Genomic DNA, 72089 nt, shown 5'->3' on the forward strand with positions numbered 1-72089 from the left:
AAATCACTCGTCTAAAGTTTTGCTGCCTTAAATGGTACCAATTCTGCTCTGGCATATGGACCAGTGGAGCGATTAAATCGGTTCGTGCTCAGGTGATTGGTGGATTTTAACATCTTAGGATCGTGACAAATGACGATAGTGTGGAAGAGGCCTTCATCCAGCAGTGGATTGGTCATGGTTGCCGATGTTACCTTTATATGGAATTTATATCACGTTGAACCAACACAAGAAAACGAAATAAAAAATGCAACTTCTCTCTTCCATGCATTTGCATTTCCCTTTAACAGGTGCGAATCCATTGATTCTCATGATGCGTGAGCTTGGGTTAAGACTTGCAAATGCATCGTACTTATGGACACACGAAGACTTCATGCAAACAATGTGCAACTCAAAATGAAATAACAACAAACTTCTGGAGGACTGCATTGGCAGTGGTGCTACCTTCGTCATTGTCTCTCTGTAAGACACGGAGCGATGTGACATTCACAATGCGGGAATTCGATCACCCAGTTAAGAATGATTAATTATATCTCTCCGACCTCTGCCGTTGCGTTTGGTGGCATTGCCCGAGATCATGCCTGTTGTATGCTTTTTTAGTAGACATTTTATTTAGTAACACTCTCTGCTTACTGTAGGGGTTGTTGTCTGTTATTCAACGGCTACGATTCGGTAAACTATTCATATTAACCTTATGGCGGGACCCCGGGGTCCCATAAGCCCTCGGCTCTCGCATAAACTGCGTTGTGACGTCATTCTATGTGTGTTGAAGGAGAACGATACGGCGATCTATTCCTCTCGACGAGCTCTACACGATGCAAAATCTTGACTTAAAGCTTTCGTTACTGCAGGAATTCATATTCTTTGGGTCTTTCGGTAAAGTCACGTAGATAGGTTCAAATTCATAAAAATTATAAATACATATGTTTTCTTTTCTTTTTTAATTATAATTTTTTATTTGTACCTATCTATTTTATATTTATTATTTTTATTATTAAATTGTACCTATCTACGTGAGTTTACCGAAAGACCCAAATAATGCAAAGTTTTGTTTCTTCTGCGCATTCGTCCTCATTGGACACGACAACAGAACCATCCACGCCAGGCGGGTCGCGGCGTTTGTGTGCGCGGTGGGACGGAGTCGCCAAAAATTAATGAGTTAATTACGATTTTGACTTCCGTTTATTTGGGACCCCGGGGTCCCGCCATAAGGTTCATGTGCCAATGTAACGTCTGTTCAGGAAAGCACATTTTTACATTTAAATGCCCAACAGGCCCCAATGGTGTAAAGACAGTTCAGCATCCAACTCCGATGATCCACTCCAGCTCTCTACTGGCCTGTCTATTTAACTGTTACGAAGAAGGGTCATCGCCCGAAACGTCGCCTACGATACATAATTCATTCAAAGGCCCACAGCGTTATCGACGAAAGTGTTGAGTTGGTTTTTGTGGCACGAGCATGTTCATGTGTCGGTGGTACAGGCAGCGAAGACAAAACAACACAAAGATACAACCGTATCGCCTGAACAGACTGTTGGGGACAAATGACGTTCGCAAGTAACCGCCGATGATGCATGGCACACGAGGGGGTGGTGTGTGGCCAGCACCACGCCGGGCCGCCCCGGTCTCCCCAGCGCTGATGTTTCACACCGGGGACTCGTTGGAGGGGCTGAGTCGACCTCGGGGGAGGAGTTGCCAGAACCGGTTCAAGTATTATTATAATACTACACACACTGCCGCTTGCGGCCGTGAAGCGGGAATCGGTTTCGTGGCCAGCGGCAGCGCGCGCAGGAACAGCTGCGCGACCGCCTCCCCTCCCCCTCCCTCCCCTCCTCCTTCCTCCCTCCCCTCACCTCCCTCCCATCCCTCCCTCCCCTCCCTCCCCCTCCCTCCCCCTCCCATCCCTCACCTCCCTCCCCTCCCTCCCCTCCCTCCCCTCACCTCCTCTTTCCCCCTCCCCTCCCATCCCTCCCATCCCTCCCTCCCCTCCCTCCCCTCCCTCCCCTCCCTCCCCTCCCTCCCCCTCCCTGCCCTCCCTCCCCCTCCCTCCCCTCATCTCCTTCCCCCTCCCTTCCCCTTCCTCCCCCTTCCTCCCCTCCCCCTCCCCTCCCTTTCCCTCACCTCCCCCTCCCTCCCCTCACCTCCTTCCCCCTCCCTCCCATCCCACCCCCTCCCTCCCATCCCTCCATCCCCCTGCCTCCCATCCCTCCCTCCCCTCCCTCCCCCCCTCCCCATTCCTCCCCTCCCTCCCCCTCCCTCCCCCTCCCCCCCTCCCCATTCCTCCCCTCCCTCCCCTCACCTCCCCCCTCCCTCCCCCTCCCTCCCATCCCTCCCTCCCCTCCCTCCCCTCCCTCCCCCTCCCTGCCCTCCCTCCCCCTCCCTCCCCTCATCTCCTTCCCCCTCCCTTCCCCTTCCTCCCCCTTCCTCCCCTCCCCCTCCCCTCCCTTTCCCTCACCTCCCCCTCCCTCCCCTCACCTCCCTCCCCCTCCCTCCCATCCCACCCCCTCCCTCCCATCCCTCCATCCCCCTGCCTCCCATCCCTCCCCTCCCTCCCCCCCTCCCCATTCCTCCCCTCCCTCCCCCTCCCTCCCCCTCCCCCCCTCCCCATTCCTCCCCTCCCTCCCCTCACCTCCCCCCTCCCTCCCCCTCCCTCCTCTCACCTCCCTCCCCCTCTCTCCCCCTCCCTCCCCCTCCCTCCCCTCCCCTCCCTCCCCTCACCTCCTTCCCTCCCCTCACCTCCCTCCCCCTCCCTCCCTCCCCTCCCTCCCCCCCTCCCCTCCCTCCCCTCACCTTCCCCCTCCCTCCCCTCCCTCCCCTCACCCCCCTCCCCCTCCCTCCCCCTCCCTCCCCTCACCTCCTTCCCCCTCCCTCCCCTCACCTCCCTCCCCCTCCCTCACCTCCCTCCCCTCACCTCCTTCCCTCCCCTCACCTCCCTCCCCCTCCCTCCCTCCCCTCCCTCCCCTCACCTTCCCCCTCCCTCCCCTCCCTCCCCTCACCCCCCTCCCCCTCCCTCCCCCTCCCTCCCCTCACCTCCTTCCCCCTCCCTCCCCTCACCTCCCTCCCCCTCCCTCCCCCTCCCCTCACCTCCCTCCCATCTCTCCCCTCCCTCCCCCTTCCTCCCCTCCCCTCCCTCCCCTCCCTCTCCTCACCCTCCATCCCCCCACCTCCCCCTTCCTCCCCTTCCCCTCCCTCCCCTCACCTCCCTCCCCCCCTCACCTCCCCCTTCCCCCCCTTCCCCTCCCCCAACTCCACTCGCTGGCTCGCAAGCGGCATCAGCGGCAGCAGCGGCTGCTCCTCGTGCAGGCGGAGTCTGGCCGAGTCGGGCGCGCTGTGAGCGCTGTGAGGGAGCCCAGAGGACGAATCCCGCCCCCACTCAGCACCGCGCGGCTCCGCCGAGGTGAGCCTCGCAAATATTGCTCCGTCAGCCACACGCGGGCATCAGCCCTACAGGTTACGCGGCCGTGTTCATGGGGGTGAGGGTGGGTGTGGGGAAGAGTAGACCAAAGAGCTCGAGGGATGGTGGCACGAGAGTGAATGTTAAACCGACTTGGAGCACGTTCAGCGAGGAGGCGGTGTTGCCTCTTGCCTAGACGGCGTTGTTCTGCCCGGGTTCTCGCCTCTATGCGAGGAAAGGCTCGGGCGAAGATTTTTTATTTGATTATACGAAGTAATATAGAGTACAATATATATACTGTATGGTACTCTACTGCACGCCATCCAGATGCATGTGAAGGATATTGTCTGTATAGTGAGTATGCATATGTTGTCTTTACATCAATGAACTCCGCGCGCGATGACATATTATTGAAGGATGTTGAGAGAGTGTGTGTATGTGTGTGTGTACGTCAATTGGTAAGGTGATCCAGAATTAAATGATAGGGCTAGGTGCGTGCAGTGTAATTTCGAAACCGACTACAGAACGAATTGATGATATGGATGATTTAATACGGGATATTCGTAAGGAAAGTGACTGGTGAGCATTCTAGTACAATGTTCTTGAAGGGCTAAAGAGATGAACCTCGTTAAATAATCTTTAACGCTCAAATATGGGCCGTCGAGCAAGCATAAATAATGTTACTCATGGAGCAGGGTTAGTCTAACGTACTAAATGTGTAACAATAAAGTTTACCCTTTCTGGCAATACAACACGAGGTGTTAAGATGTTCAAACACCAAATAGAAACCTTTTGCAAGGCATCAAGTTTGCACTAACCACACGTACTTGTGGTGAACATGAAAACAAAACCTGCTCTGATAATAATAATAATAGCGGCATTGGCTTTGAAACGGATTGGCCTAAAGAGGGCTGTCTCTGGTGGAGGCCAATCAGTTTAAAAGCCAGTGCCTCTGTTTATATTATTACCAGAGCGTGTTTGTTTGCATGTTCAAGTCGGTGTGGTTAATGCAGACTTGATGCCTTGCAGAAGGTTTCTATTTGGTGTTTTAACATCTTAACACCTCGTGTTGTATGGCCATAAAGGGTAAAACCTATTGTTATATTTCATACTTTGATACTGGCAAAAAAGGTTCCCATGGTACTAAATGTATTTAAGTCTCACGCTAAACACTAATAAAGATCCCATCATCAGTGAACCGAATAATTCGTTTCCCGTAGAAAGTGTGACTAATGACCCATAGACAAATTTGACAAATCGGCTACCGATTACTGCGGCAGCAGTGACGCTTTAGTGTTGGCAGTGCTGCTGTTGTCACCCTGTCTAAGTTAAGTTAATCCTCATCAATCATAACAGAGTGGCACTCCGATCTGCGTTCAGCGATGTGGCTTGACGTGCTCCTTTAGCAATCGGTGGGCTGGCTTTTAGCGAAACTTTGTTTGACTGCGGTAGAGCGACTCGTTTTTAAACAAGGGGCTGCGGACAGTAGGCTACCATCTTGGCAGCAAAGCGGAGGCAGGATAATCGAGACGCAAGCCACTCCAACGGTGGTGTGCATTTAAAATGACTTGTTACTCAGAGCTCCTTTAGAAAATGCAGCCAGCGGTTAATTGGCTGGCATTGCAGGCAATTGTCCTTCAGAACAGGCCCTTGGGTCATTTGCGTTCACTTGTTGCTCCCTGAAGAACCTTGATACTCAGGGTATAGTAAGCAGCGCATGGTTCCTATGTAAACCCATGGTGGGTTTCGCATGGTGACATCAGCTCGCACAGAGGTCAGCCAGGCTGATCGGACCACATTAAATGGAAGCTATTCGGCTATGGGGCATCATCTGCTTGTACCGTCTCTCCTTAACACGTAGGCTTTCGCGACCAATATTTTCCATAATAGAGGTTATTTTGGGTTAGATCGCGTAAGTATAGATGCGTCGTTAAACCCGCCACCACCCGACACAGCCAATTAGTCAGGTCTTTCACGGAAATAAAACATGCCAATTCGTTACTAGTACAGCACACCGGTGTGTTGGAGAGTAAACCCACAACATTTACAATTCGAGTACGACGTTTCGAAAGTAATTACAACCTGCATCATCAGGCGACAGCCAGATTTGTGGAGAAATCCTCCTGTTTCGTTCTTAAATAGAGGGGGATAAATGTGATGTCTTCACTTGTGAGCCAATCAGGTCCGAATGCCGGGGGAGGGGGGGGCGGTTAATGTAGTCACATAAATTACAATTGATATAAAATACCGGTTGGGTTATTCATATTCTATTCTCCTTGTGTAGTTCATATTTAATTCCCTGCAATACAAAACACACAGAAGCTAAGTGGGTATATGCAATGGTATTAATATGTAGCAGAAACTCAAGGTGCCGTAGTGTAATTCTACTGTTGATTTATATGCATTGTTAATGTTCAGATAAAATAAAATGTACGTTTCATTTAATTCAATGTTCTGTGTTGAGTAGTCGTTTGATCAGCAGGAAGCATGTGATGGGGTAAAGTGTGGGTAACTCTGACCTCTTTAAAGACGTCTGGCAAGTGTGGAAGAGTAGGCCAAAACACCCTTTAGATGGACTTTCTAGAGGATGCCCTTCCACCAGCAGTGGTGTGAGCGAGTAATTGCAGGTCTGCACCTTCCTTTACCTCTGTCGTGTTGTGAAGACCATCACATACGAGAGTACACTGTCATGTATATGGCACAAGTCAATGGTGGATAACAATCAACTCGGTAACCAAGTAGCTGCTAGACGAATGTACAAAATCCCAAGGTCCCACCTCTTCTTTCGTATGGCTGATCTAGATACTGAGCAAAAACTGCAATTTCACATTCAGGTGGTCAAGCCAGACAACTGCGTCAGGAGCAGCGGAGTGCATCGCCGGGATGCCTCCTTCGTATTTGTTTATCGGACATTGCGTCGTTATGTGTTGTGTGTCTGTTCTGGGTGACCGCAGTCGCCCACTTGAATGTTTTCCAATTTTGAAGGTCCCACTCACGATGGCCAACATGAAGATCAGGAAGTACCTTACGCGATCCCTGCACCGGCTGCAGAAGGGCCCCGTAGCGTCGGTGTCGGAGCTGCTCTATTGGTACTGCATGAACACCAACACGCACGGGTGCAAGCGCGTCGTCGTGTACGGCAAGAAGAAGCGGGTCTTGTGGTTCCTCATCACCATCATCATGTTGGGCGTCGTCCTCTGGCAGTGGGTGCTTCTCTTCCAGGCGTACCTGTCCTACGGGGTTTCCGTCTCGGTCAACATGGGATTCCAGAGGATGAACTTCCCTGCTGTCACTGTGTGCAACCTGAACGCTTACAGGTAGATTACTGGTGGAGACTGCTTGTGCATTTAGGTGTTAAGTTAAGAGTGCTTCTACTCAAATCATGTATACGCACGAGTGCTTATTTAATTAATCTCAGAAAATTATTATTTCGAATTATTATAGCTACACTTGTTTACCCACAGAGGCTCCACTCTAGTCTCATAATCAGTAGGGGTGATGACTGCTGTGTGTAACCTAAGTTGAGTAGTTTTCAGGTAATATTTCAGCATTGGGATGAAAACTATCCCATGCATTTCAACATCATAATGAGTAACATTCATTTATCGTTAATTGCCGAATTTAAATTGTGAGGAGGTTTCCCATATTGCAATAGTTCATATTTGCTCAAAAACCTGCATTCCAGTGTGTTAGGTGGCGGTGGTGCGATCTGGGGTTTCAACTGCGTGCGTGCCGCTGTACGTTCTGCAGGTACAGCTCCATCAAGGACAAAATCAAGGACCTGGAGGCCTACACACGCGTAGCACTCCAAACCCTGTACAACTACAACGACTCGAGCACTCCGTCACCTTACAACACCTCGTACGCCAAGGCGCCATGGCAGGACATTCCTCTGGTGCTGATCGACAGACGTGACCCCAACCGCACGGTGGTGACGGAGGTGGTGAGCAAGCAGAGCTACCTGATCAACGGCTCCATAGACACCGTGTCCGTGCCACCCGAGAGAGCTGCGACGGAAGCGACCTCGTCGCTCATTCCTCACCTGGGGAAGGACGTGCGGATCGGTTTCCGACTGGTGAGATCATTGAAAAGAAACTCTGCTGTGTCTGCACATGTGCTGTGTGAGTAATTGACATTTATGTCTGGCAGATGTGCAGTAAAGCTGCAGATGACATTGAGACCCACACCGTAGACAACAGATAGTTTCTCATATAGGTACTCTACAAAGTTTCTGAATATACCAAGGGAGTCCAAAAATGTCTGATCCTATGAACCTCATACTGAAATCTTCATGTGGCTGAGAACTGCAAATCACGTGAGTTGGTCACTTGGAGCACCATGGTGGCGAGATGTATACAGGAGGTCGTGGGTTCGATCCCGACCCTGACTAATGTATATTTGGAGTTTGCATGTCTCTCTCCCTGTGTTCGTGTGGATTTTTCTCTGGGTCCTCTGGGTTTTCCCTTCACATTTGGAATCACCAGGCGCCTAGAGTATTTGGCTGCTATAAATTATCACTTGATAAGCCACTTCGTTGAGCTATCATTTGTGGCCAGGTCACTTCTGTAAAAAGAGCTCTTATAGCTCAATGGGCCTGGTAAAAAAAAATGTTTTAGTTTAGTTTCCACTGGTATACGTGGATTTTTTTCACTTGGGCTTCTGCAAGAGCACCTTGGGAGTGTGTCTGGTTCTGCTGCTTAAGGCGATGGCCCTGGGCCAGGTCCCACTTTGGCAGAGTTTTCCTGTTTCATTCAACATTTCAAATGAGCCGCATCTACACCAAGCCACTTTTCAATCGCCCAGAAAACGCATGCTGCAGTTTAACCATCCCTGGAATATATACCGCTCACGCCACTGGCACCTTCGATTAGCACCGGTGGCTACGTACAATGCGAAAGAAGATCAACATACACACGTACATACATATGTAGTGACATAGAATCGGTCAAGTAGCAGCATAGCGCTGGCTGCTGGCAGGCAAGGAAATCTGCAGCTTACAGCAGCCCTGACTGTCAGCAGGCCACGTGATAGACCAGAGAGGGATTTAGGGGAAAGCTTACGGAAGGGGCACATCGAGAACCCATTAGTAGGTTCCAGAAGGGGGTGTGGCCAGGGGCGGAGCCAGGCAACGCCGACAGTAAAAGAGGGGCCCCGGGAGGGGACCTCGTGGCCGTCGTGTGGAGTGGGGTCCCCGTCGCGCTGCTGGAGTCTTCACCATCGTCGCCGTCTTCACCGTCTCGGCGTTGCCAGTCATGCAGTCTACCAGCTGTCCTGACTGGGAGCCGTAGTTACGAAGTGTTAACTATTAGGCCGTGTTAATAAACAGAGCGCCTCCTACTCTTCGTGTCTCTGGGTCAAGCACTACACGTACATACGGCAGAGGGACCTCCACTAGAGGCAACTGTTAGGGAGCCCCCTCTGAGAGAGTATTTAGTTTATTCCTAGAGCGCCCCCCCAAGAGAGTATTTAGTATTTTCGTCCACGCTGACTAGACATCTTTGAAGAGATGGGAGTACCAACACTTTACCACACCACACCACACGTGATGTGGCACATTTTGCCAAGGTGACAACTTCATTTGTTTGCCTGTGTTGGGTGGTGGAGGGTACATAGCTCTAATTGACACAATACCCGCACAATCTAACCCGCAAAACGAATCCCGAACCGTATCATGCAAGTCTATGGCACAGTTGTGCCATAGGCCTAGGCTTACTGACGATTATTGTCCGAGTTTGGTCTACAGTGGGAAATGTGGCAACCCTTTTGGAGCTACAGCGTGCTGTCCTGTTTCTTTAGTGCGACACTGCAGGTGATAAGTGCTTTTACAGCGAGTACCTTTCGGGGATGACTGCTGTGAAGCAGTGGTTCCACTTCAACCTGCTGAGCCTGCTGGGAGAGCTCTCCAACGAGGAGAAATCGAACCTGAGCTCCAGTGGCGATGAACTTATCCGATCGTGTCTCTTCAGCAACGACGCGTGCAATGCCACGTGAGACATCTTCTTCCCATTGCACATCGTCCCCAAAGCAGTCTGAATGCAATTAATCGAATTGGCTTTCTTTAAACAATATATTGAAATGTCGGCTTGTCACAATACACAATTGTGCATTGGCTTGCGCAAAGCTAACAATGTTTTACGACTGCATGAAAATAATTTTCCACGTTAATTCTTATTTTCTTGGCAATGTTTTTTTCACGTTCAATGAGCAGAAACTTCACAACCTTATACCACCCAATGTACGGCAACTGCTTCATCTTCAACTGGGGTGAAAACGAAACGGTGATGCAGGTGTCCAACCCTGGGGTTGAGTACGGTGAGTTTTTTTTTTACAAGCGTCTGGCCTGTGCAACAATATATTTATTGAATTGCATTGTAACGGAACTACGGGGTTGAGAAGCGGAAGAGTGGTGAGTGAGATGCACGATTAACCCAGCGACCTTAGTTCAATTCCCGGCTGGGGCTAACATGCGTGACACGAGCAGGGCTTAATTTCTCACTCAGTCTTTTCTAGAACGCTGCTAGGCTGCCTTGGATTCAGGATTATTGGCATAAGGCACTACCACGAGAAAGTATGTCTCTCCATATAATAATCCTATATTGCTGTACCCTATATTCCTACACACCACCAACACATTATCACGAGGACTAAATAAGGTGAGATGGGAATTGTTATCCAGACCCAGTCCTGCCCCCCCCTCTATCCTGTCCTTTTCACAAACCTGCACTGACCAGTGTGGTGGAATATGGGTCGGCCTTCTCCCTTTGGTGGATTAAGAACAGCTGGGATTGTAAAGCATTTGCCCTCTGGTGTGGACTCAAAATGTTGTCTTTCAGGTTTGAAACTGGTGCTCAGCATTGATCAAGATGAATACATCCCATTCTTGACCACAATCGCGGGAGCTGTAATCATGCTGCATGATCAGAACACTTACCCCTTCCTCAGCAACCAGGGTTTCTTCGTCAAGACCGGTGCTGAGACCTCTGTGGGGATTGAAGTGGTAAGGAACACAAAAGTAAAAAGAAGAAACACAGATGAATGGCGCTGTACACAACGTTTTTAAATAATTGAGATATAACATTGAAAAAAAACATTGAAAAAAATATATACACATTATTTGGTGGTGATGCTGCGTTGGCAGCAGTGCATGAGCATAATTAACAACAACAGCAGCAGCAACAACAACACAAACAAAATATTCGTCAATAACCCTGCTTGGAAGAGGATAAAGATAACATAGGCAACGTTTTGGGCAATGGCCCTTCTGCATGTCAGCTGATGATCGCATCTGATTTCATAATCCTCCTCTCCAGGGTCAACTACAAAGACAAGGTGCTCCATACAGCGACTGCACCATGGACGGCACAGATCTGCCAATTACAAATCTTTACAACGGCACTGCCTACAGTGTTCAGGTACGTGCTGAGCACGTGAGACATTCTCAAGTAATTTTGGTGTTTTTGACTGCCTTTATTGCTTGTGAGCTCTGGTCATCCTCAGAGTGTTTTTTGGCTGGCCATCAAACAAAGATGGTCATCAAACAAAGATGGTCACTGCATCGCGCGCTTATAGATACGCTTCTGTGGCCATCTGGAGTGCTGTTCCGACATTAGAAAGCCACTGGAGCTTTGCACTTTTCAATCTTGATTGAAAACTCATATCTTTAGAACTGCTTTTTGTGGTTAGTTTGTTGTCTTTCCACCACACATCCGATTAGCATGGTGCTAGAGTTCAACAAACATACATTCTTCTCAGGCCACATTGCGATACATTTTACCATGTGTCAGTGGTGATTGATACTTCCAGGAAGATTACATCTATCAAGAAATTCGGCTTCACTGCGTAATTTACTACTGGGCAGAACAGCAGCAGAGGTTTACATTTAGAAGGTTATGAGTTCAAATCCCAGTTGGAGGGTCGACTCAAGTCATCATTCCTCTGAGGTCTATAAAACGTAGACTGGTTTGTGGAAAGTCAACAGTAGTTGTCCAATGAACATACTGTCCACCGATATAAGAATGTGGAATTCCCATCACTGGCTCAAGGCTATAAACGGAAGAGGAGCACCACTACATGATTAGTTGAGCAAAAAAACAACTTTTTAATTGGCATAACACCAAACGCATGAAGGTAAATGTTAATAATTTGCGCTTGTGTATGGCCAACCGTGCTAATCAGAGTTGTGAATCGGAGTTGCGGAGGAAGGACCACAAACTGATTGCATGCTTGTTTATGTTTCCCCCCCCTGTCTTGTTTCAACAGGCCTGCCTGCGCTCCTGCTTTCAGACCAAGATGATCGAGATGTGTGGCTGCGGCTATTACCTGTACCCTCTGCCCCCAGGGGAGAAGTACTGCCAGAACCAGAACTTCACTGGCTGGCGTAAGCTGCGAGAGTTGCTCGCCCCCCACATTGTGCTACTCGATACATGCATAGCCAACGTGCAAAGGAAAGTCTTACGACGTATGTTTTTTTGTGTGTGTGTACCCTGTAGGATACTGCTATTACAAGCTGTACGACCAGTTTGTTGAAGAAGATATGGACTGTTACACCATCTGCAAGCAACCGTGCATGTAAGAAGAGTAACCGAGTACACCACAATGTCGTGTAGCCGACTTGCTGGGGACTGAGGTATAGGCGGATATGTGATCAGGTCGGATCTGTGAACATCTGTAGAAAATGACGGTTATACCGTAATCCACAAATTCCGCACTGGGTGTGCTTGGTTAATTGATCAGGACGGACGTACGTACGTATTTATATTGAACTTATTTCATACCGTAAGTAGCCAGCCATGTTAATCAGAGGTGCAGATGAGTTTGAACAGCATTTAACTTAAAACACATCACACGTCTACCAATAGCTGTGCCATCGATGACTTAGCCGACTGAACAATACATGTGCAAATGGGAATGTTATCGGACTGTGCTGTGATGTGACCAATAGATGTCAGTACAGTAATGGAATATTGAATCCATCTGTGTTCCTGCCATATGCAAATCACTCATTGATGGCATTGAACAAACACCTGAATGCATGAGCTTCACAAACAAGATGTCTTTAGACTCAGTGAGGCCTTCCTGGTTAAATAAAGAACGTGATTATTTACAATATCCTTCACATTTAACAAACTACAATACTCAAGAAATATGGTAATTTTCTGCTGTACAGATATGCCTACGTATTGACTACTAGAAAATCCATCCAAGCTGTGCAACAATGATACATTGTTTCAAAATTATACAAAAATAATACTTAATATATTATGACAGTCTCCTTTAAACATGTTTTCTTGCTCCTTAACGCGCAGTGAAAGTGAATACAAAATGAGCATCAGCATGTCAGACTGGCCCTCGCAATCTTCGGAGGTAAATGCATATTTCCATTACGCATTATCATACTACTATTTAAAATGACATATGCGTCAAGTTTCTTGGCTGGCTGCTGGCTGGGATCCTCTCCACCCCAACAATCGTTCTATTGTTCAGGGCTGCCGAGTCATTATCACCGAAACTAGCTGGGTAACTGGATAAACCGGATTTTCCGTGTACCAAACATCGAATTTAACTGGTGGTATAATTTTGAAATACGTAGAATACATCCATAATACAGGTTTTTTTGGTTAGATCGCGTAAATATAAATGTGGTGTTAAACCGGCCACCACCCAACACAACCAATTATTAAGATTTGTCACGTAAAACAGAACATGCCGATTCGTTACTAGTACAGCACACCGATGTGTTATTCGTAACGAATTGGGATGTTCTGTTTACGTAACAAACCTTACTAAGTGGCTGTCGGGTTGTGGTGGGTTTAACGACACATATTTACATTATCTAACCCAAAAAAACCTGCATTATGGATGATATTGGTCTCAAAAGCCGACGTGTTAAACTGACACAGAATAGATATTGACACCAAAAAAGGTGGGAGGAATAAATTCAGAAGACTGACCGTGGCTCATTTGATGAAATTGTTCTAATTTTCAATTTGTGCACCTAATAATGTAATTGTTTCGCAAGGATATTCTTGAAATTCTATTAACTTTGGCATTAATGTTATAAAAAATATAGTTTTTAGTGCTCCGAGTACAGACTTGTGAGAAGAGTATTAAAATTAAAATGTGCGGATGTTTTTTTTTATTTTCAGTTGCATAGCAACGGGGTTCGCTGCTTGTTATTTGTAAAAAGAAAAAATGCCCTGATCATTCTTCTGCAGTGTCTAACTAAAGAATTGTATTTTGCAGGATTGGATTTTCCATATCTTATCAAAGGAAAGAAAGCACAATGTCAGCAGGTAATACATACAAAGAGTGTGCCAATGAAAAAGTGTGGTACTTTATAAATGCTCCAATTAGCTTGTGTTGATGAAAACCAACCACACTCGCCCAAGGAGTTAATTGTTTACTAAGCCTCTTGATGCCTGTTCTAATGATAATACTGGTAGGAACCTCCTGGTTACACCAGCCCACAGGGGATTATTGTGTCCGTCCGTCGTGCAGGGAGGGGCTGGGTGGGGAGGGGAGGGTGGGGTGGGGAGGGGCCGGTCGGGGAGGGTGGGGAGGGGTTGGGCGAGGAGGGTGGGGAGGGGCTGGGCGGGGAGGGTGGGGAGGGGCTGGGTGGGGAGGGTGGGGAGGGGCTGGGTGGGGAGGGGGAGGGTGGGGAGGGGCTGGGTGGGGAGGGTGGGGAGGGGTTGGGCGAGGAGGGTGGGGAGGGGCTGGGCGGGGAGGGTGGGGAGGGGCTGGGTGGGGAGGGTGGGGAGGGGAGGGTGGGGAGGGGCTGGGTGGGGAGGGTGGGGAGGGGCTGGGTGGGGAGGGGGAGGGTGGGGAGGGGCTGGGTGGGGAGGGGGAGGGTGGGGAGGGGCTGGGTGGGGAGGGGGAGGGTGGGGAGGGGCTGGGAGGGGAGGGTGGGGAGGGGAGGGTGGGGAGGGGCTGGGTGGGGAGGGGCTGGGTGGGGAGGGTGGGGAGGGGCTGGGCGGGGAGGGTGGGGAGGGGCTGGGGGGGAGGGTGGGAGGGGCTGGGCGGGGAGGGTGGGGAGGGGCTGGGTGGGGAGGGGCTGGGTGGGGAGGGTGGGAAGGGGCTGGGTGGGGAGGGTGGGAAGGGGCTGGGCGGGGAGGGTGGGGAGGGGCTGGGCGGGGAGGGTGGGGAGGGGCTGGGCGGGGAGGGTGGGGAGGGGCTGGGCGGGGAGGGTGGGGAGGGGCTGGGCGGGGAGGGTGGGGAGGGGCTGGGCGGGGAGGGTGGGGAGGGGCTGGGCGGGGAGGGTGGGGAGGGGCTGGGCGGGGAGGGTGGGGAGGGGCTGGGCGGGGAGGGTGGGGAGGGGCTGGGTGGGGAGCGGCTGGGTGGGGAGGATGGGGAGGGACTGGGCGGGGAGGGGCTGGGCGGGGAGGGTGGGGAGGGGCTGGTTTGGGGAGGGTGGGGAGGGGCTGGGCGGGGAGGGTGGGGAGGGGCTGGGCGGGGAGGGTGGGGAGGGGCTGGGCGGGGAGGGTGGGGAGGGGCTGGGCGGGGAGGGTGGGGAGGGGCTGGGCGGGGAGGGTGGGGAGGGGCTGGGCGGGGAGGGTGGGGAGGGGCTGGGCGGGGAGGGTGGGGAGGGGCTGGGCGGGGAGGGTGGGGAGGGGCTGGGTGGGGAGCGGCTGGGTGGGGAGGATGGGGAGGGACTGGGCGGGGAGGGGCTGGGCGGGGAGGGTGGGGAGGGGCTGGTTTGGGGAGGGTGGGGAGGGGCTGGGCGGGGAGGGTGGGGAGGGGCTGGGCGGGGAGGGTGGGGAGGGGCTGGGCGGGGAGGGTGGGGAGGGGCTGGGCGGGGAGGGTGGGGAGGGGCTGGGCGGGGAGGGTGGGGAGGGGCTGGGCGGGGAGGGTGGGGAGGGGCTGGGCGGGGAGGGGCTGGGCGGGGAGGGTGGGGAGGGGCTGGGCGGGGAGGGTGGGGAGGGGCTGGGCGGGGAGGGTGGGGAGGGGCTGGGCGGGGAGGGGCTGGGTGGGGAGGGTGGCGAGGGGCTGGGTGGGGAGGGTGGGTAGGGACTGGGTGGGGGGTGGGAGGGGTGGGGCTGGGTGGGGAAGGGCTGGTCACCCCGTGGTGCCTTTATAAAACTCAACGTTTAACCTACTCACGCCAGCTTGTGCCCGCCCTCACAGTCGGGCATATTTGCGGAATACACCACGCCGCCGTTGACCCTGGCCATTGACCGAGCAACCCAGCGTTCCTACCAGCTCCCTCCGCAGAAATGATAATAATCGCACAGCCTCCAAGAAAACAAAATTTTAGATGTGAGAGACAGTCTTGCCTTTTATTAATTAACATGGAGTTTCCCTTTATATATGGAAATAACGAAATATGCATTCGTCAAATGTTCACAGAACTGCTCTTTTCCATCATTATGTGGAGGAAATAAATTCAAATGATTGGAGAGGGAATTGTGGGTAATTGGATGCCTCTCCGCAATGTACTTGGGACAGTTTTGTGGGTGACAGTGGATAATAGGAAGAATAGGGCCACGGGTACTAGGAGTTTTATGAACCTTTCCACTACCATGGGAAACAGCAGTGGTGGGTAATAGGGTCGCGGATCACAGGAGGTCTGTAGAATATAAACTGTCAAATGATGAATGTGATAAAACTTCAATCTCGTCTACTAAGTTGGATATTTAACCGAAAACAGGAAAAGTGTTGCATCTTGTAATGTGTAATATTTAAATAGTTTATCTCACAGCATTAACACAAACACTGATTCTGCCTTACGCCTTTGCCTTTAGGCAGGACATAATAAAGGTGAACTTGTTCTTTCAAGAATTCAACTCCATGACAACATCTGAGTCGCCAGCACAAACGGTGAATTCTTGATTGTAACGTTAAGGAGCACCTTGGCATGTTTATGGATGTAAACGTCTTCCGCAGGTGTTGCTTGCATCAAACCATCCATGCGGGATTCACTTATTTGCATGAGCTGTACATGATGTGGAAATGTTAAATTTCAGTGAATGCAGTGCGAAACAACCAATGTCTGTATCCCCCACGCAAACAAAAATGTGCAAGCAAAACATGAAAAAGATTATAAACTACAAATAAGACACTCAAAATGAGAGACAGGAATGGCATTTTGAATTGCAGCCCTGAGTTGTGACAAGTCATCGAATTGGTGGGGATGTGAATCAATACGTGCATGGGCAATATCGATAATTAACTATTTCTACTGTGTATACAAATGCAAAGGCCTCTCCATTATATTGGTCATGGGGGAAGTTTGACCATAGTCACCAACTAGAGAATGTCAGAACCATTCCTGCTCCCCCCCCCCCCACACTTCACTAACTCGCACTAACCATGGTGGTGAAGTGTGGGCAAACTTACCGCATATCTGACACAACGTGGAGAGATTTTCATCCAGCAATGGATTGTACACGACAAATACTGTAACACGTGCGTACGAGACGCATCACTCTAGATTTCACACCGTCGCCCGCCGTCAACCTCCCCCCGCTTGCAGATCGTGACCCTGCTGTCCAACCTGGGCGGGCAGTTTGGTTTCTGGATGGGCGGCTCGGTGCTGTGCATCATCGAGTTCATCGAGATCATCATCGACTGCGTGTGGATCGGCATCATCAAGGCGTCGCACGACGTGCGCGAACGCCGCAAGACGAGCCGCAAGCCACGCTACTCGGACGAGCCGCCCACACTCTCTTCCATCGTTCAGGGCCAGGGGAACTCGGGCTTCGAGATGGAGGAGCGAGAGCCACCCAGGGAGGCTCCCGACGTGAACGGCAGCGCGGCACAGCCTCCGACAGCGGTAGCGGAGCAGCAGGACGTGCCGGGCACTCCGCCGCCGCACTACGACACGCTGCGCATCAGCAAGACCGAGCTGCACGACGAGATCAATTCGGACGACGATAGCGAATTCGTCGGTTAGGCCCCAAGCGCTTCACTAGTGATGACCGATCGAGCGGGGAGGGCGGGCGGGGTGTGTTATTGGTGCTTTGGAATGTAAAAAAAAGTAAAATGTTTTGGCTCGGAGGTCACGAGTGTTGAGCCAGCACCGTTGAACACCTGAGTTTTAATCCGGGTCGCCAGCCTCCCGTGACTAAGTCCGGTTCTTGAGTGTAGTGAGTTGAGGTTCTCGGCCTGGTCAACAATGACTACGCAAAATATCCATCATATTTGTATGTATGTACGTTGAACTTCTTTCACACCGTACGTAGCGAACCGTGCTCATCGGAGGTCCGGGGGAAGGACGACAAACTAAACACAAAAAGCAAATCTATGGTTCTGTTCTTTCAGCTCTGAGAATTAAAATATCGGTTGGCCTCGCATGTGACAACATTGCTCCCATATGCAGCGGGATGGGTCACTTGAAGGGCCCGCTCATCCACTGCTGGATGAACAGGCCCATCCACTACAAAAACGAATGTTTTAACCAATGGAGTAAAGTGACTGTAAGGTGCAATATTATGAAGTAATTTCAATCAGCCCTATAAAAAATGGTGATTAACCATTATATCACAAAATACATATTCACAAGCATAGCAAGTTTAATTAATATAAGCATGGTAAATTAGAAATAATATGTTATAGTAGGCTGATTTGCCTGTCATTTTCTATTTGTAGCCAATATAATAGCCTTAGTCGATGCTGCCCATGTGTTTGCAGACAAATATGCCCAGTGCAGACAGGAGTTTAAGGTTTTCGTTGCAAACCACTGCTATGTATCCTTTGTGTGTTTTTGTATGTCAGTAGGACTAATGTAAGAAATCATTAACATGTTCTGTGAATCATCTAATATTTTTTTTATTGTTGAGCATTTCGACCGTCCAGAATACAGCCAACCAGTCTCAGGTACTCGAGCCAGCCCCTGGGCCTTAGGTCGTCTGGAATGCCCCTGCTCAGATCTCTTGGCCTGGCCTCGGGGGCCTGGCCTCGATCCGAGGACTTGGCTTAGAGTGGGAAAGGGAGGTGAGGGGGTCCGAAACCAAAATAACAAGAAGAGCCAATTTTTTTTCTCTGAATTCGGTAACAAAACTCAAGATTTCAAGAGCCACCAATGCACATGAATACATACATTACGTCACGGCGCAGTCTGTAAACAGTTGCATGCGCCTCTGGAGACGAAGGTTGCCCGACCCCAGGCGTAAAGGCGCCGACCCTCATACTGCCTCAGCCCAAAGAATTTGACCTTGACTGGCCTTGATATTGACCTGTTGGCTTTCACACCTTGGCCTCGGCCTGAGCCTCGTGGGTCCTGGCCTGGATTTCAAGAATGAGACACACTGATGGCTCGATTTGCCAGACTACCACCACTGGTGAATGTTCGGGTCATTGTTATGATTTCATGGCACGATTACGTGGTGTAAAAGTGTATCCTGCCATGTAAACATACATCTTACAGCCCCTGACTGCAATGTAACGAGTGCCTTTTCTTGCGTGAATTGGGCAGTGTTGCAAAGTGTGGAAATTAAAAGTTAAACTATAAAATGTTCATTTAAAAAGGCATAGTGTTGTACGGTAACTCATCTAAGGTCAAGAAAAAATACTTTCGGGCACGTAAGGCACTGTCCCATAAATCGCTTCAAAAGTAAGATGACTTTGTATCAACATTTGTATGGAGAAATTAAACTACCTTCCATCATCGGCACTGTCAAACTACTATAGTTTCTATCACATGCTGTCCTCTATGAGAAGAAACTGCAAGTCTGCAACTAATTTCCTATAAATTTCGTATTTTAACGACTTTAATAATGGTAAATAAGATCATTATAGTATCACTGCCTAATAGGCAAGGAATGATTCGCTGTTAACACGCACAGAGTAATTTAATGAATTGTCATGATTTGGGGTCAAAGGGTCATGAGACTTCCATTATGTATAATTTCTACTGTTGATTGTTGCGGAGTTTTTTTTGTTTAATTTGTACAGTTTTGTTCACTCCCATTATAATATCTTAACATTAGCACATACAAATATGCCATATAGGTAAAGGTGCAGCCCTGCAATTGCTTGCTCATGCCACTGCTGGCAGAAGGGCCTTCACGAGAGAGAGTTCTAAAGAGCCACTCGAGATGGTATTTGGCCTTCTCTTTCATGCTCGGCAATTTAATTGGCATAACTTACAAAGATTCGAGTCTCACATGCACAACTGAATTATTGATTGTATGTATGAATGGTGGTACCTTTAAATCAATGTATCATAGCATGCCTACTTGCCTACACATTTCCTGAAGTATCATTGCATATTGACCATATAATAGTCTCGCTACCATAGTTTGGGATGATCAATATAATCGTTGAGTGGTTTTTAGACAGAACTTGTAGAGATGATGTTTGTAAAACTAGTTCATAGGGTTGCCCCATTCATTGATTTAAAAATGTGTAACGTGTACTTACATTTCAATATTTTGACTTGAAATAAATAAAGTGAATATAACAACTACATCATGGGACCTCCTTTGCCAGTACCAAAATATGAGAATAGGTTTTCCCCTTTTTTCACACCAAACTGAAATATTTTACAAGGAATCATGTCTGCATTAACCACAAAACAAAAAAACACTGATAATATATGCATTGTCCTTGAAACTGATTGATCCACACCAGAGACAGCTTTGTTTTGAGCCTAGTTCCAAACGGTGTTCGACCAGCGGACACCAAAAGGTGAACGCCTTTTGGCCTTTTGGCGTTCACCTTTTGGCGTCCTCTGGTCTAGCACCGTTCGAGACCAGGCTCAAAAGAAATCTCTCTCTTGGGTAGACCAATCCGTTTCAAAGACGATGCATATATTATCAGAGTGTTTTTGTTTGCATTTTGAGCACAAGTATTGTGGTTAATGCAGACATGATTCCTTGTAAAATATTTCAGTTTGGTGTTTTAACAACTCAACACTTGTTTTGTTGCCAGAAAAAGGGGAAAACCTATTCTTAATATAACTGTCAACGTGTGTATTGAAAGGTGTTTTTCAAATAATCTGAAGACGTTTTTTATACTTTCAGTACAAACAGCTCTGCCAATATGACATGTTTCTAATACCAAATATAAGAAAATACTCATGTTCTTATTTGTTGCACAGAAAAGTATAAATAATTAATACTTATCATCACATGCAACTGAAAAACCATGTGTATTTAGGAAAGTAACAGCAAATGTGTATTCTTTAACCCAGTGGTGCATTAACACAAATTAAAGCCCCAAAAATGTTTAGAGCAATGCACCAAATATCAGATGCACCAAAATTCTGATCCTAATCAACATAATCAAACAAAACAAGCTAATTAATGTATCACCTCTGTCTTATTTTCAGCTATAACCTCTCATCTCATTGCATCTCTCTATTTATCATCTCTTTCATTTCACGACATTTCTGTCTCATCTGTGGCTGTCTTTCTCTCACTATATCGTGTCCACATTCCTCTCATCTTGCTACATCTCTATCTCGTGCATGTATCCCTTCTGTCGTCTCACGAGGAGTTTATAAATGGAGAGGGGGTCCCAAAGAATGCGTTCTGCTCAATGAGCCATCACCACCACTGCTTGAACCAGCTTCAGAAACCATTGATCCATCAGAGATTTTAATGAAGATACAGAACATTAAGTTTATGACACGGTGAACGTGGTTTACACAAAACAGCCATTACGACAATGTAACGGTTAATAAGCTTACCGAGTTACGTCAGGAAGAGTATGTGTGGACACCATGCGCCCCTGCAGTTGATTTCTCATGCCGCTGTTGGTGGAAAGGCCACCACGAGAATGGGCCCGAGTGAAGTGCCTCTTTCTTGGGGGTATTCGGGCCTGTGGTGCCACGCTGGCCTGACATTTTGTAAGAGGTGCAATGCCCACTGTGGTCGTTGCAATGGTTGTCGCCACTGGAATTGTGGTCGATGGTTTCATAAAATCTGCTGGAGCGGCCGTTGAAGCCAAGGTCACTGTCCACGTTAAAGAAAATGGATGCACCAGAGTTGATCAGCAGGTCACGTGCTGTAGGATGACGTGTTGGTGCTCCCAACTCTTCCAAAGTCGTCTGGCCAGTGTGGTGGAGTTGGCCACAATCCCCTGTCGAGGTGCTCTACAGACCTGAGTTCCCACTTGCAGTGGTGTGAGCCATCCATTGGCAGGCCTGCATCTTGCCTTTTGTTTTTAAAAATCAACCTTAATAAAGGCATTTTTTATGTTTTATTATCACCTTGAAATATACTTTTTAAGATATCGCATTACAGCACACTACGATGTTAAACATATACCCGGGAATTATAACGCAAATAAAGAGGGGGGGGGGGAGACACGACTGATTTAGTTGGAGTTGTTACACAAGCACGAACAATCATCGTGGGCAATCACTCACCCACGTTAAACGTGTTGACGAAACAAAGTGCGCTCGGCACACAGGGTCAGGCCAGGTTTAACCCGTAGTAATAGTCGTCGTCGTGGTAGGAGGCTTTCGCGATCCAATATTATCCATAATAGAGGTTTTTGGGTTAGATCGCGTAAATATAAATGTGTCGTTAAACCCGCCACCACACGACACAGCCAATTAGTAAGGTTTGTCACGGAAACATAACATGCCAATTCGTTACTACTACAGCAACACCGGCGTGTTGGAGAGCAAAGCCACAACATTTCCAATTCGAGTACGACGTTTCGGCAGGAATTGCAACCAGCATCATCATGCGACAGCCAGAGTTGTGGAAAATTCCTCCTGTTTCGGTCTGAAATAGAGGGATAGGTGTGATGTCTTCACTTGTGAGCCAATCAGGTGCGAGGCCAGATGACGGAGGGGGGGGGTTAATGTAGTCATATACATTACAATGGATATCCAATACCGGTTGGGTTATTAATTGGGTAATCAACATACATTATGCATGTACATAATATACATCCTGCGGTTTTTGGGTGCAAGAAACCGCAATACCTGGATTTGTCTGCTCACACTTAATCACCATCGACGTATGGTGGGTGACCTGTATAGGCATCCAGTTATTGTGGAGGGCAAGCCAGCATTTAGCCGGCCACACAATGCAGCTCCATGCAATCGCCTCCTTTGAGTGCATTGGGCTCTTTTGCTTCCCATTCTGGGGCAAATTGACCGTCTCTCCAATAGGTCGGCCAGATCACGCTTCCCAGAATGTACGCTGCAAGGGCGGTGGCGGGTGGCGGGGTGAGTTTAATCGTCCGCCTATCAGATATCCAGGCAAACAGCTCATTTTGCACATGCGGTGGTGACTCAGTGGGTTTGGTTATTTTGCCACATTAACGAGGTGTACTTTAATAGCATTGTGTTTTGCCAACAGTGCACCTCTGCCATAAAAAACACCTCAATTCGGTCCGAGTAAACGCCAGTTACAGGCCAAGTGGATCGCAATCGGAAGGTTGCGAGTCCAAGTCTTATTTCAAACCCATCATCCCTCCGGGGTTGATAAAATTTAGAATTGTACCACATCCAGTGGTTATCAATGCCCCTTCATTGTGCGTTTTGCATGTGTGAGGAAACTGAAGTACTTGGAGAAAGCCACACATAATCATCGTTTGTACAGATGGATTCAGTAATCCAGTTATGCACCGTTGTCCACTGGCTACCTTGCACACTAAACTATTTTTTATTTTATTTCACCAGGTAAGGCCCATTGAGCTGCTATAGAGCTCTTTCAGAAGCGAACTGGCCACAAATGAAAGCTCATGTGGACATTTATAACAGCCAAATACTCTAAACGCACGTTTCTAAATGTGGAGGGAAAACCCGGAGGACCCGGAGAAAAATCCACGCGACCACAGGGAGAACATGCAAACTCCAAATATTCAGCTGGCGTCAGGGTCAGGATCGAACTCACTACCTCCTGCCTACCAGGCGAGGTAATTTGGTGAGATGTAAATTCTCACCACTGTGTGGTGAGATGTAATTTAAACATACACAGGTGTGTATGAAATATGCATGCCGATCACACATTTTCGTGATTGTGTTAATAGAGTGCCTATGAACAAAATCACCCAGAATGTGCATGATGAACTCATTTGCTAAGTAGCGTTCAGCCTGTAAAGTGTTTGAACGGGCGGCCACCGTGAACATAGCGAGCACAATCCATTGTTGTACTGTGCTTCTATGCTTGTACGTTTTTTTATGCTTCCCACTTTCGCAAACCCGCACTGATCGGCGCGGTGCAGTGTGGTCAATTACATCCCCACGGTACAGCGCCGCGTGGGTCGGCCCCCATCCACTAGTTGCTTGACAAATTGGCGATTTGTTAATAGAACGAATGCAATTAAAATGAGACGAGAAACACTCTCCGCTTTGAGATTCAGGGACAATGTCGAGCACTCACCGTCTCCCTGCGCCCATACAGAGAACACATTATAATTAGCAGACGGCACACATTTGCTTATGGCACAAAAAAAAAACAAATTTGCTTAGAGTGGGCTTTCGTTCCCTGTGCGTTTAAAATTGAAAGTGTGTATTTGCTGCCCGGTATGTAATGTCAGCAGTGTGGACACAGCCGTTAGATGGGATATATGTATGTTGTCCAGAAAACCACTCAACTTACCTTTTGCTCTCAGCATTCCAGCAGAAATTTAATAACTGCATAACCCTGTGCGTGGTGTACGCTTACCAACTAAGGTTGAAAGCGTTTCTGTTATTAATAACTCTGTCCGTTCGTAACGGAGGAGGCACTGACGCTCGCAATGATGATCCAATATGAACAAAACTTGATGATGGTGTTGCGTTATTCGGAACGTGTCCTATTGAAAACCATACAAATTGATGAAATGTTTCCGAAAACTTGGAGCTCCAAACTCGGCTAACAATGACCACTTGCATTTGCTAATATTTAATCAACTTGCCGATCGTTTAAACTGCCGTGCGGGGAGATCGAATTGGCGACTTCTGTAGTTCGCTCTGCGAACCATTAAACTGCGATAGCACCCAAATAGGTAGGGGATGGCGCGGTAGCGAGATGTTAACTCCCTCGCCTGGTATGCAAGTCGGTCGTGGGGTCGATCCCGATCCCGACGCCTGCGTATTTGGAGTTTGTATGTTCTCCCTGTGGTCGCGTGGATTTTTCTCCAGGTCTTCCGGTTTTTCCCTCCACATTACGAATTAACACCACGCGAGTCGAGTATTTTGGCTGCTATAAATTCCCACACGATGACAAGCCACTTCGTTGAGTTGTCATTTGTGATGGTCAGGTCGCTTCTGAAAAAGCGCTCTCCAGCTCAGTGAGCCTTACCTGGTAAAATAAAAAAAAAGTTTGAATAGTTTAGTTTTATAACACACACGTAAACATATCAAACAAGTTACAGTGGTTAGATCACTGAGAGAAGCTCACTCAAGCTGCAAATCAGATATCACAGACGTACCACGGAAAACACAACTTCTGAAAGCTGTGGTATGTACACTTTTTGCACAACATTTTTTTTCCACGGCTCTGGCATCGTTCTTTTTTTTTAAGTTGGCATGAAAAGGCAAGTTCCCCATCGGGTGAGTGAACCTGATGGCTTGGCTTTTTTTTACTTTCCCAAAGGTAACAACATACCAGAGCGCTGGATCTGCTCTGTGCTGGACCAAACCGACCCAGACCCGCGGCCCAAACTGGAACGCACTGCTTCTGACACACCCACGCCACACGCCCTCGTGAAGAAACACATTAGTCACCCTAAATGTGCTTTAAATGACAGAAAAAGGAGCGTGAACACACGTCCCTCTCGGGTGATCGTCACGATACAAAAGAAACAAAATAAACGAGTGACCTGCGAATGTAAAGAATGTTCTTCGGGAGTGGCTAAAGCAGCCCAGCCGCTTTCGGGGTGGGGGGGGAGAGTCAGAACAGGGATGAGGACTCCCCCCCCCCCCGCCTTCTGATTTCTTATAATCGGGAAAAGAAATGTTGATACAATTTTCAAATATGTATAATTCAGGGATGGGTGTCACAGCCTTTCTTCATAGACACGGGGTGGTGATGGGGTAGCTCAAGCATAAATCAAAAAGACAAAGCAGAACTCACCATTGATTGTTCATTGTGTTTACCATTTGCTTGACATTGATTGTTCGCCCCACCCCCAACCGCCACGTGCGTCGATGTGTGTCCCCCCCCCCCACCTTGAAACACTTAAGCTCAACTTTACGGTTGAATTTAAGTGTGCATCATCAGTCTTGGCAACTTTAGACATTTTTTTGATCACCTTGGAGCGACTGCAAGTATTTGATTTAAATGTGGACCTTTCTACGTGTTAGCATGCACTTCATGAAATGTTTGCAGTATTGTACTGAGTATAATACAGTGCCGGAGGCATGTGTGTAGTCCGGTGTTGGCAAGTTGGACGGTTTCACTTTGCCCTGGGGCTTAAGCCCAGATGAGTTATGCATTTGCAGAGGGCACGTCCACGCAACTGCAGTTGAAGGTGGACGATACGAATTTCACTCTCATTAGGTTGTATTTGACAACACAGCACGGAACTGTATTGTCCACACAGCTTGTGAATAATGGGTTTGGATTGCCTACAATCCCATGTTGCAGTTGTATAGACTGGCCCGCAGAGGGAAACTACACAAGTAAAATCTCCATGACGGGGGTTGAGGGGGTGGGGGGGGGGTTGCCTGAACATTTAGAATTGGAGATGGCATCCCTGTCACAACCCCTTGTCAGTGCCTACCTTATTACAGACCGATTCAGACCGTATTGATCACCCCGTGCCCTTATAAATCTCGACGTTCATTCTACAAAGTCCCAACACAAGGGAGAAACACAAATGGACATTGTTTTTGCCCGTATTGAAACGACTGTACTCCGTATGGACCTGAAAACTAAATTCTCCTATACAAGAATACGGGTAAACCGGATGGGTTGACAGGTATGAGATAGGACGAGTCGCGGATTAAGTAGATTCATTTACAAACGATTATAATCGACCACTTTTTCTGTACCCATTTGCAACCGAATATCATCGCCTTTTCTCATGATCCCGCGATTCAAATGCAGTATTGAACCATTTGTTTGCACAAATCTAGTTGTTACAGCTGATTCAGCAAGATATTTGCATTCCACTGGTTTAAACAAAAAAAATTGAATGTTTTATTACGTGGGACATCAAGAAGAACTGTGATGCAGTAATGTATAGTGGCGTCAGATTGCTTCTGCTAGGTTAGATGTTTATTTAGCCTAGGATAAAATTCTACATTTAACAACATTCGGATGACTGTATGTGATTGCATGACCAGTTGTTGCTTATGTCGTCGTCTCGCTTTGCAATCAATAGCAATCACCAACGTAGCAGCTGTGCTTACTGCCACAAAGGCAATGGGTCAAAAGGTGGCACAATTCAATGAGCTCCCCAAAGCTTGAACAGATGGTTTGACAGCATATTACTGCTTCACTTGAAATCCAATGGCATTCACAAGGGACCTAATTAAATATATTTTTAAACTTCCTAAAATCCAATTATTTAAATTACTCCATAAATAACTAAAAACGGTGCATTATTGCAACAAGACTGTCTTCTCTGGAGTGATGTTGATGTATTTGAACTTTGTACCGGTCCCATGCTGAGGTCATAATATATCATGCCGTCTGGTATCATCCTGTCGCCATCCTGGAATTTCACCCAGATCCCGAAAAACGCTGGTGAACAAAGTGGAACAACGTGGACGTCCGGAAATCAACACCTCATTTGAGACCCAAACATTGCACCCTGTGGCTTGGACATTCCTTGAAGACATTGGCGGTGTAACAATGAGCCGCATTATTTTTTATTTTATCAGGTAAGGCCAAATAAGATATATAACTTTTTTCACCTGGCCACAAGTGGCTCAACGAAGTGGCTTATCATGTGGAAATTATAGCAGCCAAATGCTCTTAACTCATGTTTCTAAATGTGGAGGGGAAACCCGGAGGACCCGGAGAAAAATCCACGTGACCATGGGGAGACACAAACTCCAAATATAGAGGCGTCAGGGTCGGGATCGAAGCCACGACCTCCTGCATATCAGGCGATGTAGTTCACATCTCGCCACCGTACATGTTTCCTCAGTACCAAATGTGTGGTCAATGAAATAACAAAGTCAAATATTAGCTACACGTCATTAATTAACAAAAAAAACATGTTTAAGAATAGTGCACAACCGTACAGCTACCGCCACTTCATTTGTATTATTATAATTTACCAAAATACAATTTTTTCAACAGCTTGTGATTTTAAAGTTGAAGCAGCTACACATGCCTTGTATAAATAATTTTCAAGACTTTATGATATACTGTATTAACCTCAGGAAGTAGACTTTTTCCCCATTGATGGGGCTTGCATACATATATTGTTTAACCATGTATTTATTTGATTTACCAAAGGATGTAGTTTTTCAAGCGTCAATAAATTAAATTTATAGATCATTTCCTCTTCCTATCGTTTTTTCATGCCCTAACCTTTACACATTTACACTTTATCAGTACTAATGCAGAAAGGGATGTTGCTAGAATCTATATGCAAGGCCAATGTCAGTACATGGCTAAATGCATTTATATTTTACAGATACGGTGCACAGTAAACATGCCCAATTCATGCGGACCCTGATTTAGGATTTACTGGGTAAAATACAACACAGTACAAGCCCTCTGGGACTGAGCTTTATATTTTAATATTAACAAATATTGAAGCCGAAAGGCAGACCAAATTGTGATGGCAAACCTTGAAGACAACACTTGTGGTGATGTACCGAGTTGTTTGATAGAGATAAATATACAAAGTTAAACCTGAACGTATGCAACAAGACACATTTTGAAAACATGTTACACAGATCAGATGTCTTCCTCCACGACCATTTAAGCAGCGCCCATCTGTTGATGGCCTCGAGTCGGTGTTTTAAACTCCACCTCTGTGGTGGGGAGGGAGGAAATATCCATAGGATGACCACTCTTGGCTGATGGTGAGTTTTGCAATAACTTAACTACTTAAGTGCTGATGTCATGAAAAAATGTTGTCCTGCCAACGGTGCATGGAATAAAAAAAACTGCCGGTTTAAAATACATTGTTGAAAATTTTAAGTTTGTTTTGGTTTGCCAGCTTTCTCACAAGACACGAAAAGCTGAGTGTTTAACAGATGCTCTGGAGTGTGTGAAGTTTTTCCAACTAATTTGGTTCATAAGTCTATAACAAAAGTCCCTCGTTTTTGACAACAAACTCAATCAACTAATATTGTTGTCCAACAGGAACATTTAATATACATGTCAATGCCCATTCAAAATAAAAACAATCCAGATTATGGTATGCATGAAACAATAACATCATGCACTCTTACTACTAAATGTTATTTTTTAAGTCTTTTTGCATAGATCTGCAAATGTGCTTTCAAAACTGGCCAAAGGTACAATCAATTTCATCAGCACTATTTTATTAAAGTTTATATACATATTATAATTATCAAATTAACTACGTATTATAAAACACACTATTACTCGTCATCCCCTTATGAAATGGTTAAGCAAAATTGCGTTACACTTTACATGAAAAATACACCACCATTGTCCACTTCACAAGCACACATGCACATTAAAATATCTTTGGTTTCAAATGAAACCTGTTAAACCACTTGAAACAATTCCACAATGAAAATGAAACAGACTATCAAGTCAAAAGTCAATAAAACACGGACCATGAACTCCTGAGTGTGTCTCGCACTGACACGTGCCCAACATGTGCAAGTCAATTGTAATGATCTAAAAATATTATATTTCTGGTGCCACGCAATACACAATTCACCAGATCACTCCAAACAGGGATGCCGTGCCAAACCAAATTGGAGTCGCCCACATTGGGGCGTAGGACAGAGTTGAACATTTGCTCCGATTGCACCGTTTTCTTGTTCATTAAGAAGCTGTATTGCTCACAGGTTGCTGTAGTAGTGTTTGGCTTGTGGTTCTAATCACATCAAGGTTATTAGCTGCTCATCACGAATGCCCAAGCCAAGCTGGTCGACCAAATGTACATTTCTTGTCCTACTTCCAGTTGCATACCGTCCGCCAAAACAGAAACCAAATCAGAAAAGCGGTAAGCTCCACAGGTTTTCCATCCAAGAAATCCACATAGCCTTCCTGAAGAACAGGTCTGGCCACAGGCCAGCACTCGCTGGGGCAACTAATCATTTCCTCTGGTTCACTATTGTTTTCGAAATTACCTGCACTAATCCGTTGTAATGACAAGAGCTTCCCTGCCCACTTGAAATGGTGCCACAGAACTCCAGGACTATACTGTACTCAGCATGATGTATGCACCATGGGATGCACCAACTCGAGGTCGGAAAGAGAGATTTGTTTAACTATTTACTTTTCCTCGATCCTTCTCCTCCATGTCAAATGCTGAAACCAGTTCCCCCAACAAGCAGGCCCGCCACATCTTACACATTTCACCCAGACATAATGCTACTTTGCAAAAAAATACATTTGTATGCGAGGCCAACAGCAAGATGCACAGACCCAACTTTTTTTACATAAATTGATTGCGTACTAAAATGTGTGTACCACTAACTTTAAGACGCCATGTCTGTGGAGGCTGCCATTTTCAGATTCCAGCGCTGTAGCTATTTATTAGTGTACAACAACCTAAACACACACTTTATACCTACATAAATTGAGTGTTTTAAACCATTGTGCATTGCTGGACAATTGCATAACGGTGGACAAATCTATGCTTCGTATAAACATGTCAAGCACATGGAACACTGCGGTTGGCACATGCCACTATTAAAATACATCATGACAGCAAGTATCACACGTACACATTTTTTGTATCAATAATTAACACACAAAACAGCCAAACAAATGAAAGCTATCAAATTGGCTAACATTTGATGCACGTGTAATGGTTCTGTTGCTTGCACAGCACTCCAAAGTTCCCCATGCTCTGCTTGCTGTAACTAATTGTGTTGCACACGATATGTTAGCTGTGTAAGCTTATGTTCTAAAATATTTTAAAAACCTGTAAACATATTCTTAGAGTGGTGCATCTTCGAGCTCAAAAATGACCGCTTCAGGACATGACTGAAGCCATAGAAGATCACTGAGAGCTAGAAATTCGTGAGAATTCGTAAAAAAACCTACTACAAATAAATACTCATAGTAGACCTTGTTTGTGAATATCACCTTGACCATGTATTAAAAAACCCAACTTGAGGAAGATCTTTATACGCCATAAAAAGGATGAAAAACATTACGAGAGATATATGTACACGAGTGTACATGTCAATATATTTACACTGTACAAGTTTGCAGTCAATTCAACACCACAATAAATCATGACTAACCCCATCCAAATCGGTTTTGCTCAGCTTCAACAAAAGCAGTGCACAAGGTTACACACTTGTACATATACACACCTGCACAAAGATGACCAAACACTGATAGCAAAAAGTGCATAGGATGACCTACAATCCTTTAAAAGTGTTACTTTTTTTGACAATCTCCCATAAACAACATTTCAAACATGACGAAGAGTCCTCTCTGAACGAAACACAATAACATTAAGACTGGGCCAACAAAATGGTTCTCAGACCAAGGACGGGGGTTTGCTTTGACGACTAAGATATTTTACAGCTGTTCCTCGTGCAGCTCTCGGGAGGGGACAGCACTGGCCGTGTGGCCTTGATGGAGGGAGACTTCTTCAGACTGCTCCTCTTCCCGGCGTTGCTCGTGTGTGGGAAGTACGAGTGGCCGTGCATGGTGAAGGCATTCATTCCGTTGGCCATCGAGAAGGACTTGAGGTGGCTCTTCACCGTCACGGGGAGAGGCAGCTTGTCAATGAGGTGGACTGGCGTACACGAGACGATGGACCGGCAGCACAGGTCCTGCAGGCTCAGCACTGAGGAATAATACACGTTAGTGTTACCAGGGACCCTGTCATTTCAAGGAAAGGTTAAGCACTACGTTTATCGTTAAATTTGTAAAAACAAAACCACCACTTTCACCGTCTTACAACAACATATTTAGTCGCCGAATGGTTTGGGCAATGGTTCTACTTCAAAGTAGGGAGAGGGTGAAAAGATTGGCTGACAGTTGGAAATTGCACTCAACGAAACGTCCCTCTTACTAAAGTTTAACATTTTCCAGCATTTGTACAGCACACGTAAAAGCACAATCTCAAAATAGAAAGTCGTTTAATGTTTCTGCTGTCTTTCCACAATTAAGACAAACACATTTTCATTAATATTAGCATGCTGCATATTCTACTGTTATGTACAAGCTTTTTGTCAATACACGACTGAACGATGGCCTCTCCACAAGATGTAGACGCAAAGTACATTGGCTTCTGCTGCAGTGCCCTCTTCAGGCCACCACGTGGCATAGCCCTGGCGCGTGTGGTGGTCGACCCGTCATTCTATTTGTGTAAATGGAATTAGGAGACGTTTCCCCGAGTGAATATTATATTGTCGAAGCACAAAACCCGGTTGTTTAATGACAGTCTGCTTCGCCTATCTCACTCAGCAATCAGCCTGGCTCATGTCTGGAGTATGTTACTTAAGTCACTTCAATTAATTAATGTCCGATTTAACTCCTTTAGTACTATTTAAATAATGTGGTATAAAAGGGTCTAAATTAAAACATTGGAAATTTAGATTGAAATAACCATTTCCCAGCAATTTTTGGGAATTTTTATATCGTTAGGAATCTGGATCAGATAAACGATATTTACATGTATTTTTAATCCAATTTCACAATGAAAAATATATTTAATGGTGTTACTATATAAAGATTTCAGTATGAATATAAATATTAAATAATTAAAGTTTAAATTATAAGACTTGCAAACTAAGTTGCACCAAAAAAGACGTAGGACTATCTGTCCACTGCTGGATGATGCCTTTGGATCTTGGGAGTTATCTGACCTTGTTTCACCAAAATGGTCAGTGAGGTTGATGAAGTGTGTTCGTCGGACCCGTTCAGACATCACTCACCACTGGTGTTAGCCATAGACTGGAATCAAGCTCAAGTTGCTGGGTTCATAAAGCACTGTGCTAACCACTGCTCCACCCGAAATTTCATGTAACATGATGAAGTCGAAACATATGATCCCATTAAACCAAAAACACATTTCACGTATAAACTATACATCATACCTGTGTACTGGTTGTATGGACACATTGAATCTCCATATAGCGGTGAGGTATTTCACACACTTTTTGAGTTATGGCCAATAAATCCCTTTAATCCACAGTGCAGCCTTGACCTGGGAAATGTAACAATATTGCCCCATAAAGGAGGCAAGCATCTGCCAACTCCAACATATTTCACAATCTCCATCGCTCCCAGCATCACATGTCAGAGGACTGTGGCACCACGACCGAGCACATTAATCACGTTCGCCACCAAGGCATTCATAGTGCTGCCGACACTCTCGCTGTCACAACGCTCTGGCGATGCTGCGCAGACGATACTTACCTCGGTTGGGCCTCCAGAGGCGCTCCATGCCGTGCCGCATGAGGGCGATGCGCGAGAGCTGCGTTAGCGACTCGGTGATGTTGAAGTTGCACAGCGGGCTGACCTCGAAGTAGGTCATGCTGTGGCGCTCCGCATAGGCCTGCGCCTGCTCCGTGCTGACCTGCCGCTTGAACGCTAGGTGCAGGCGATTGCCCACCAGGATTCGGGGCACACCTGGCGCATGCTGCAGGCGTGCGCGAGGTCACAAACGGATAGTTACGCCAATTTAACATAACATAGAAAACACCCAAACGTCATCACTAGCCAGATATATCAGACGTGAGAGAGCAACATCGCTGGATTCGATCATATTTGTATAGAGCATAATTTGACTAAGTATGTGATTGTCATTTTGGTTGGGTTGCCACTGCCCTCTTAACTGCATCTTGTATGTGTAATATATGCGTGCACTTTTAATTATTAGCTGCTTCTCACTTGTCTCGGGTCACACGTGTAGGCAAGTAAACTGGTTAAATTGAGAATAAAGGACCAACGTTCTCACCTCATCAATTTCTTTGATCCATCTCTCGATTCCATCAAAAGACCAACGACTGGTGATGTCATAGACCAACACTATGCCCTATTGGAAGCAACAGAGTCCAAAGGTAAAAAAACACAACTGTAGTTACTAATGAAAAAAAAGGCCTCTTGGGACATGTTAAGAGGCTTATATTTTGTGTCTTTCATCAGGGCGCTACAGCAGTGGTGCGTCCTGTATGATTTATATCATTGCCGTTTTTAAAGGCACATACTAATGAAAATAACCATTACTTAGACAATCATAAAGGCAGTCACAAACATTGAAGTAGTGCAATGGTGTAAAAAAAATGTATTCATGGGTCCGCTATTTGGAAACCACGGGTTGCTGCCATTTGCAAGTGATTTCACAATTGAATGCGGAGAAATTGAGGTGATGCAAAGTGCATGATATATTCTCAAATACCTGTGCGCCACGGGAGTATGAGCGAAAGATTGTACAGAACCTTCCCTGTCCTGACGTGTCCCTGCATGAACACAATACAGAACCATGTGTAAATTGTTGGTGCACCTCCCAGGAAAAAACAATGGATATTCAACGATGTCTTAAAACAAAAAAATAGGTACGTAAATAAACCCTCATTGATCAAGACATTTATGAGTTAGCAACGTATAAGCAAAAAAATACTCGTATTTACGGCTGAATGAGAAGTTAAAATTGGGATTTGTATGAGGTTAGCTTCTAAAAACTGATGTCTATTTTTTAAGTGACAATGGATCTCACTGGGGCATGAAAAGCTCAACATTCGCTACTGCACAGCAGCTATTACCGTTTCACCAGATTGTGTTACAAATGTTTACTGTTCTATACAATTACGGTACTTGTGTTCCAAGTTACCAGAGCTGGAGTTTAATACGTCGTCCATCCAGAAGGATTGTTGTTGTTTTACAGGTTACGCCTACAGATAAAAAAAAACAATTAAAAGCATTAAAATTATAACAACAGTATATCAAAACAAGTCATGATATTCACGAGAGTGAAACTGCATCAACGGTGTTAAACAGATCATCACAAACACAAATTTCGACCTCACTAAAGCAGCATAATCATAATTCATGAGTAACTTGTCAGAATCTATTAAAAGCTATGAACACCATTCAAGCACGTTTTGTATATTAAACAAAATAACATTAAAGAGACGGTATAGATTTAGAGAAGTAACGTATTGTCAATGGAAGTCATATGCTATGTTGTTAAACAAATGGAACATCTGCACATTCATTTTACTCATTTAGTACAGTATCTTAAACTATAATTTATTGCAACTGTGCAATAATTACGCCATATTATACATGTGGCGACAGTGGTAATATGTCTATGGAAAAATGTGGTAGAATTAACTTAAAGAACCAGGCAGATCAGCCACATGGTCTGCAGAACAGGAATCGTTGCCTTTGCCTTTACTACTAAACAAGACTTCAGGGCAGGACATGTGAATGAGATGACAAGTGAGGAGCAAAAATAGTTACTTTGAATGGCATCTAAGAAAGGTCGAACACATGTGGGATCAACCCAGGTGGATACAGATGGAGCATTGGGGGGTGAGGCAAAAGTATGTGGGAAGGACAGAATATGGCACTGAAGGGCCACCAATATGGTAAAGGCTTTGATCCCACAATGGACTGGGAATAGCTGATGAAAACAATACTGCCAACGTGTCTGATACCAAAGCTGATGGTGGCCATTAAGCATGTCGCATTGAAATCCCCAAGCAACTCGATGGACTGTCATGATTCTGAAATCATGATTTGAGTCCAGAATCATTTTTTTGGTCTCATTTGATTGTTTTTCATTTATTTGTCCAGTTTGTAGAAATGCTTTTGTTTTATTCACCGAAATGTAGCATGATCATAATTTTTTTTTATCATTTACATGTATATTAAATGTCTCTTAAAAATAGCATTCTATTCATGTATCTGAGCATAACAGTCTAAACCTATTAACCAATGCATTGTTAGTGGCCATCTTTGCTGTATCTGCCGGTGATATCACGGATGTTGATGGTGTAAAGTCAGTGTTACTAATTATGATGAATTATATTACCGATTATTAATTACTGTGATACTTATGCAATTGATAGAGGCTGCTGATAATGATGAGCATTATAATCAACAACCGCCCAACATCTACAATGCTAATTTAAATTTCTTCATTGTGTATGTTCAACAGTAATTTCCAGGTTTTAAAACTCAGATTTAATATTTTTTGACTTAAGCAAATTCTAACACGTTATGATAACAAGGTTTTCCTCTTTCTGGCAATAAAACAGGTATTAAGATGTTAAAACACCAAACTGAAACCTTTGCAAGGAATTATGTCTGCATTTACCACATATACTTGTGGTGAACATGCAAACAAAAAAACATGCTCTGACAGTATGTGCATTGTCTTTGAAATCGATTGGTCCACACCAGAGACAGCTTTCTTTAGAGCTTAGTCTCAAACAGTGTGAGACTAGAGGATGCCAAAAGGCGAACAGCACAAAGACAATGCACCATCAGGCCATTGAGAGCTCGGGGTGAGCAACTACATCATGAGACCTCCTTTGCCAGTATTAAATTATGATCATAGGGTTTTCCCATTTCTGGCAATAAAACAGGCGTTAAGATGTTAAAACACCAAACTGAAACCTTTGCAAGGAATCATGCCTGCATTTACCACATATACTTGTGGTGAATAAAATTCTAAAACGCTTTGCAAAACTCATCAGATATTAAAGTGTGCAGGCTGGAAAAAATTTCAGTAACACACACACAAAAGTGTGATTTCTTGACAGCAAAACGTACGATTTTGACCATAATATTGGATTGCCCAACATGATTTGCATGTCATGAAACATCACCACACATCCTTACTCTTTGGGTCTTTCGGTAAAGTCACGTAGGGAGAAAAATAATAGATCGAGACGTTTCGATCGCAACACAAAAACTGCTGAAGTAGGCTTTTTCTTGCTGTGGTTGTCCCACCTGATGACGATTGCTTGTGCTGCGATCGAAACGTCGTTATCTATTATGTTTCTACCTATGTGACTTTACCGAAAGAACCAAAGAGTATGGATTCCTGCAGTCACGAAAGCTTCAAATCAAGATTACAGACACCCTTGTATTAGACTACTAACTCAAATTAGTTTTATTGTAGATGGCAATAGGACAGTCATATAACTGTATGCTATTTTCATATTTGCTAGGAATCATCAGTACAATACAGCCATTATTAAGTACCGCAACTTCAGCTTTAGACCTGTGTACTTACACCCTGGAACAATCACCAAACAGATGAACAAAGCCATTCAAGAGTTTCCTTTGTCTCAAGGAGTTGTACTTGCATAGGGCTTAAGGGCCCTTCTGGGTTTGTCAAAACACACAACGCCAGCCATGCATTACTTGGCAAGTAAACATACTGGCTGGCTGTATCCACGGACAAAATGGTACCCGTCGTGCAACTGTGGAATTTCCACCACTAATCCAAATGGACATGAAAAAAATGTACATCTATTCTCTTTGGGTATTTCGGTAAAGTCACGTAGATATAAAAATAATAAACTAATAAAAAATCACGTTTCGATCGCAACAGGTGAAAAAATACAGCAGGCGGACTGCGTTATTATAATACAGTATGTGACTAAAGCAAGTGTAAGAACATAGGGAGCAGAGGGGGGTGGGGGGGGGGTTCAACTGCCCCCTAAACTTGAGGAAAGTGGAAGAATGCATTTACTATTCTTGCCAACAGCCTCGTGGGCAGCCCTGGCTACAGAGCATGGCCCCCCAGTGGCTACTTTCTTAACTTCAAATAGAGCTTCCAGCTGCCTCGTAAACAACCACCATTACAACGACCATAAATACCACCACAATTATTTCGAGCAAACCACCAGTAGCAAAGCATTACCAGAATGTACAGCAGCACCATTACCCTCAGAACTACCACTTTCAACACCACAAGCGGAACTATCGGCACCACCAACATCACCAACGTTTGCTAACTTCAAGACATTCCTACCACCCCCCCCTGGAAAAATAAAAATAAGACAAAGGCCGAATAAAAAAAACCCGGACAGGTGGTAACCCTACTGACGAGTAGCCACATCCATCAGGAATCTCACTCGTATCCAGAAAAAACAAACCTCTGACAAACTGACTGGAACAATGCAGACCTCCGGAATAAACACCTAAATTCGAGATCCAAACATCGCACACCTCCTGCCTTTGACCTTCTTCGAAGACACTGGTGTACCATCAACTGCATCGTACAATGAACAAGACGATGATGCGCGCATCTCATATTAAAGACAAGCCACAGGGCGTGATTGTGGTCATCCAATCCCACTCTGGACAGTTTCGTAAACCACACTGTGGTCTTCACTCCATCATTATAGGCGTTGTAAATCGTACACAAAGCCACTCTTGAAGCCCTCCCGTCGTGGCACGCAGCCCTCAACATTGCCACTTGCTCATGAACACACAAACTCCGTGTATCCTCCGTTAATTCGTGTATCCGTTAATTTGCTTAATCCGGGGGTCAGCAAAACGCGGTTCTTCAAAATATCCGGGGTGGGAGGGGGAGTAATGACATTCAAACGGACTTATTCGGCAAATACTTCAAATTATCCGTGCGTATTCGTGGTCGAGTCCTCGTATGAACGAGAGAATGCCCGGGTTGGGATCACGGATATTTGTAACCGAGGTACTCCAACAAGGGGAGTACCTCGACTGGTATTGACATTGTCAAGAACGGCCCTAGCGAGAGACACCGAGAACGCGATGCGCCAGGTGCCAGCCCCAAACCCGAACTCCGCAGACCCCTGAAAAGGAAGAAGGGACCAAGGGGAAGAGAGGGATAGGGGGGGGGGAATTGAATGCAATCGTCTCACCGACTCCGGAGCAGAAGCCCGGAGGTTCTCCCTCCCCGTCCTCGCTCAGCGTGGCCAGAATCTCCCCTTTGCCCACGTCGCTGTCACCCACCAGGAGGAACTTGAGCAGGTAGTCGTACGATTTGACGGGACTCCCACGGCTCATTGTACCCTCGCCGTCCACCTCATCTTTGTCGAAAATCGTTCACACGGTCGCGTACACACACGGCCTCGACAGCCACCACCGCCGCTGCTGCTGCTACTCAAAAATACCAAAACTGCGGATCGTTCAAATGGCCGCGACTTGTGCGAGGCCCCGCGCGAGACACCGACCCTCGCCTAGATCCACGGCCGGGGTTGGCGCTCTCGGCTCCCGCAGGGCGGGCACCTCCTCGACGCGGGGGCCGTGGCTGGTTGGATGGGCCCGTGAATGGACGGAAGAAAACTGCAGACAATAAACACGCACGGCTCTGTTTTAAAGTGCAACATCTACAGTGTACGGGGGGGGGGGGTAAAAGATAATATGGTCGCACGTTTAAGGGTTAAGTTCGTTAAAAAACACGACAGAATTGCGATGTTTGGCGAGTGTCGCATGCGATCGCTAACAAAAGGCTCTGGAATGGGCAAGCGCATCGGCTACCCCGCATGATGCTGCTGCTGCTGCTAACTGCGTATGCAGCGATAATAAAACGCCACCCGGTTGTTTAATTCAGTCAACGATATTTAATGATACATCATTTATTATCGTCGTCGTTGTGTTGTTAACGATGACGAACCTCGATGTTCAACAGCGCACGCTCATCCGCCCGTGCGTCCAAGGGGCCGTGTTGCTGGCGGCTTCATCTCCTGGGCGAACAGCGGCAGCCGGATTGGTCGTCTCTCAACACAGGCGCTGTGCGATTGGCTGCCTCGTTCTTCACGCGTGTCAACAGCCATTATCCATCACTCCCATTATCCATGACTCCCATTATCCATCACTCCCATTATCCGCCACTCCCATTACCCGCCACTCCCATTATCCACCAACCGCATTATCCGCCACTCCCATTATCCGCCACTCCCAATATTCGCCACTCCCATTATATGTGACTGCCATTATCCGTGACTCATGTTATCCTTCCACTCCCATTATCCGCTACAGGCATTAACCGCTACTCCCATTTTCCACCACTCGCATTATCCGTGACTGCCATTATTTGCAACTCCCATTATCTGCCACTCCCATTATCCACCACTCCCATTATCCGCAACTGGCATTATTCGCCACTCCTATTATCCGGACTCACACCCCCACCGCCACAACTCTGTTCATACTATTATCTTCAACTTTTATCGGCATCAGATTTAATTAATTTACGTATGATAGGATCCGTGAATCAAGTTTAAGTTTATTTATCAATGATAATGGATGATCATAGTTTTTGTCCTGTCTTATTGTTCGTAATTAACAGCTGCACTTCAATAAAATCCAACTAAAAAGTGAATATCAATTCTCTATGTCTTGATGAGGGCGGGCATTGGGGGAGATCAAATGGGAGGAGCAGACTGAAGTGTAACAAAGCCCGTTTCTCAATCCAATCCACTGCTGGATGGTCGCCTCCACGAAAAGTAAGAAGCACAGTACATTTAATTATGATGCACTGCCCTCTGCCGGCCACCACGTAGCACAGCCCTGCATCCGCATAGAGACCCAAGCGGTGGTGGTCACCCATTCAAGCAAAAAGAGATTCAAACCTGCTTAGCTTCCAGATTCTTACAAGATTGGCCACATTATGGATGACATTGTGGATGAGTTGAACGATGGCTGAATGAGATGGCGAAACCTTTTGATTAGTGCCAGATACTGCCACATTTGCAGCTGTGGTTTGAAACTATGACCCTTACCCATGGTATCGATAAATTTTGATTTAAAGCTTTCATGACTGCAGGGATTCATATTCTTGGTTCTTTCGGTAAAGTCACGTAGAAGGGAAATAATAAAATAATATCCGCCACTCCTATTATCCAATATTATATTGTTTAATATTTATATTATTTCCCTTCTACGTGACTTTACCGAAAGAACCAAGAACATGGTATCGATAGTTCAATTATAAAGGGCAGTGTATTTGAGGGACTGTCTTGTCTTGGTGGAGTCTTGGGTTATTGTTGTTTTGGATGATTGTGTTTCACGACGTTCTCAATCTATTAAACCTAGAGGTCACGTGGAGTTTTGTTGAAAAATGTGGTTTCTAACAATTGCTCAAAGAACTTGCCAGCAAATGCATTTGGATGTACAATTTTTGAACTCAAATGGCTCAATACCTCTTGGACATATACTTCTATTTAGAAAAAAACCTGTCCATACCCAATTCATTCCTTATCCGGTAAGCCAGGCTTACCTTACACAAGCAAAGAAATGGGTAAATATTGGTCTGGACAAGTTTTGTTTTCTCCCTGAGCGGACACGCCTGTGATAATATTGATCCACGGAGGCCCGCATGTAAACCAAACCATATGACCTGTTGTAATGGCATGAGCCTGTGCAGCAAATGTTTTAATTTCCCAATGGATATACTTATGAGCAACCGAATGTATTATTGATGTACCTGTGTACCCATGTCATGTGTGAATGGTTGCCTGCTGCTGCTAACACAATATTCTGGTTTACTCCGGTGTGCACAATCACGTTCGTGACCCAGTATTTAAATGTATGGATTAAAGGTGACTATAATATTAAGTGTTTGAGTCATCACAGTACTCATTAACTTAAATTGTTTGAATGGCAGTAAACCTAGTTTTGGAGTGGAAAACAACCCGATACAGGGTATAGCTCAATCTCACAGCCAATCCCTTGCTGGATAAGAGACTCCATACGCAGTGCAGGTTGAACCAAGGGAGACTTGAAAGTAAACTGAAATGCAATGCCGTGTATTGCTAATTATATACATTTGTATACTGCGGTATTTAAAATTGGCAATAGCCTTTCATGGGCAGGTAAAAGACAATAAACAGAGGGAAACATTTAAAAATATGAATCGCTATGAATGTGCCACTGAACTTTTTTTTATAATTGAGCCAAGGGAGACGTGAAAGGATATTTAAATATATGCATCTTATGTACGTAATGACACAAATGCATCATGCCGAGTTATTTCCTGATGCATGCGCTCTCGTTAACTGCCCTCTGAAAACATGGGCTGGGACTTGTTTGGTGATGGGCCGTGGGCCTCAATTGGGGTTCGTTGGTTGTCGTTGTTGCTGGCGATCGTCCCCGATTGCTTCTTGCGGGGCTGTGGCTCCGTGTTGCTCTCTCAACCTCTCTCCTGTGTGGGTTTGTCTTGTACGTATGCATGTTGAACTTATTCCGCACCGTATGTAGCCAACTGTGTTAATTGTAGATGTGGAGGAAGGACAACAAACTAAACACGAAAAGCAGTTCTAAAGAAATTCGTTTTCAATCTATATGTTTTAAAAGTGCATAGCTCCAGTGGATACCTAATATCGGAAGGAAGAGCGTTCCAGACGGCCGCAGAAGCGCACCTTAAAGTGCATGATGCGGTGACCGCTGCGAGGATGACTGGAGTTTGCGTGATGGTTGATGCTCCCTGACGAGATCAGCAAGGTATTGTGGTGGGATTGTGGCAAGCACTCTCTGTGTGTAATACGCCCCATTCCCCTGTACCCTAAGTAGTTATTTTCTATTTCATAACGCATCTTGAGATGTGATTGCATTTAGAGGCAACATAAATGTCAATCGTTGTTTTTCTGTGCAAAACAATTTCTACATATTCCCAACAGTTAAAGTAAGAGACAAATGTCCTGAAAGGGCTCTTAAAACAGGCGCTGCTCTTCCTGTGATGGAATCTGAAAATTTTCGAAAAGCGAATGTGACCCTGGCAGTGATAAAGCATTTTGTTGTGGCTTTCAATGAATAATGGTTGGAATAATCAAAATCAATACAGTACATACACTTTAATATATTGAGTCAAAGTAAGACAACTGTAATGCAGACTGCTTCACACACATACTGTAAACATGCCAATACCATACACGTTGCTGACTTATGTTGGTATAAAATAATGCAATTAAATGCATGTGTAGTGTGATAATATTCAAGGATACGAAACCATTTTGCCTCACATCACATGCAGTTTCATACATCCATAATACAGGCTTTTTTGGATTAGATTGCATAAATATAAATGTGTCGTTAAACACGCCACCGCCCGACACAGCCATTTATTAAGGTTTATCACGTAAACTGAACATGCCAATTCGTTACTATTACAGCACACCGGTGTGTTGGAGAGTAAATCCACAACATTTACAATCTGAGTACGACGTTTCCCCAGTAATTACAACTAGCTTCATCAGGCGACAGCCACACCAATGTGCTGTACTAGTAACAAATTGGCATGTTCTATTAACATGACAAACCTTCCTAATTGGCTGTGTCGGGTGGTGACGGGTTTAACGACACATATTTACGCGATCTAACCCCAAAAAACCTGTATTATGGATAATATTGGTCGCGAAAGCCTACGTGTTAAACAGTCTCATCTATTTCAATTGTTTTCACGTACATATTTTGCCATACCGACAACAACCACCATTCGCCGCTGAAGTAATTGGTAACATCACCAAAGTGCTTGTGTGTACACACAAATGTCACAAGGGTCATGCATAGGTTTAGTAGAGTATTTATAGGTATCGTGTTATAAGACCATTACTTATCCAAAGTTATTTTGACAAATAAAGGTAAACCATAAAAGCAAGTATTAGTATCACTCTCAAAAGTAAATGTGTTTAGTGTCACGTGTTTCCAGTACACAGTTGATATTAAAGCTTATCACATTATCTGTGGCACATACAATTTTTTTCATAAGAAAACAATCCTGCACGTCTGACTTGTGAAATGGTTTAGTTTAATCTAACACAGCTATATTAAACCATAGAATGCCCATATGCATTTCACATTTTCAGATTTGTTTTTTATCTATAACCATTCATACATTGTCAAAACTATATCTACCTTTGCCAGTGTACTGCTGGATGAAGGCCTCCCCACACCGTGATGGTAATTGGGTCTATTTGAACCGACTTCACCATGCTGGTCAGTGAAAGTTGGTGGCGCTAAAAGCGTAGGACCCGCAACCAGTTCAAATTTAATTTACCACCAATGCTAGCCACGACTGGGAATCAAACTCAGGTTGCCAGGTTCTGAGCGAAGGGAACTAATGACTGCGCCACCGCTCTACCTCTTGTTGTTCAATACAGTACATTGTTTTTATTCTAAAGAACCTACTTTTATTACGCAGGATTGTTATTTGAAAGGTCAATGGCTGTATCACCTTGACTACATGTACGCTCAATGTTTTGCATTTGCTCTTGTGGCTCTCTACCGTGGAGAGGGCCATCATTGTAACCGTAAAATATGGGGTGTCTCGGAATGTCCCCATAATGTATTGTCTCCGTGCAGGCCAACCGTGTCTTGGCGTCACTCGATCTCCCCACGTGGGTCATCTTTGCACACACAGGGCTTTTAGCGACATCGCATTCTTTGGAACAAAATTGATTGTGTAGGAAGTTCTAGATGCACGAATGTTGACTCCACGTTGTTCATTTTTCATTGCTGAATAATTTAGTTGGAGAATTTGCATTAAAATTCCATGTTAATGCTGTATTCAGTCTAAAAAAAGAAACAAACATCATGAGTATTAAACATCTTCTTGCATACACATATTCAGGCATTCAAGTTTACCTTAATTTCGTCAAACATTTCTAAGTCTTGCATTTTCTTTAGTCCGGCACAAATACATTTCAATATGGTACAACAAAACGCAGTATGAACTTGTTCCATAAGTTGAGACTGACTTGTGTAGATTAAAATAATCAATTGTATTCTCGAATTGTAATCCACTGTATTAACATGTCAACATGTATTTAATTCTATGTGCATATCTAAAGGCTTGCTGGTATAAATACAGGCATTAAGATGTTCAAACACCAGGCACATATTACAAGGCATCAAGTCTACATTCGATGTCTTGATACTGGCAAAAAGTGTCCTATAGTTGTCAAAATGCATTAAATTATACCAGTGCATTGCAGCGAGATGAAAATTTTAGGTCGCGTGGCATGTGTTAGAGTGCATGGCTTACATCTGCAACGTAGCAAGTTAAAAACCCAGTCCTCTAGGGTGAAAAAAATTAACCCGTAAAAACAAAGTTTTTCACTATAAATCCTTTATATGCGTAGCGGCTAGAGTCCTCTCGTCCTCTGGCTTGAGATGGCTGCCACCTATGGGTCAGATGATTGCCTGCCACCATTAAGCAATTGGTAATGAAATATAATTTATTTTTTCCTAAAAAGTGTAAAATTTTGGAGAAAAAAAATTCACTAAAATAAATTGTCACGCACAACGAGTCTGTGTGCAAAATGTCAGCTCGATTGGATCACGGGAAGTGTGTTAAAAAACGACCGGAAAATTTGCACTGTCGTAAGCACGCAAGCAAGTGAACTTAATATAAAGGATTTAATAAATGGTATCACTCTGTGGCAGCCTCGCATCATTGAGACCAGTCTTCAGTCTCAAGGTTGGTTTTGGGAAGATGTTCTCAGCTCTCATCTTTGGCCTTGATACTGATCAGTCACAGTCGAGAGGATCCGACCTTTGACATTGGCCTGGTCTGAAAAGGCTCCCTGGCCTTGAACTCAGCCTTGGCCTCATGGGTCCAAGCCTTGGCTGTGAAGGTTTCACCTTTGGCTCAGTGCTATATGCACCAAACTCACGTTTCGAAGGCATTAGCCTTTTTAACTTGTATTTGTTAAATATGTGTAATAACAGCCATAGAGGGTTCACGTGGGGATTGGCTTGCCGGTCCTGCTTTGTAGCCAATAAGGGTTGAGACAGGGAGCATGGCCTCTGCGTGATCACGGCATGTTAGCAGGAGTGATTGGCCTGGCCATTCGGGGCCCCAGCTAATGGGGAGCCGGATCAGAGGCATGGTCCCGGGATTGACAGGGAACCATCGAGAACGGTCAATGCTGTCTATGGAGGATTGGCTGGGGGGTATCACGTGACGAAGGGATTAAGAGAGAGAGAGAGAGAGAACGATCGAGAGCAGACTTGGGAACGACAAGAGCAGGAGTCACGCGCGTACGGGGGCTCTGGGTGCCACGTGCGCGGTGGGGACTTGGTGGGAAGTCTGCCCTCTCTCCGTTGTCTGCTAGCAACGGAGAGTGTGTGTGTAAAGTGTAACTGTGGAAGTTAAAAATAAAAAGGACTGATTCCGGAAGCCGTCTCAAGAAGGTTTATTACATTGGTGTCAGAAGTTCTTCTGCGACCGTTTGGACGATCGTCAAGATGTCCAAGCACCTCAGAAAAAAGAACCTGCCCGTGCCTCCATCGGAGGAAGAGGTCGAGACGGATGAAGATGAGCTGTTGGGGGCTACAGCCCCTATGCCGCCTGCTGATAATGCTCTCCTCGACGCCTCTCAGCGTCGACTGGGAGAAGATGCGACCACCGCAGGAACAAAAGACGAATGGCGGCTGATGGCGGAGCAGATCGAGTCATTACGCGCCATTCTGCTAAGCCTGGTGACCGCGGTGGCGTCCTCACCAGCCGTGGGTCGCCAGATCGCCGATCAGCTGGACGCCGCGGGAAGGGGTCCTGCAAAGGAATCTGAGTCCGCCATTGCTCCTGCCACGCGGGAAGACGCCGTCGTTTTGGGTGGGGCGGCTGCGCTGGAGCCGTCGGCCGCCATTTTGGGCGCGCCTGCCGCCACGCGGCCGCCGGACGCCATTTTGCCTGCAACGGGTGGAGCGCGGGAACAGCAGTCGGAGACGCCCGCGGCGCACGCTTGCCACCGCGGACATCGCCTTCCACAGATTAAAGAATTTATCGCCGGGGGCGATTGGAGTGCTTTTACGTGGCGCTTCGAGTCAGCTTTTAGATCCATGAACTGGACGGAGGATGAAGCGCTGGGAGCGCTACCTACACTGCTTGATGATGTTTCTCTGGGGGTCTTCCGCTCCATCCCGGCGTCCAAGAAGAAGACACTGCGAGATGCGTTCGCAGAGATGGCGGAATTTTACGACCCACCGACGTCAGCCACCAGAAAATTTATGTCGCGTCGCCGAGGATCGGAGGAGTCGCCTTTGGCTTATCGGGGGGCGTTGATGGCGCTGGCCATGGCTGCCTACCCTGACGCGATGGCCGATCATTTGGATCCTCTCATCCTTTCCCGTATGCTGAAGTTGTCTCAGGAGCTCAACATTTCTCTACCAGTGTGCGGCCACGAACCGCTTACATCGCGATGGGTGGCGCGCTGCCTGGACGCTAAGTTTAACATCAAGCGCGGGGACCAGATGGCGGCGTGGACGGGGAAACCCGAAATCGACGGGCCGCCCTTGGGGTGGTCTCCACGACGGGTTGTCCACTGCTCCGACGACTCTGGCGACGACGACATGCTGGCTGCTGCTGTTCCGCACGGGATTCCGGGACGGCGGCTGCGCGACCAGCGTGGTGACTACGCAGCCCATCCACGTGCGGGGGCCGGGTCATCCGATCGCCGGCCGACGACGGCCGCGGGTTTCAAGTGCGGCAGACGAGGCCATTTCACCCGCGACGGCCGCTGCCGACCTCTGCTTTCGCCTCTTCCGCCGAGGGGACCTCCATCTCCTCCACCTGCTGCGGAACTGCAACAACCTCGGGCGAGTCGGCACAAATCGCACACCTGGCAGGTCATGTCACATCATTCATCCACTCGCACTCATTCTTACACTCCTAAGGATAATTTTACTTCTTCTGCACCATTTACACGCTCTGCTACACAGTGGAAGAAATTGGCTCGCAGGGTTGTGGCTGCGGCGTCGGGCTCGTCGACGGTACGGGGTACCATTGACGGCGTTGACGTCCGTATTTTGGTGGACACTGGCGCATCTGCCACCATCATTTCAGATGTTATTTTTCATTTGTTGTCCATTCCTACGTCGCGGATACGCAGGGTTAATGATGCGTGTGTTGCCGCAAATGGGGGAAGCATGGGTATCTGTGGTCAGGTAGATGTGAGCATCGCTATCGGAAATATTACCGCCGCAGGACCTGTGTTAATCTCTCGCTCGCTAGCTGTCCCATGCTTGCTTGGTACTGATTTCCTGCGCCGGATGCCGCTGAAAATACGGGTCGACCAGGATTGTTTGGAAATGCCGGGGGGTCGTAGGATGGCGTTCCTGCCTTCCCTGCTGGCCAGTGCGCCTACAGGTAACGCAGTTACTGCCGTAGTCGCTGCTACGGTGGAGGTTCCGTCGGGAGCGCAAATGCTCATTCCGCTGCGTTACCGAAAACCCCTTCAAATGGGAAGGGATGCGAAGGGCGTGCTATTATCTCCATCGAATTCGGTATCTAAATCTTTTTCTTTGGCGGCGGCACAAGCGATCGTGCGACCAGGTCAGGCACCTTTCATACAGGTGTTGAATGGGGGACCTGACCGCGTTGTTGTTCCGGAGGGATCGGTGCTGGCTCACGCCACTACCGATTTCGCCTCTTGTGACGAAACGCCGCGCGCCCGGATGCCCGCGGGTGGGCCTCCGCACGATCGTTCGCAAGAACGCTGGATCGCAGATTTATGCGGAGAAAATTCTTCCTTGTTGAATGAACAAAGGAATGCCCTGCGTTCACTATTGCTACGGTACGCTGATGTTTTCAGCAAAAATGATTTGGACCTCGGCCGCACGTCGCTTTTGTCCCACCATATTGACACCGGTGCGGCACCTCCCATCTGTATGCACCCTCATCGCATGAGCCCAGCGGAAAGGGAACACGTGCGCGGAGCAGTAGATGAATTGCTGGCGGCGGATATTATTTCGCCGTCCAACAGCCCTTGGGGCGTGCCCGTCGTTCTGGTTAAGAAAAAAGATGGTGGTACAAGATTTTGCGTTGATTTCCGCCGGTTGAACAAAATTTCGGTGGCGGACGCGTACCCCTTACCAAGGATGGATGACTCGTTGGATGCTTTATCGGGTGCTAAATTCTTTTCCACCCTTGATCTGTCCTCGGGCTTCTGGCAGCTTCCCCTCGATGACGAGTCAAAAGCCAAAACGACATTCCGCACGCCGCAAGGTCTTTTTGAATTAAATCGGTTGCCTATGGGCTTGAATGCGGCTCCGGCGACGTTTCAACGGCTCATGGAATTGGTGTTGGCTGGACTACAGTGGGAAACGTGCCTCATATATTTAGATGATATCATTGTTTTCAGCCGCACGTTCGAGGAACACCTCCAACGCCTAGAGACGGTTTTTCAAAGAATGCAGGCGGCGGACCTCAAGTTTAAACCTAGAAAATGTTACCTTTTGCAACACTCCGTCCGTTATTTGGGTCATATTGTCAGCTCGGACGGGGTGTCCACTGACCCTCTGAAAACCAAATGTGTTCGAGAGTGGCCCACACCCACTTCCGTGGGTGATGTTCGGCGATTTATTGGATTTGCTTCCTATTATCGCCGCTTCGTTAAGAACTTTGCGACGTTGGCAAAACCGTTACACGTTCTAATGGGCAAAAATCAAAGGTTTAAATGGGGAGCAGAGGAAGAAAGTTATTTTAGAGCACTTCGGGACCACCTCGCCACGGCGCCTACGCTAGATTACCCAGACTTCTCACAGCCGTTCATCCTTGATACAGATGCTAGTGACATCGGCATTGGGGCCGTTTTGTCACAACGTAAGGACGGGGTTGAGCGAGTGGTGGCGTACGGCAGCAGGGTTTTGTCCCCTGTGGAAACGCGATATGGCGTGACAAGGCGGGAACTTTTGGCAATTGTGCATTTTGTTCGATTGTACCGGCCGTACCTGTATGGAAGGAAATTCCTGGTTCGCACTGATCATGCGGTTTTGCAATACTCCTTGAAATTGGATCAGCCGTCACGCCAATTGGCTCGGTGGTTGGAATCGTTACAGGAATTTTCCTTCGATATTACATATCGTAAGGGGGCCCGTCACGCGAATGCTGACGCGCTCTCAAGGCTGCCGCCCGTTCCTCCGTGCACTTGCCTGACGGGTACGCACCGCTGTGCGGCACCACCCACCTCGCCCTGCCCGGTTATGGGGGCGATAGCGAATGAGGACGACGCAGGGGCGAAAGCGAAGGTGGACGACCAGCAGGTGTCGGTGGACACCGATGATACCTTGCGGCTGCCGCACGCGGTCTGGTTGCGTGAGCAGGAGGCTGATGCCTCGCTGTCTCCGCTACGGAAATTGGTAGGGAAACAAAAATCTCAATTGGCGGGATGGAAGTGGCAGATGTTCCGAGGCAAGTCGGGATTGTTAATGTGTACCGACGGGTTGTCTGACCGACCACGCTTGGTAGTGCCTATGTAGTGGTGATACGCGCTGGGGTAGGGATCGTGTGCCAGCGCGTAGTGATTGGCTGTGTGTGTTGGTGACGCGCGCTGACGGTGAAGGATCAGGGGTCAGCGCGGGGTCGGGGGTTATGAGGCAGTGATTGGCTGGATATCGGTGACGCGCGCTGACAGCGATGGGATCCTGGGGCAAGCGCGCGGGGATTGGTCAACTAAGGGGGATGCTCACGTCGAGGTCCGCATACGCTCCGTCTCCCGTGAGCGGGGGCTATATAAGGTGGTGCGCACAGGCGCACGGGAAGCGAGTGACCAGCGAAGACTGAAGACGGAGGAGGAAGAGATAGGGCCCGGCGGCACCTAGTCCCGCTGTCCTTGTAGGGGCCGGGGCTCTGTGTGACCCAGAGGCGGAACCCTGGAACCCGGGGCCGAACGTCCGTGTGAGGGCCGGCCCTTGGGACTCAGAGGTTGTGGCCCACGCCCAAGCTGGGGTGGGCCTGTAGGCTCCACGGACGTTACGGGCTGGGGTGCAGTGTGAGCATGCAGTGTGAGCATGCAGTGTAAGCATGCAGTGTGAGCCTGCAGCGTGAGCCATAGTAACTACACGTGTCAGGTGGAGTGTGTAGTGGGAGAGGTAGTAGTGGGAGAGGTAGTGACCACACGTGTCAAGTGAAGTGTGTGTAGTCAGAGGAATAGTGACCACACGTTGTATCGTGACAAGTCAAGGTTTAATAAAAAGTGTGCTACCCGTCAAGTGGTTTCCTGCCGTCATTCCGAATACTTCACCTACTTCGCTTCGCTACGACCTGCTCCGTGCTCTGCACGCTGATAAGTTGATGCACCTCGGCGTCCAAAAGACTTTGGCCGCGATGCAAAAGGATTTTTTCTGGGCCGGTATGATGGCAGACGTCAATGACTTTGTCCGCTCATGCCATGATTGTGCGAAGAGGAAGCCGCCTCGGAACCACTATGTACCACCGTTACGTTCCATTGAAGTGTCCCGTATCAACGAATTAGTTGCTCTCGACATTCTGGGCCCGTTTTTCCTGTCGGCTAGGGGCAATAAATACCTTCTGGTCGGGGTGGAATATTTTTCTCGATGGCCGATGGCCTGGCCTCTACCCGACCAAACGGCAGCGTCCATCACCGACGCATTCTTGAACGGGTATGTCATGGACAAGGGGGCACCTGAGAGGCTGCTCACAGATCAAGGGCGGAATTTCTCCTCTAAATTGCTTAAGGAAGTTTGTGACGCGCTGGGTACAAAGAAAATTCGCACTTCCCCATACCATCCACAAACAGATGGTATGGTGGAACGATTCAACCGTACCCTCTCGGCAAACCGATTGGGACTTGCACATACCAGGCGTCTTAGCGGCATACCGCATGGTTCCGCACACGTCCACAGGATACTCACCATTTTTTTTTATGTATGGCCGTGAAAATGTTCCGCCCATCGATGTGCAACTGGGTAAGCCGAGTAAACAACCGTCCCGCTCCTTGCCTGACCACGTGCGGGACTCGCTTGAACGAGTTACGGAGGCGCGAGAGGCTGCCAGGTGTGCGACGGCCCGTGCCCAGGCAAGGAACGAACGATATGCGCGTCGATCGCGTACTCGCATGCCTTGGTCAGTGGCAGACCTGGCGTGGCTCCACTGCCCCCAAGTACCGGTGGGCACATCCCCTAAATTGCACAGGCCATGGCGGGGGCCCGTGACGCTGATAGATGTTCGGAACGCACAGAGTATCTGCGTTCAGTACGGAAACCGTCGGTGGTATGTTCATTCCTCGCGACTTAAACCCTATGTTGACGCGCGTGTCGGTCCTTCATCCCCACTAGCTGACCTGCCGGGTTCTGCCGAGCCGACTACGCCGATTGCCACACCCGTTGATCCCAAGGGGGACTGTGTTGTGCCTCCTACAGATGAACAGGTTCTGAGGGCAGAGGAAGCCCCCGCTGCCCCCCCTCCAACGGGGCCTGCCCTGGACGTGACCAAGCACCAACAACCTACTTCTTCTTCGAGCCTACTACCTCCTGTCCATCCGGAAGCAAAGCGACCATGCGCTGGGAGCGGAGAGGGTCCCGCGTCACGTACGCGGTCGAAATCTCTCCCGTTTCGTTAACGTTTGATCGTTTGGCTATTTTCCCTGTCGTTACTGCGCTGCAGGGGCGCCCTAATGTATGTCGGTTTTTTCATGGGTGACTGTTTTAAGTGTTGTTAGGCGCGGGGACGCCGTTTCACCCTCTACTGTTAAAAGCACCTTGGTGCCCTAATAAGATATTTTACGGAATTGGTTCATCACCCTTTTCCCAGCCGAGACGGCTAAGTTTTTTTCACCGGGGGGGGGGGGGGGGGTGATGTAATAACAGCCATAGAGGGTTCACGTGGGGATTGGCTTGCCGGTCCTGCTTTGTAGCCAATAAGGGTTGAGACAGGGAGCATGGCCTCTGCGTGATCACGGCATGTTAGCAGGAGTGATTGGCCTGGCCATTCGGGGCCCCAGCTAATGGGGAGCCGGATCAGAGGCATGGTCCCGGGATTGACAGGGAACCATCGAGAACGGTCAATGCTGTCTATGGAGGATTGGCTGGGGGGTACCACGTGACGAAGGGATTAAGAGAGAGAGAGAACGATCGATAGCAGACTTGGGAACGACAAGCGCAGGAGTCACGCGCGTACGGGGGCTCTGCGTGCCACGTGCGCGGTGGGGACTTGGTGGGAAGTCTGCCCTCTCTCCGTTGTCTGCCAGCAACGGAGAGTGTGTGTGTAAAGTGTAACTGTGGAAGTTGAAAATAAAAAGGACTGATTCCGGAAGCCGTCTCAAGAAGGTTTATTACATATGTAAAGGAGAGCCGACACAAGATTGCAGGGATTTCGTCTTTTAATCCTTTTCTCCCATCCACACCTGTCCCCAGCCGTCCCAATCTCGTTCCCGCCAAAGGCCCCGTCTTCCCGCCCGTTCTCCCCTTATATCTCCTCGATCACCCCTCCCACTAACCCTCCTATTGGTGGGAATCCTTCCCCTGACACCCCTACAAATATAATGTTTTTTTCTCCTTGGGAAATCTAAACACCAGTGTGAATTTCGATTCAGGTATCATCTAAAGAGGTCATAATTGTGATAAAGCTATTCGGTATACTATATCTTATTTTTCAAGCTTTCTTGACAAACTTATATCAGACTTGATTTGAAGCTTTCGTGACTGCAGGAATTACTCATTGGTTCTTTCGGTAAAGTGACGTAGAAAGAAAAGAAAAGAAATAATAGAATACACGACGTTTCGATTGCAACACAAGCAAACGTCATCAGGTGTGAATGCAAGCTCGGAGAGAGACACATATACAGAGAGAGAGACAAACACAGACATGGAGAGAGACACAGACAAGGACAGAGAGACACACAGAGAGAGACAAACACACAGAGAGATAGGCACAGAGAGAGAGAGAGAGACACACACAGAGAGAGAGAGACACACAGACACGGAGAGAGACACACATAGAGGGAGAGACAACAGAGAGAGAGAGAGAGACACACACATAGAGGAGAGACACATAGAGAGACACACACGCACACTGTGTCTCTGTGTGTCTCTCTCTGCGTGCGTTTCTCTCTATGTGTCTCTCCCTCTATGTGTGTCTCTCTCTCTGTGTATGTGTCTCCCTCCGTGTCTGTGGTTGTCTCTCTCTGTATATGTGTCTCTCTCTGAGCTTGCAATCACACCTGATGACGGTTGCTTGTGTTGCAATCGAAACGTCGTGTATTCTATTATATATTTTAGTTTATTTCTACGTCACTTTACCGAAATAACCAAAGAATAACTTATATCAATTTAGCGAATTCTAACAAAGTAAATTAAGATGATTACACTGATGTATATGAGGATGGATCATGATTATGACCAGGCTGGTGATGATGGTAATGACAACAATGATAATTCCGCCAATGTTGGCAAATGCTGCGTGCCTTAGAGTCACTAATACATGCCCATTTATTGTGGCGTGCATTAAAGCCGAGCTTATTACAGACCAATTCACACCTCATTGGCCCTTATACATCTCAACGTCCATCTTACAAAGTCTCATGACGAGGGAGAAACACGAACAAATAGACAGCAACAATTGCCCTATGGACCTGAAAGCTCAATTCCCCTGTACAAGAATACGGGTAAATCGTATGGGTTGACAGGTGTGTATGAACTGCCATTATCACTACCGAATAGGCGTTTGCTGGTGTGCTGTTCAGCGTTCTGGGGTGCCTCCCTGTGTGCGGCACCTCGTTCGGCACGATGTTCGACATGTTTCTCAGCGAGCTGGGGAGCTTCTGAGCTGAATGTTCAGGAGCCGAATGCTGCCATAGAAGCACTCGGCGACCGTCGGGCACAGTGCGGAACAACCTGCAACACAGCCTGAAAGCGCATCGGAGAGATGATGATCGCTTGCTGTTACCTGCAATTGGGTTGCAGTCTGGTGAAGCACGGGATGCAGCCATCATCACGACGACTTCTCTCTCTCTCTTTTCTCCACGGCAGCTCTTTTACAAATGCTGTGCTCACCGAAGGAATTTTCAACCCTGGACAAATGCGATGCTTCTATCGAGTGATGCGGCACCCTTGGCCATTTCATTTGCACGTCCAGACTGCTGCTGCTGCCAACGGTTGCACGTCGTGGGGTTGACAATCTCACGTCGGGCACTTTCCCTGGAGAAAGAGCACTCGGTGACGTCTGTTCTCTTGCACGGCAAGGCATCGCCTTCAAATGAGAGACGTGTCCAAGAGCTTGAATGCCTTGCCCTGCCTGCAGTGTCCTCGACCCTGCCTGCTGCTGAACAGCAACGCCGCAGTCGCCACGCGGCTCATCTTGAACACGGGGCACGAGAGGAAATGCATCATCTTGGTATATAGGTGCCCCGTGAAGAGCACGGTTGTGTCCAGTTGATGGAACGCTCTCAAACTGATGGGTGAGTTGACAGTGGCTTAGCCCGGGAGTAAAGAATGTAACGGGTGTCACGCTAATGCCGTGGCTTGACGAGCAATTGGCAGGCAGAGCAGCAGAGGTGGTGAGGGCTGCCTGTTGATGCCGGTATGATCTTAAACCACCGGCGATGCCTACACATGAGTGCGAGTGCGGACAGCCTTTGGCATGTGACAGCCACAGGGTTGTATGCCGGTCGGCGATGGTATGCATGTTGGCCCCAGGATGTAGGCCCGCGATAAACAACCACAAATTTGAGTCATATGAAAGAATTCCAGGCTGTTGCAAGGACTGCTCGTTGTAATTAATTGTCTTTCCTGAGTAACTGCTCTCTGGGATTTCGGAGGCAAGCCCAGCATGCATTACTTCCACGTCATTTGATAAGTCAGCTCCAGATTTTTTGCGCTTTACCCGAAGATCGTCGCTCACAGCCTCGCTACACTGCGTGAGGTTGGTAAATCCCTCATTCATTTTTGTTTGCGAGCTTGCCAATTCTGGGTCAATTCTGTGCTCACATATACTCTTGGAGTCGTTGGGGACTTTAGCAATTTGACTTGGCTGTTGGTCGATGCAGAGTTTGTCCTTTTGTTGCCGAGACATTTCATCAGCCCCATCCTCGCTGCAAGATTTTCCCAGCAGTGACTTGCTTCTAGTTTCCACTGAGACCGAGTACTTGCACAGGCTGTACTTCATGTGGTTGTACAGATGGGACTTTGCCATGCACGTGAATGGACACTGGAAGCACTTATAGTTGTAGGGCTTGCCACAAGGTCGCGGGATATAATGTGGCTTCTTGGGTACCTTCTTGTTGACAGACACATCGGCTGTGCCAGGGGAAGGAATTGCGTCTTGCTTTGCCATGCTGTTCCTGTCGTCCATGGCCTTGCTCGCAACAATCCGGGTACCTGAATCTGGAATCCTGCCTTCAGGGTCCTAACCCCAAAACATATATAGAACAATAAGAGACATTCATCACTACGTACGAGCATGTAAATATGACCATGGGATGTTCTAAACCATTATTTGTAGAAAAGTGTATGAATGACATTTGATAAAAAATAACAATGATAATTTGTATTACATTTTTTATACGTTGTTTTTTTAATGAAAAAGTTACTCAATGTTATTGTGTATTAATTGCTTACTCAGAGTAGTTTAGATTGTACTAATTCTAACCTATAACGCCTAACCTTACGTTATCTTTCGGTCCGTAGGGACAGACATTTTTTCGTAGAATTAAAAATATAAACACTTTCTACACATCCCATCAGCCTCATGGCCTTCTGGGAGTGCATAACTTCAGCAGCACTGGTTCAATACAAGAAAACACTGTCAATAGGTTCGACATTCAGTGACTCATGAAATGATCCTCTCCTGGCGTTACCCCGGGGTTACAAATCATACAAAATGGCCGAGGCAATTAAATATTTTATTTCTGGGACACAATTTTTTCCAGGGGTGTACTTAACTCCGCGACTGGGGCACCAATCAATCCAAAATAAGTGCTACTCCGCGATGTCGAAACGCAGCGAGGACGATTGCGCTGAAACCCTGAACGCTCGCGGTACGTACCGTAGTGGTGTATCGTAGTGTACAGCTCGTCGAGATGAGTCGATTGCCGCATCGCCGACCATCAACAGACTAAAAATTACTGCATCACGGACATTATGCGAGAGCCGCGGTACTATGGTCACCCCAGGGTACCGCCATGAGGTTCAAATGGTCATGGTTTCTTGAACCAATGCTGGCAAACTGCTAGAAGTGTATAAATGTCTATCGGACTCTCTCTCTCTGTTAGATATGGGTCCTAATTTTACCCGAATCTATATGATACATAATACATGCAACAAAGTAAAATAAGCAGACAATTATGCACCTCCTTTGCCATATTTGCTCACCTGAGGCAGCCCCCAAGAAGATGCAGTGGAGGGTATTTATGTTGTATTCCTCCATCTGTCGCTAAGCCGCACTCACACACATTTATATTGAGCTCTCTGTGGGCCCTGAGGCCACAAAAATGTAGCAGACGTGGCCCGCCCTTATCTGTTGTGGCTGTGACTCTTGAATCTGCCTGCCGCTGCAAAACAAAAACGTTATTTTTTTAAATGATGAACGACTTGCATTCAGTTTGCCAGGGCATGTGACAACATAATTACTGGCTGGTTAGTCAGCTCGAAGCGAAATATTTCCAATTTAATAAGAGACACATATGAGTCATGTTTGATTTACATGTCCCGGTTGGAGTGGTTATGTAACAACACAATGTTGTTTTTTTTAGAAGAGTGTAATCTTGTTATTATATATGGCATCACAATAAGTCTGGCATTTGTATTACAAATGTTTTTTTTTTATGTGTGCTGCATGTGTGTTTTTAACAGTAATTCATCATGTGATATTACAGATTGCACCGCAGGGAATGTGAAAGTAAATGCTGAGAATCTGAACCGTTTGCAACGCAGCAGTGATGTTGGCAATAATCCTGCCAGCATCTGACAGTTCAAATACGATATGAAGCAAATTATCACTTACTCTTTGGTTTTTTCGGTAAAGTCACGTAGAAATAAAACAAATAATAGAAGACGACGTTTCGATTGCAACACAAGAAGTCGTCATTAGGTATAACTAAATTTGAGAGAGAGACAAAACACAGACACGGAGACACACAGACAGACACACAAGCAAAGAGTGAGAAACAACACAGATACACTCTTTGTGTCTATGTTGTGTGTCTGTCTCTGTGTGTCTCTGTGATGTCTCTCTCTGCTTGTGTGTCTGCCTGTGCGTCTCTCTGTGTGTCTCTGTGTTATCTCTCTCTCTGCTTGTGTGTCTGTCTGTGTGTCTCCGTGTCTGTGTTTTGTCTCTTTCTCAAATTTAGTTATACCCGATGACGACTGCGTGTTTTGCAATCGAAACGTCGTATTCTATTATTTATATCCTTTCTACGTGACTTTACCGAAAGAACCAAAGAGAAATTCCTGCAGTCACGAAAGCTTAAAATCAAGTTGTAACTTATCACTTAGTTGATGGAAAATTTTTTTTTCAGTATATCTATTTTTTCAAGGGTCAAATTCATTGTGAACGGAATGATGTGCAAGATACAATGTCCACATATATGACAAACGATGTTAATTTCATAGAAGACTGCTTGCAGGTCCTGCCGACCATCACTGAGAACATCCACCGTTTCCTTTCGGACACGGAAGCATGTTCACAGACGACACCAGGTCCACCAGACAGTTCTGATGCGTTTGGTGCGAGAGGCGTTCGCCGTCTTTGGTTACTTGAATATATTTATTAAAACATATGCCGCTTTTGTATTTTCCTCCCAATTACATAAACCACCTTTTCACCATATGAATGCAGCAATGCTATTACAGCAATGCTATTGAGGGTCCAAGTGGTGCTGGATCAGTGTCCCCGACACAGCCATTATGAACATGAGTAGTGACGCCGCCACCACCTACCCCCGACATACAAATAAGATTGTGGATCAATACAAGGCAGTGTTAATGATGAATGTGTCGAGTTTGTTTTTTGTTATCTTTGCTCGTGCACCACTGCCAACACAGTATGGCTAAATAATTAGTTTTTTTAACACCCCCCCCCACCGGACCTCAATATCACATAATGATGTTTGTGTTATGGATATACTGGTGTCAGTCATGGGAACATGGACTTTATCCCTCTGGCTTTTTCGCCTTCGGCGTGCGTGGCAGTTTTCAAAACAAACATAGAACCATTGTTATCCATAACCCACAGCACTGATGTGAAACGAGTGAATCGGACTCAATGCATAATATGTGCCCTCACACCCACGCAGACTTTGGTGATGCTATTGAGTGTGCAGGCAGTGCAACCGCAACAGGGGCCCATGGACCAGAGGGGCCAGGCACCAGACTCCAAAAATAGGGCAAAAGTCTAGAAGGATAAAGTCCACATTCCTGTGGCGGGCACCAGTCTATCCTGGACTCAGAAGTCATGATGTGATATCACGTTCCTGAGACCAGGGTCCAGGTTTAAAAACAAATTATTTAGTCATACTGTGTTGGCACTAGTGCACAAATAACAAACAAAAAACACGACACATTTCTCATTAACAATGCCTTCAAAGTAAACATGTGTAATAGAGGCCACATTTCGCAATGACCCATCATCGTGACACATGTGCACATATTGACGAATGTGTTAATGTTTATTCTCATGCTAAAAGCTCATTTTGCAGCTACAAGTACTATAATCCAGGGTTTATTTAACTCCAGCGCTGACCATTGCATTGAAACTCCGAGTGACATGGGCAGTGCTTCGGTGTGTAGTGACTGACTCAGAGACACTAGGAGTAGGAGGCACGCTGTTTATTATCAGCCTTCACAGTCCACACAGACTAACTATAGCTCCCAGTGTGGACAGCTGGCAGGCTTTCTGACTGACGACGCCGAGCAGGTGAAGACGCTGGCGAAGACTCCAGCAGCACGACGAGGGGATCCCACTCCAGGCGACAGCCCCGAGCTCCCCCTCGGGGTCCCCTTTTATCCTCCCGGCGTGGCCTCGCTCCGCCCCGGCCACGCCCCCTATCTAGAACCTACTAGTGGGTTCCCGGGATTCCCTCACGTGCCCCTCTGTAACCTTTCCCCTACATCTCTCTTGTTTATCACGTGACCTGCTTCCAGTCAGGGCTGCTGCAACTGCAGATCCCTTTCTCTGCTAGCAACCAGCGCTATGCTATGTCGTGACCAATGCTATTTCACTACAGGTGCATGGGCAGTGATTTAGACCCACCTCTATGTACTAGTGAGGGCACGATATTGAGTTTGCATATACTTACAAGTAAAGTATTATAATTCGAAGAATAATGGAAATAATGGAAGTGGCTGTGCGGTGGCAATAATGTTGACTGCCCACTGTCAATAAAGTTCTTCAAAATGTCGTATATTTTATTTGTGAGTGACGAACCTTGACTGTACAGTTATTGTACCAAAATTGTCTACTTGAGATCTGTGAGCTTCATAGCTCAGTCGGATTCCACCGGCACAAATGAATATTCTGGTTTTGAATGATTCAAATCTATTCGCAGGTGTACTGATGAAAACTACTGTGGTGGCAATAAAGCAATTGACTTACCGGTGTTGAAACATTTTTACAATTCTCGTCACGTGTGCGGACAAAATTATAAGACACACCTCCAGATGTCGCTTCAAAATGCAGGGACAAACCACGTCTCATAATAATTAAGATAATATTGCACTTATAGCCATGCATATGCGTTATTTTTTCCCTGTTTTCATTGTTGGTCTCGACCAATGACTAAAAGCACTCCTACATTTGAAATAATATAACTTGGTGAACAATTTATATAAGGGGTAAAAAAAAGAAACACGAGGATTTAGATATGTACGGTTAAAAATAATGAAAATAGTGTTAATGCTAGAAAAGAAAGCATTGACAAATGGGTCCGGTACGTTTTAAGATATGTACAGTACGTTTTAAAACCACAATCCGTTTACTTTTTAATATACGTGTGCTATTTGTCAATAAAAAAAAAACCTGTTATTTGAGCCTCTTTATTGTTGGTCCTCTGCCAATTTGTTAAAGTTCACTTCTGCGGGGCATCCGTGCTCTTTATGTCGTCTGCAAAATCTTGCCACAACCTCTGAGAAGCCAACGAGATGCCTGTAGGGGATGCAGAGACATGCCACCATGTCCTTATTAAGCTGCCGGTGCCAATCACAAAGGGTGGTTATTTCACCAACATCAAACATTGTGGTCTTCTCACAAAGCCATTCTCGACAAGGGTTATTTTTTGTGACAGAAACACGGTCGCCCTTACAGGTTTAGACGCATCACACATCCACGTAATTTGTTTATTTATTTGTAAATGCTCCAATGTCCTTCGTCTATTTAGCTGTTATGCAAGTAAAACCACGGCTTTTTGGAATAAAGTCAACAGCATAGCACGTTGACTTTACATGTAAATGCATGTGATGTATAGACCACAGAGAGAACAGGCTACCTCTCCCCCTCTCACCTTTGACTCCACCATTGCGTTTTAATTAAGAAACGGTGAAATTTGGATCGCACTATCATGCTCCCCTCAACAGGTACCCGTCATATTTATACAATGCAGAGCCCATGTTTTCATTCCACTGCTGGATGATGGCCTCCCCACACCTTGCGAGGGCCATGAGGGATATTTGACCATCCTTCACCATGCTGGACTGAGGATCGGCGAACGTGGGACAGCGGTGGATTTTGCTGCGCTGCCCTCGACTGAGCGCAACACCCATCACACCCGTCTTGAATGCATGATGGCCACCTACCCACACACTATCCAGGCCCAACTCTGCTTAGGCTTCTCAGCTCTGATGAGAACGGGACAATTGAGTTGATCACATGCAAATACATTGCACTGGCCAACGTTTGACCATTTAATGCACAATATAGTGTGCGTCACCGAAGGCATGTAAAACAATGTACACACGTACAATGAGACATGCTTGACAGTGCGAATATTGTTATGAATTAAGCGAAGTGTCTTCAACGTTGTGACTGCCACTATAGAGATATGAGTGGTTCTGTCAAATGAGCGATTAAATGTCAAAATAAACTTTTATGTGCTTCGGAGTGGATAGAGAGCAAGATGAATTTGGTAGGAATTGGAAAAACGAACAGCTTGTCCTATGCATTCAATCGTAAATATACATTTGTGGCACTTCCATTGTTAAATAATATAACAGCACATTGATGACATGGCTATAGGTTATTGGCCATACAATTTTTTGTTATTGCAGGCTTTTCTAGCCTACTATTGTATGGCATCATTTCCAACCGCCTGCTCACTACATTTATACCATATTGTGTCACATCAATAGTATGAGCTATATATATATGTTAGGAATCACAATAACCTGCTGATGTGACTACCCAATGGGACAATGGCCTAACAGGCACAATGCAGTTGCAACCCACTGCAGTTCAGTGAATGCGCTCAAAGCAGTTACATCCATTTACGTGCTCACATCACCACCATCGATAACGCAATGCCTGAACCGGACGTCTAAAAACATCAACCTCCAAATCATACTTTAACGGGGAAATGACAAAACCCAAGGACAACTTCCTCAATAACTTTCTCCTTGTGACATTGATTGCTTATGTCAAGTGGATGGGGTGTTATATAAGTCGTCACCAATACATGTCATTTGTGCAACTCAACATTGGTAGAGGTGGAATTTCGCCTACATCATTGCTCAGTTTCCAAATGCCACGTGATTCCCATATTGACACCGCATGCAGACATATTACCCATGATAACATTGTGTATCGCTCTCTTTGACTACATTGGGTGTCTTCTTTCTTATATAAACCCGGTGAATAACGATGAATAGGGTGGAGAGGGCTTCAATTCAAATGTTCACTGAAGCTTGGTTTGGTTTGGTATATACAAAATATAAATAGTTATATGTAAAATGCTAAAATTAAGAGGATAATGTAACGTTGCCACAGTTGTAAAGATTCTAGATTTTAGGCTTTCGTGACTGCAAGGATTTATACTCTTTGTTTTTTTCGGTAAAGTCACGTAGATAAAAAAAAATTATATATATTATATTTTATTTTTTACCTACGTGACTTTACCGAAAAAAACAAAGAGTATCGTTGTAAAAATGTATATGCAGCATTTATAATTATGTGCATCTCAATATTTTCAGTCTTACGCTTTGCTTTAGTCCATATATTTAGAACACTTCATGCAAAACATTCTTTTCAGTGTCGCATTTTAAAGCAATCTTGCCGACAGATATTTTGTGAACCTACCCTTAATCTGCAATTCTTTTAGATGGATACATCTGGTGGTTTTTTTTTCTCCTCTTTTAAATGTCGAATCATAGGGGGTATGAATAATAATATAAGATTGAAAATGAATGAACAGAGACGAGCAAAATGCCCTATTTTGTAAAACAGCTGTGGTGTATTGTTAAATTGGGACAAAAACTCACAAAAAACACCACCCACTGTACTCACCGTGGGCAAATGCAATGGAGGATAACGCACGGTTTATGCAGATTTTATGAAAGCATAATTGTATATACCCTAGGGATACTGCAGTGGTGCAATTATTAACACACCGTACTTGTCAATCCAGAGGTCACCCCGTTGGCTCTCCTCCAGTTAAAACGATACGCAAGTTCCTTAAATCCTGCTGCCATCTCCGTCCACCCAGCAGGATGAGTGGGTTCACCCACGTTTATTCGCTTGGCTGATTGCATAAGGTGGGGTAGGCCAAATAATATCTGTAGGGCCTCTAGAGCTTCCTCTAGTGGAGGCCCTTCCATCAGCAGTAGCATGAGAAAATAAATTGCAGCGCTACACCTTAAGCTGCAACTATGTACGCACTGTCAGGTTATTATTAAGTTTCCTGCAGATATGAAATGTATATGGGCTAGGCAGTCTTTTCATAGCTGCTTAAATGCAAGCCATTTGTCCCAGCTGAAGCCTAATCCACGTTTCACATTTGGCTGTGCACCACTGTAATCCAGAATCTTGAAAGTTGTGATTGATGATACATTGACACGAGGTGCAAAGTGGTAGCGATAGCAGGCATAACAACAAGCAGATTGTTGGCATATATGAAGGGTGATTTGAGGTTATCCCATTATTTGCCCGGTGTTCTTATTTCCTGCAGTTCAAAAACATATTTAAACGATAACTGATTGCACATTTCTAGCAGGTTCCTGGGAATACATACGACTCAGTAAGGACAACCGCAAATCGATATTTTGAAATGCACATTCCTATGAATGTTTTCAACCACTGCATATGACAAGCCACGACACGTTGATCAGAAACATAACCACTGACGACGAAGATAGATTAAAGGCTAAAAGGCGTGCAAATAAGCATTGAGAGGTAGATTGACACCTGTAATTGCACGTAAAAATGAAGATTGTGTTCCCTGCCAAAATTGTGATTAAACCGACAGCGGTATGTAAACTTTGCCCAGTGATATGACCTCTGATGGTAAAGCATTCACTTACAGCGTTTTATTGATTCATTGTTTAAATGGCAATTATTCACAATTATAGGCAATCCCTAGACAATCTGATGTAAAGCATTGTACATTAGTTAATGGTGATAGTTGCCTATTGTAAGAGACAGTCATTGCATTTTTCAAAGGTTATTAACTGGAAATTCCAGGCGCGAGCTGTCTCGAGCATTACATTCTTTTCCGTGCTGAATGATTGAAATCTGCTTTAAATTCAGCTCCTGGTTTCCAAAGCCTCTTCACAGAGGAATCGGGTGAATTTCAAATCCCTACCGATTGCGCCTTCGTATTCATACATCTTGTATGGTCTGCGGCCTCCGGAGGGAATGCAAGCTTAAACACCGGATTATTTTCCAATAATTGTGATTCGTAACTCTATATCGGAGGAGAAGCTAGGCCGACTGTTCACATATGGAATGTTTATACAATAGATTAAAATGCACGTGTTGTTGTCGAGGTAAATTAACGTTGCAATAGAAACTAAAATGAGATCAAGTGTTTAAGGGCCATGCTTATGCATAATATGACCGAACACGAGGCATGTCATTTCAATTTGGAAATATATATGCGCATGTAAAATGAAAACCTCGCAAGGTATGCAATTTCATCGGCTGGCTTTTAACAACGCTTCAGCAAGATAATTTGTGCTAGAGTCGTGATTCAGAATCACTTTGGGCAGGCCATGCCATTATATAAATTGTGCATCTGGTACTTGTTTTTCCCTAGTTGAACACCGGTGATTTGGTTTAAAATAAAAGTACGAATTTTATTGCTTTAGTTTCTATTCGGGTTACCACCTTTCCCACTGTACACCAAAACCCAGATATATTTCTCCGTCAGCCTAGATATATCAAAACCGTGCAGTTTACTGTAATAAAGTTCAACACACTGCCTGTACCAGATCAATGCACAAATCAAGTCCTGCCACCCAAACACGGAAGCCAATTCGCAGCCTGTCCGGATCTAACCCGAATTGCAACCTGTCCTGGTTAAATAACTTCGGTGGGTGTTCGTCTTTTCAATTGCTCTGGCAGGTGGCTGAGTCACAGGAAGGAAATGTCTTGGAAACTCTGTTCTGTGTCACTTAATTAGTATTTGCAATGAGAAATACGTTACGCGTTGCAACATGAAATGAATGCAAGGGATTTTGAATGGTTAACAAGTAAAATGACAGTTGTATTCACATTATTAACGTCGCACGGTCAGATTGTAAAATTTCAGAATCAAGTGCACAACCACAATTAAAAAGTTGTTGGTTTCCTGCGAGTGAATGTGTATGCGCTGTGTGTGAGCTGACTGTTGCCCATGTGTGTGTGCTGACCAAGGGCACAACATTTTATGGGTGTCTCTTAGCCCTATCGAAACATTGTGGGGTTGGTTGGACCCCCACAGTGGCTGCACCTCTGGCTAGAACCCACATCCAAGTAGCTTTACTACCAAGAAAATGCACGGCAGAATACAACAAGCAAAGTCAAGGGTACAAAGGTAGTTTAATGAGCTTTCAAGATATCAATACCTGCGTGTACTCAATTGTTTCCCCATTACAAATGTACTCAGTGTATTGTCATTGTTTACCACAATAACCATGCAGGCACAGATAAGTGACCTCAGGAATTGAAGTATGCACATCAGACTGTGAATATATCACAACAAAACAAATGACAGCTTCACTCTGAACGCCTTTTATGATTGCAGTGGTAACATACAAAACAACTTTATCACTCCGAATCTCAATAGGGGTACACGACCTGAAATCTTCTGCACATAATTGAAACCACTTGGTTATTTACAAAATACAGTACCAATGTATTGGCTTTCTTCGCCAAGGATATTAAACTCGTCTTTAAAATTGGAATGCACTTCGGTATACATACATCTTTTCACGTCCTCACTTATAAATCAACCAAAAACACAGTTCACAATGTACACATGGAGTGAATGTCATTTTCTACAGATGTTCACACACCCGACCATGTCAATATATCCGCCTATACGTAAGTCCTCAGGCAGTTTGATATACGACGTTGTACCGTATTTAACAAGACATTTATTGTAAAGTCACGTAAAAGGGAATTAATACAAAATAATAAAAATAAAACATAATAAAATAATTCTCACGACGTTTCGGCCACAACGCAAGCAGCCGTCCTCAGGTCCTCATGTGAGGACGGCTGCTTGTGTTGTGGCCGAAACGTCGTGATAATTATTTTATTATGTTTTTTTTTTTACTTCCCTTCTACGTGACTTTACCGAAAGAACCTAGAAGATGAATCCCTGCAGTCACGAAAGCTTTAAATCGCAACATTTATTGTAATGTTTGCAGGGAAACATGAACCCCTGCAATTCACTTTAAGCCTCTGTATTACAAGTTTCGGACACAACTCTTCAAGATAGAGAATGAAAGCCGCTTACCATCCGACTGAAGTAAATGTTCTTCAAGTTCAATTGTGTACGTGATGCATCGCTGATGTACTTTCACCAGCAGCGGCGTGAGCGTGAAATTGCAGGGCTGCACCTCTGCCATGTTAACATATTTATAATCATGCACACGTTGCATGAGACCATTAAGAAATGAGGGACTGCACATTCCACGGTTCACTACCTCAGTAACCCACCGAGCATTGCATTAACACATCGCATTGACATACTGCACGTACACAGAGCAATTAAACACACGCCCCATGGCACAACCTCATTAACCATCATTATTTCCATCCCCGAATGTTCGAGTGCCTCCTCACGCCTTATAGATCATGGTGGTTATTTGGCCATACTTCCCCACGCTGATAAGTGCCACTGGTATAATTATCGATCATCGATTATCATCATCATCAACATCCGTTCTAGTGAGGTGTCCTGTCCAAACCTACTCACCTCTCTTATCGGTCTACCTCCGACCAAGCGTAAATATCCCCAATCGCTTGGCCACCTCGTGCCCCTCACCTCCCGCATTCACCTCGCACGAGAGTCAGAGATGAGGCGAGCGGTCGACGCGGGGCTGAAGCATCAAATATCAGCTATAATTAAAAATAAAGTCATCGATAAACATATCAATATAATTGATGAAAAAGGCCGATTCATATCTCGTCTGCTTTGCAATCCTCATCTCGCTGCCTCCGCATATTTGTCAACATTTCTCTGATCTCACTACACCGACGATCCCGTGTCTGTATCTCTTGTCGCTTCACGAGGGATGTATTCGTTAAACAGGAGGGTGGACTAATCTTAATTTTAGAACTTTCGTGACTGCAGGAATTATTATTTGGTCCTTTCGGTTAAGTCACGTCTAAAGATAAAATAATAAATTAAATTAAATAATAGAATACGACGTTTCGATTGCAACACAAGCAATCGTCATCAGGTATAATAAAATAGCGACATAAAATCTAACCAGAAAACTATAGACAGACATATTAGCAGACAGATATCACCAAGATACATAGAGGGTGGACCACAAAGGTAACGGTCTGCTTCGGACTCCCCCAATGAATGTGGTCTTGGCACCACCACTGACTGTCCAGCCATCAGGATCACCCGTCAGCAGCGCGCAGGGCCCAGTCGCCCCTCTGGCGGAGCAGCTCTGCCGCGTCCACGTCGCCAGCACCAGCTGATTGCTCCCGTCGCCAGCATGAACACCGCGAGGATCATGAGGGCCACGCCGAACAGACCCATCACGGAGGTCGGCCCGTCCGCGTGGCACGCCAGGGCGGTGACCACCGCTCCGACCAGCAGCAGGACGAGCGCGAGAGGCAGGAGGCAGCGGTGGCACGACTCCTCCACTCCGCCCGTGGCCACGCCGAGACGAGACAGCACGTGGCCACTGGGCACGTGCTGTTGATCACCATCATCAGCGGCAGCAGTGTCATCGTCAGTTGTAGCAGCAGCTGCAGCAGCAGAGTCGCCGGGGGCAAAGACGCGTAATTGTTCATCCGCGATTCCCTTCTCGACTGCAGAGTAATGAGTGCTCATGACTCCCTGACAGCGCTTGGTATCTAGACGCAATCTGTGGACGCGTCTCTTGGAGCGCAATCGCTGCGGAGTTGGAGCGACGCGATCGGTTCGCGTGCGGCTGCACCCGTGAGGGATTGACGACGCCGTGGGAAGACCTTCATCCAGCAGTGGATTGGCAGAGGCTGATGATGGTTGTGACAATATAGCGTCCATCCAAACTGCATTGTATCCCTCAGATGGACTTGCTCAGTTGTCTATAAGGCAGCAGACTATCCTGGGCAGCATGCGATGCGTCCTGTTTCGCGTATTCAGTGTCTTGTGTGCGTGTCAGTCGAGGCAGTGAAGCAATGCCTGCTTTAACCGGGGCTCTATTCAGTGAGCAACTGCGCAACCTTTGATTTTACGCAAAAAAACAAACGCGCACTTTGCCGATAAACCCCGGGACGGTTGGTGACCTCATCTCACACTCAACGACATCAGCAACCCCGACGCATCGCTGCGTTAATTGCGCTGCGCCAGACCGCGCGACGGCGCGTTGCGAGCTCGCCAGCCTCTTCTGCCAACTGTTGCCACGACGGACAGAGAGACTTGGTGGCTCAGTGAAACGGAGCGCTGCCGCGCGCGTGCGTGCGCGCGTGCGCGCGTTCCACGGGAGGGTCGTGCCGGCAGACGGTGTGCACAGAGAGCAGTAGCAGCGGAATGAAGGTCGCTTCGTGACGCGAGACTGCTTTGAGCTGTGAAGCAATGAACCACTTTCGCCACGTGCGTTCATTGCCGGGAATAACTGGCTGTCTAAATTGCATGGCGCTGATTCATGATTAATTACCGTGCTGAATAAAGCCAGGCGGGAACCAGCCGAGATTCATTCTGTCCACGTTGTTGCTGTACAACAAGAAAGATCTCCGTTATTGTCAAAAGTTCAGAATCAGAAGTTTATTATCCGAGTAGATAACCCATTGAGCTGATGCAGCTCTTTTTCAAGGGTGGCTCGGCCCGCAGACAGACAAGGCGGTAGCAGCAGCAAGAGCTAATACACAATATACAATATTAATAATGTGAAGTCAATAACAGCCAATGATCTTGCAAAACAATCACGTGCATTTGCATTTGTATTGTTTCGACCTCAATAATGTATGTTTGTGAATCGAGTAAAAGTGTCTTCATACTCAAATTTGTTTTGTGTGGTGCTCATATCCGCATCTCTATGTCGGGGACCGGTATTTCGCTCCGGAGATGGCAGTTCTGAGTGTCGACCCCTCACAATGCGAGGATATTCTCCACGTACGGCAATTTCTCGTTTAACGCGGCAGATGCGTTCATGAACAGTGCCGCGTTGAGCGAAAGCCACGTTAAGTGAGGAACTACTGGTACTGAATCACATTTGCACTGGAACCTCAGCCGACAGTCATCCCATTGGTGGGACAAATGACCGAAAGGAGGGTATGCCGCACACGTACTGTATCATTGTACTGTGTAATTCCACGTACTGGATCACTCTACCGCTCAAGAAAGTAGTTCGTCATCGACCACTCAGGAACCGCGCTGTCAAGGTGCGCGTTCCGCGTTGTTCCCAAGTGGACGAACCACGTTGTAGCGAAAACGAGCTGTCGTGTGAACACCGCACGCTAAATGGGGATTTGCCGTACTCCGCTTTCTTCCTACGTGAAGCTGCCAAACACTCGTCATTGGAAATGCACAAACATATCAATGCAGGAGCCTTCTGAAAATGAGCTCTTCTGGATTAATAACTGGAATAATTTTTGTTCCGATTACAGCATGATCACTATTACCATTAACCTGGTGTTAATAAAACATTATTTTGACTATAGGTGTATAGGACTATAATTCATTATAAACAATTATAATGAATTGTTGGAGGTAAAGTATGATTTTTGTAACAATGAGGTTTGCAAAAGTTATGATATAGGACATCTGGTCAATCACACTCACCTTCGGGTTAAATTTGTGATCAATTATGTTGCCAGAATAGGAACGTCGTAATGTGTTTTGGTGATACTTTCAATGGATCCTTAATACATCTCTATCTATATAACTATATTTCAAGAACAATGAGAACAATGGCAGCTTAAACAGTGTAACACGTAATCAAGTAACCTAGCAAGATGTGACGCAACAGGACAAGTTAAGGCAGCTCTAATAATAGCAACACACACAAGGCTTCCTTGAACTTAATGTGCTAAATTGCCTTCCTTATTCTGTTGTGGGGTGCCGTGTGGTGTAATGGTCAGCACACTGGACTTCGCCTGTTTTCTCCAATCTCTGTTCGTGAGTCAAATTCCCAGAAACAGCCTCGTAGAATTAAGTGTTAGCGCCCTGGCTGTTTATGGCAGTCCATATTTGGGCCAAATTGTGAAAAAAATACCTTTTAATAAATAGCAACCAGATGTTCAATGTGCATTTAATAAACGGTGTAGTTCACCATTGGAACCTCCTTTGCCAGTAGCAAAATATGATAATTGTTTTTTTGGTGCGCCTTTTGGCGTCATCTGGTCCAATACCATGTGAGACTAGGCTCAAAGAAAAACTGTCTCGGGTGTGGACCAATTAATTTCAAGGACAGTGCATACATTATCAGAGTTGTGTTTTTTGTTTGCATTCCGACCGCAGGTATTATGGTCAATACAAACATGACTCCTTGTAAAAAATGTGTCAGTTTTGTTTCCAGATAAAAGGGTAAAAAAACAATTATCAAACAGTGTAGTTGGTCCAAATTATGTGGATTTAAAATATTATACCAATTATATGGAGACAAATCAAATTGCATGCTTCTTTGTGTGTAAAAGATTCCAATCACTCTTAATATTTGTATGTTTTGGGGAAAGAATAAATAACATTACGTAACAATTTTTGTTCCTGGGTAGTAATTGTTTTTTCCAAATTGCTTATGCCTAAAAAAGTATAGAGAATGGCCATTATTCCCCACAAACTTTGCTTTTGTGACCAGGGCAGTGATATTTAGGAATTTACCTATTTTCAAAAAGAAAACTGGCGAATTTGTGTCTTTTCGTTCACATAAAGTCAGAAGAAAACAACATATCAATCATAATTAACATGTATTTATACTAAAGTAACACAAAAATTACCTTAAAAGATTTAGAAGTGACTAGTTTTTCGAAATTTACGATTCTACTGTAAATCACTTTCACGAATCAGCCCCCAAATGTAGTCTCCCATCATGTTCTCGTTATACTGTCCTTGGTAGCGGCGTTCAAAGTCAAGTATATCCTGGTGGAAGCGCTCGCCTTGCTCCTCCGAGTACGCTCCCATGTTCTCCTTGCATTTATCAAGATGAGCATCAAGGATATGGACTTTGAGGGACGTCCTACAGCATATTTTGCTGTATTTCTTCACCAGTCTCAACCACCTCCACATAGCTTTCGACCTTGTGATTGCCCAGGAAGCCACGAATCACTGCGACAAAGCTGTTCCAAGCCGCATTCTCCTTACTAGTGAGCTTCTTGGGGAATTCATTGCACTCCAGGATCTTCTTTAACTGTGGTCCGACGAAGACACCGGCTTTGACCTTTGCCTCAGACAGCTTAGGGAATAAGTCTTGAAGGTACTTTAACGCTACTCTTAGGTTTTTTCGGTAAAGTCACGTAGGTAATTTAAAAAAAAAATAATAATAAATGAAAATAACACAAGCCTCCGTCATGATGACGGAGGCTTGTATTGCTTCCGAAACGTCGTGATTTAATTTAGTTATTTTCATTTATTATTATTATATATATAAAAAAATCACCTACCTAAGAGTGTGAATCCTTGCAGTCACGAAAGTTTACTTTAACGCTGCAGACTCCTTATCTACAGCTCTGACAAATTGTTTCATAAGGCCCAATTTGATGTGCAGTGGTGGCATCAGCACCTTCCGGGAGTCCACCAGTGGCTCCCACTTGACGTTGTTCCTCCCCACAGAGAACTCGGTCCGCTGTGGCCAGTCACGCCTGTGGTAGTGCGCCTTGGTGTCCCTGCTGTCCCAAAGGCAAAGATAGCAGGGCAACTTGGTAAAACCGGCTTGGATACCCATCAGGAATGCCACCATTTTAAAGTCTCTGATGATCTTCCAGCCGTACTCATCATACTTCAAGGCGTCTAGCAAGGTCTTGATGCTGTTGTAATCCTCTTTGCGGTGCACAGAGTGAGCCAGGGGAAGAGACGGGTACTTGTTACCATTATGGAGCAGCACGGCTTTGAGGCTCCTGGATGAGCTGTCAATGAAGAGGCGCCACCAATTCTGGTTACACGCGATTCCGATTGCCTCGAACAGACTGGTCACATTGTGGCAGAAGCAGAGCCCATCTTGACGGGTGAAGAAGCTGCAAAAAGGTTGGTGACGCTTCCTTTGATCTGCGACTTGCACACATTTATCCAACAAGTTCCACTGCTTGAGCCTAGACGTCAAAAGCTCGGCATTGAACTTGTTGAGACCAAGATCTCTGATCAAGTCGTTGAGGTCTTTTTCGTTTGGGTAGTATGGGTTTCTCTCCTCAGCTCCACCTCTGAAATTGTCATCTGGATCTACTACGTCTTCCTCCCTCTCTGACTTGCTGCTCTCTTTTAAAGACGGCTGCTCTCTTTCCAGAA

The 72089-nt window shown here is 46.2% G+C and overlaps 2 protein-coding genes across 4 annotated transcripts; one reads left to right on the forward strand and one right to left on the reverse strand.

Moving 5' to 3' along the window:
- The first annotated feature begins 3272 nt into the window (after positions 1–3272).
- LOC144721066 (epithelial sodium channel subunit beta-like) lies at positions 3273–19793 on the forward strand. Of its 3 annotated transcripts, none has more exons than XM_078598413.1 (13): positions 3273–3394; positions 6377–6708; positions 7142–7466; positions 9188–9378; positions 9600–9703; positions 10225–10388; positions 10702–10803; positions 11651–11768; positions 11881–11959; positions 12697–12754; positions 13634–13683; positions 16129–16204; positions 16860–19793. In XM_078598413.1, the coding sequence occupies exons 2-13, from the start codon at positions 6389–6391 to the stop codon at positions 17277–17279; spliced, it is 2007 nt and encodes a 668-aa protein (XP_078454539.1). In that variant the 5' UTR covers positions 3273–3394; positions 6377–6388; the 3' UTR covers positions 17280–19793. The 3 variants fall into 3 exon arrangements, with proteins under 3 accessions (XP_078454539.1, XP_078454548.1, XP_078454529.1); XM_078598422.1 differs by having other exon boundaries at positions 3312–3394; positions 6346–6708; XM_078598403.1 differs by lacking the exon at positions 3273–3394 and adding an exon at positions 3677–3745.
- Positions 19794–28528: 8735 nt separating this feature from the next.
- On the reverse strand, positions 28529–39048 carry LOC144721096 (ras-related protein Rab-40B-like). Its single transcript, XM_078598468.1, has 7 exons — positions 38963–39048; positions 38208–38631; positions 34178–34238; positions 33746–33806; positions 33305–33382; positions 32764–32986; positions 28529–31186 (listed from the first exon to the last, which is right to left on the reverse strand). The coding sequence occupies exons 2-7, from the start codon at positions 38350–38352 to the stop codon at positions 30906–30908; spliced, it is 849 nt and encodes a 282-aa protein (XP_078454594.1). The 5' UTR covers positions 38353–38631; positions 38963–39048; the 3' UTR covers positions 28529–30905.
- Between the last annotated feature and the right edge of the window lie 33041 nt (positions 39049–72089).

This window comes from Lampetra planeri, chromosome 1, assembly GCF_965212315.1.
Source record: "Lampetra planeri chromosome 1, kcLamPlan1.2.h2, whole genome shotgun sequence".
Taxonomy (NCBI): Eukaryota; Metazoa; Chordata; class Hyperoartia; order Petromyzontiformes; family Petromyzontidae; genus Lampetra; species Lampetra planeri.

Coding starts and splice junctions, on each gene's coding strand:
- LOC144721066 (XM_078598403.1), top strand. CDS start 3,719: ATGCATGTGAAGGATATTGTCTGTATA. Junction 9,704..10,224: donor CAACCCTGGGGTTGAGTACG/GTGAGTTTTTTT, acceptor GTTGTCTTTCAG/GTTTGAAACTGGTGCTCAGC. Junction 11,769..11,880: donor CCAGAACTTCACTGGCTGGC/GTAAGCTGCGAG, acceptor TGTACCCTGTAG/GATACTGCTATTACAAGCTG.
- LOC144721096 (XM_078598468.1), bottom strand. CDS start 38,352: ATGAGCCGTGGGAGTCCCGTCAAATCGTACGACTACCTGCTCAAGTTC. Junction 33,383..33,745: donor CATACTCCCGTGGCGCACAG/GTATTTGAGAAT, acceptor TGCTTCCAATAG/GGCATAGTGTTGGTCTATGA. Junction 32,987..33,304: donor GGATCAAAGAAATTGATGAG/GTGAGAACGTTG, acceptor GCACGCCTGCAG/CATGCGCCAGGTGTGCCCCG.